Genomic DNA, 72,089 nt, shown 5'->3' with positions numbered 1-72,089 from the left:
ACAGGGTAGGAGGCTGAGGACATAGACCTGGTCACAGAGTGCGCGGACCTAGAAACCACCTCGCAATAGTTGAAATGGCCATGTGTCCCTCAGAAACCGGTCCCCAAAAAGAAAGTTAAGGCATCAAAGATGTCTATTGACCCAATCACGCTTACAGAAGGTGATCTTTTTGACATTGGTGAAATGGTTCACAATGTCACTAAGGACGCGCTCCAAGAGGTGATGACGGAGTAGAACACTGTGTTGGGGGCACTAATAATGCAGTTATAGGAACTATAGGTGCAAACCCCACAAACAAGAATGATTGCCCCATATGTCGCAGCAAGTACATCAGAGGCGAAACATATGTTGTGTGCCCGAATGACCTACACTTTCATGTTCCCCGAGGGTGCGTTAGCAGTAGCGAACGAAGTTGACTGAGTTGCAATGGGTAGGATTAAGGGACTGGGCTTAAACTTGGCTGCCCTTCTATGAGAAACCTTGTACTAGTTAAAGGATGGGGTGACAACCGAGCTCCGTGCTAGAGAAGGTCGCGTGCTACAAGTATTGAGTGAACAAAAGATTAATATGGAATAGCTCAGCCGACAGCGTGATGAACTGGTTGTGTAAACTCAAGGATTGGATTAGGTGGTAGACAATGCTTGTAAAAACATCCTAGAATTGGCCATCCCGAAAGATATACCCGTAGTGGAGCGAATCCACAAATTAGCTAGTGGATTCCGCGAGGCAAAGGAGGAAGCAACGAGGGTACAACTCGACCTCAACCTTCAGATTTCTGAACTATGATTAAAGGCATAGTCCTCCATGGCCTCGGAAGTTAGGGAACAATGTGTTGGCACTATTAAAAAAGGGCTGGAGGAAATAATCCAGGAAGTACAGAACTACACTGCTATGTTGGAAGAATCCTTCACGATCCTCACTTCATTACAGGAGGACCCCAACATACAGCACCTGGAAATGGAGGCATGGGAGCTTCAAGTGTAGTATGACAATGTGTGTGGAATGGTGCAGACAGTTGTCCTGACCCAACGGCTTGTGAAGCTATAACAAATAAAGGCATTGAAGGAACAAGTGGATGTCGTGTAGTAGAAAGAGGTATTCCTTAAAGCGCACATCTAGCCTTGGATTGATGAGGCCTTCCTCATCACTATAGACATCGAAGGAAAGCTCGCATAGATGAAGGTGATGCATGCCTTAAGATAGGGATTTTCCCTTGACAGTGAGAATTCGGCCGAAAGAGTGCAGCAGATCCAACAGACTATAGAATAGTGCGCAACGGACCTCCACGTAGCATAGGATCGGTTGGAGGGGCTTCGTGCCAAGATCGCCACACTAGCAGAGTGACTCAGGACGAGACATGATGATTGTGTTGGGGGCCTGTTGGGCATGGAATCCCCCCACAATAGGTTTTGGGGCTTAAAGCCCAAGTTTTGGTCAAGAATTTTGTAAAACTCCACGAATTGCGGGCGCGGAGCGCGAAGTGTACAATTGAGTCATAGTGTTGTCTGCCCTAAACATTGTATTGTAAGCTAGTTTAAAATCAGCCTACCCATGGTCCGTGGACCATGGGATTGTATAAATAGAGTGAGGCTCTAAGTTTTAAAGAGAGTGATGGATAGAGAGAGTAGCGAAGGAATGGTTCGAGCTTATAGTAGAATTATAAGTGTCTTGGGTTGTAGTAGTAGGAAGAGGATCTATAGCTGAGTGCACAGAGGCCTAGTAGAGTCCGCAGCTGAGTGTGTGGACCCCTGCAGCTGAGTGCACAGGGCGGAGTCGAGTCTCTAATCGGGACAAAAAGCTAATAAAGAGAAGTTGATTCCTTGTTCTATGTAATTGTTGTGAATTATCTTCTTTATGTTTAAATTCATTTATGTATCACATGCACTAATATGATTGCTGATTATGTTGTAATAACCATAAATCTTACACATACAAGTTAATTAATCCCTTAATTAGTGAGGAACTTGGGTATTATACGGGTCGTGCCCCAAGTAGGGCTACGTGGAAACTGCACCATAGGTTGCGAAGGGATCGCAAGTGCATGCAGCAACAGGTCAGACCGCGGACCTCCAAAAGCCCATCAGACATCCCAAGGGTGTGGAAACATGGTTCTAGCACCCTCCCATACTACTCCGGGTGAGACCACAGTTTGCGCTCCGCGAACTATTGTTGAAAGGGCCAGTAGTACCGGGATTTTCTTGGCTAAATCACCTTTGAACCTGGGTCAGGCCCCACTAAGCCAACAAATCCTGTAATGCAATCTATTTATTACTAAGTCCAGTCTGCTGACTTGTAAAAAAATGGTACAATAAACCTTAGGTTTTTTATCAATATAACTCTACAAATGTATAACAATCCACACTCAATACTTATTAGGTTGTGTTGTCTTTATGCTCTAATATTTTGTTGTTTATTCTCATCTTTTTTGTTGGTCTTCATGTTGATTGTTCCTTTTACTTTGCCCTTTCTCAACTTATACACTTTACTTGATACTCTTTCACCTGGCTTGATCTGTCATTTCCTTTTACTGTGCTTTTTTACTTTGATTGTGAATTTTCACAGTAAGTCATTCAACTTCTCCCATGTGTCTGCATCTGGTAATTGAATATTTACCATCTTCCTGTACATTTTATCTGCTTTTATGTACTTAGAAAAAGTGTGATTTTTCAGAAAAAGATGTTTTACTTCATGCTGGAGGTAAAACAGGTTCTCAAATGTATGATATAGAACCTTTTCAGTAGGTATTGCCTTCATGGAATAATTACTTGCCTGATCCCTTGCCACTTCTCTTAAGCTCCTGTTGTAGTCCTCTTATGGCATTAATTTATCATTTATCACCAAGGGATTTGGCATACCTTTCTGCCTCAAAATATCAAACTTTACCATGAACTTGTCTTTAGCCAGTTGCATGGTTTGGCATTTGTCCTAAAGGTTTAACATCAAATTCCTCTTGGTGAGTACCTTTTCCACTTCTAGAATTGTGCATGTCCTATCAAGTATATCTAGCTCCTACAATTCATATTTGTTTTTGGAGTTGAGGAAATGAATTATTCTAGTGGCTTCCTCTGGCATGTCTCCCAGTTCAGCCTTAACTCTCTGCACGGCTTCTGTAGCGTCTTTCACTAAGTCACTTTGTTAAAAAATTACTTGAATGGATGGGAAAATATCATTGACAGAGTCAATGATTTTGGCCCATAACTGTTCCTTAGCTTGGCCAAGTGGCTCCTTTAATGTTAATTCCTTCTCCAAGCTCTTCATCCTTTCAGTCAACCTGGTTTACTTCTGAACTTATTCCTTGTGCATAATCTGGGCAAGCTTATTATCATTCTCCAGACTTGTTATCTTTTCCTTAAGCTTGTTTATTTTTGTGGTCTGGATGGGCATGTCTTCCATTGCCTTGACCAATTTTCTTACTTCATCACCTGGCCGAGTTGCTGCTATTGTCGAACCTGTTGCTGATGTAGATGCTCTAGCAGCTAGTAGTGCTGTAGCTAGTGGAGCTTTAGGAGCCAATGAAGCTGCCAAGGTGGATGGTACTACTATGGTGACTCTTGGAATGGCAGTGGCAGGATCAGTCTCAAGGCTGGCATTTTTCAACTGTATCAGGTTGTCCAATTCCTTCTCCATCTCTTTCAACTGATCATTCAATTGTAAAACAAGGTCCATAATTTCCTCCTGATGTGTTTGGCTTTCAAGGACCTCATTTATTTGTGGATGCTTTGAATGAGGCAGTTTGAGTTGTTTTTTGAGAGAAAAAATGTCCTCATTCTTTTTATTTATCAACTTCTCAACAACCTTGATATCATTGGGATCATGTACAAGCTTAATGACCAAGTCTTCCAGTGACTTGATTCTGTTATCTTTAGCCTGTGAGGAGGCCTTTTCTAGCTTGTATTGTGTAGTGATATTATCTAATGAACTTTGAAGTTTGTGTGCAGTCATAGCTTTACCTGTCAAGGTGGAATAGATCATCTCACCTGCCTGCTTGTGGAACTCAATTTGGTCAATGGGATGAACATCCCTGGCCAAAACCTCAAAATATGTTTTCCTATAGTTTGTTGATGATTTTGGCTGTTGGACTGTAGGTTGCATGAATGTCATCTGCATTTTACCTGTTTTAATGTCAAAGGCTAAAATTAATCTGTTTTGATTTGCAGGTGTCTGCTTGAAATATTGGGCATAAGTCTCAGCCTTCAATTTCTCATTTCTCAACTTAATTTCCTTATACCTATCTTTGATGTCTTTCTCTTTATCCACAGGCTTGGTGAATGAAGAGACCTCCATGCTGAGCTGTCTCTCAATAAGTTGAGTGTTTGATGTTGAGGGCTGGTGTGTTTCTCCTGAAGCTACTGTGCCTTTTCTCCTTTCCACCATTGTATCAGTGTCAGTGATTTCCATTGAGTCAATGGTGTCTTCCTGTTCAGTTACAGGATTAAGCTTGGGCCTCTTCCTGTAACTGATCTCAAACTGTTCATCTGTGGTTTCCATGGCTGAACTAGAACCTTCTTCCCTAGTTCTCTTTGTATTTTTGTCTTCATTTGCTGGAGTCTGTAAAAGAGGAGGAATGTTCATTTGTTCTCCTAGTTCTGGAACCTACAGGAAGGAACTTGTATCAATATGTTTTTCTACATCAATTAATGTATTCTCTACATCAACTACAGTACTGTCCATGTCTATCAAAGTGTTTTCCAACCATTCTGATTGGTTGGAAAATATTTCAATGTCTGGCCTGGGATGATGTATGAAAGGACCCAATTTGACCTTGAGCCTTAGCTTATTTATGACTCCATGAGGGTCATATTGCCACATAAAACTGTTCTTGAATTTCATCTCTTGTAGAATCTTATTGGCCTCTGTTCCAGCTTCCCTATTATTACAAATACAATGGCCCAATTGTTTTTTCATTTTAGATTGGGTCTTCTTCTTGGCTGCCAGGAAATTAACCTCATCAGAGTTTATAATCTGTATAGAGTACTCTAATGCAAATATCCTCATAGGTAGGTATTTTGGAAGTTTGTAGGGAGCCAGATGGCATCCATATATCTTTATCTATGTGTGGTCCTAGTATAGATACCAGTCTCCCACTTTTTTTTTCTTTGCCAACTTTAAAACCCTTTTAATTTCATGACTGATCCTGGGTGGATGGCTACTGGTGAGCATGTTTATAAGAGGATGAAAAAATGAATCAATGATGTGTTTATAAGTAAATATAGTGGAGCACTTTTGGATCAAGGGTGTCCAATATATGATTGATCTTGGATTGCCTTTGGTGTCTAGCTTCTAAATGTTGATAGGGAATTTGTCTAATGGGTAGTACAAGAAAATATGAAATAAAACTGAAGAGTACTTGAAAACTCTCTCATTTTGTTGTCTGTAGAATTGTTCATGCATCCTATCTGCTATGAACTAAGCATATTTGTTAATTACAGCAGGAGGCCTTCCTGGGAAAAATATGGAAAGGAAGGCTAGGACAACCTCATCCACATGTTCATCTGTAGTGTACCCTAAAATGCAGAAGAGCATGGTTATGATTTGTCTGCCCCTCTCAGAAAAAATGGTGGTAGCATATGGAGGACTATCTGTTGGAGTATGACATTCCTCTATGATGAAAGTTTGGAAAATTTGAGCTATCCTAGCAAGGTCTATCTTGATATAGAGGTCAAGAAATCCTCCAATAGAAAGTGGGGCCTCATTTGGGCTTGGTTGGACTTGCAGCATTTTATTAATGGATTCTGCAGTGATGGTGAATAAAACTTGCTGGTTAGGGGTAACAATGGCTCTTTGACTGGGAATGTAGCAAGCTTGGTAGAAGTGAATGAGTTCTAGGAATGGGTGTGCTTCTGGGAAGAAATGCATGGGAAAATTAGACTCCCACAGGTGAATGTCATCATTCTGGTTTAAAATTTTGTCTTTACTCCAACAGTGGAGCTTTAGTGTGTAGGCAGGGGAAGCAGTGTCCTTAATTTGGAAGTCTCTGTCTACTAATGCAAGGTGGTCGATATCCAGTTGAGGGTTTTGCAAAGGTATTACGTCCAGAGAAGTTTGGGAATCGATAATTGGGATTACTGAATTGAATTTAGGCTTTCAGTGGTTTCAAGAGTCAATTTTAGAAGTTATGGAATAGTGGGAGGGTAATTACAGTCTGTAAACGGGTTTAGGATGCACAAATAAGTTTCTCTTCAATTTCAAGAATGTTTCTTAATTAATTCAATTAATTAACCACTTAATTACAACTCTTTGTTTTCAAATTCAAGGGTCATTTTGGTTTTTTCCAAGAATACTTGAAAATTGGCGATTTTTGCGTGTAGAGGGGTTCTATGTTAACTACAGAACGTACTGAGACTTCAAATGTCAATTTGCTACTTCAATTGGGTATCCGCAGCGTCTTTGGGTGGAAAAAGGTGGTCAATTTGGTCACAGAGAGGTTCAGGGTGTCATAAACAGCTTAGCAGAGGTTTACAGTGAAAATGCAAGAAAAGAGCGAATTGGGGCTTTTTCGGCCTTTTAACTGACAACGGTCATATTTTAGCGTGGAAATTATAAATAAATAGTGGGCAGTTTTCGATTTAGGTGGGGAGGTGGTTTTGTGTGCCATCACACCGCTTTTGGATGGCGGGCAATATTTTTCACGAGCACGCGATGTAACCTAGTGCCGCCATGTAGCCAAAGAGCGCTCAGCGAAAACCGCGAATCTCGTGTGCTCTCAGGCTATTAACGATCAAACAATGAATCCATGCAATATGGCTGTACACAATTGGATCTGGGGGCAGGAGATCGAAGCGATAATGCACAATTAAGTTACACAGATGGAATCGAGAAAGTGATTTTGTGGGGCCCGGAATTTAATTACAGATAATTGTAATTAATTAACCAATAATGTCAGGATTTTCAATATAAACAAATGGTTAATTAAAGTGGGACCATGGGTTATATGGTGGGGGTTTCTTTAACTGCACCAAGGGTTGGTGGGTTAAAAAGGTTTGTTGGGAAATATAAAGTGGGGGTGTTAATTACATAATGGGGGGGCCATAGTAAACAAAAACTTAGGATAAGGGGTTTTGTGGATTTTAAGGGGGGAAAAGGGAAATTAACAAGGGGGAAAGTGATATTTATAATGGGGAATGGGTTTCACACTAGGGAAAGGGGTTTTCGGAAGAGAGAATGATTTTTGAAGGGTAATTTCTAGGGAATTGTGTGAAACCAAGGGGTAAACGGTCAAAATGAGGGGGAAGGGTATTTATAAGTAATGAAGGGATAATGGGGGAAATTAGCAAATAAGTATGTGTGGGGTGTAGTGAGATGAGGGGAAATTAGTAAACAAGCTTAGTGAATATCCTTTCTTTTTCTCAACTCCTCCTGCACATGAACATAGGATTAAGCATGATAAATGTGCTTGTAACTTAGCAACCTTGTGCACTTTGCAAAACTCCTTCTACCTACCCTTTATTTACCCTAACAATTTTTCTTCATTTTTATGGGTGAATTTAAGCTTGCTGACCTTTATTTCCTTTTGTTTTGATAAGAAAACAATCTAATTCTAACCTTATAACTTCCAGTGGCTCAGATTAAACTGATGAGCTCATTTTTATTCTCTACCTAACTATTGATCTACCAAGGTTAAATGATTTGGCTAGATCTTTATTCTCTATCTATCAACATGAAATTTAAAGCATGAATGAGTCAAGATTAAGCTTTTTGACCATTATGGATTGTGGCATTGTTGATAAGTTGTAGACAACCTTATTTTGCATAGTAAAATAAAAAGTAGTGGCATTGAATTTGCACACTTTCATGATCTCTTTTCATTTCTTTTGGGGTTCATATTTTTCACTTTTTTTTTTAATCTTTTTTCTTTATTTTTGTCCTTTGATTATTCTTTTAGGACATACCCTCTTTACATTTTTTAATTTTTTAATATGGAAAACATTTTGCAGAAAGCAAAAGTATGTACAATATTACAAGACTAACAATAGCCAATTCAAAATTATAAATCCTATTATTATAGGACCCTAACAGTGGCTCCACATAGGGATGGCATTTCCTAGTGAAATGTCAAGAAATTTAAGATTAGTAGCCTTTGAAAATGTGACTGTAGTTAGCTTGTAAACTGCTCTTCTATGATTTTGCTTTATTCATACATATGATGGTAAACCCTTTAGAGCTTAGGGCCTTATCTTCAGGATTGAACTTTAAAAGATTTGTTGGGCGCAGGATACCCCAAGGTAATTTTTGGGGCTTAAAGCCCAGTTTTTAGTTAAAAGTTGTAAATCTGATGTAAATACTCCACATTTTGTGGGTGAGGAGCGCGAAGTTGTAAATGAGTCATAGGGTTGTCCACCCTGAATTTTGTAATATGTTGTTGGCTTTAAATATCTACCCATGGTCTACAAACCATGGGATTGTATAAATAGAGAGAGGCTCTAAATAATAGAAAAAAATAGAATAGAATGGAAGTGATCAGGGAAGACCTAAGTGTAGAGTCGAGTCTTTGGGTCGTAAAGTAGGAGAAGGCTCTATAGTTGAGTGCGTAGAGGCCTAGTCGTCTGCAGCTAAGTGCGCGGACCCCTGCAGCTGAGTGCGCAAGGCGAGTCGACTCTGTAACTGTTGAAGCATTAATAAAGAGAAGTTTTACATAAATTCTGTGTATTTATTTCCTATTTTCTGTATCGAATATATTGGGTATAAATTTCATTTCTGCTATCTATATGGTGCGCGAACATATATAACTGTGTTGATTAAGTAAATGTGAGTTAAAGTATCTGATTCTGCAAAGTTAACTAACAATTGTAAGAAGATAAGTAAGATACGTGGTGTAACTTGGGGAAATAGTGGAGATCACTGCCCTAGTAGCACAAAAGCATCTCAGCCCCTGGTTAGGGCTACGCAAAAGGAGACCCTAACAGATCGTGAAGGTCTCATAGATTAGGACAGTGCTCGAAGTGACCTATGTGAAAGGTAGGCATAGTTGGACTAAATCGACCCCTCATACATCTGGAGGGTGTGGAAAATTGGTTCCAGCAACCCCCCATACTGCTTCGAGTGAGACTTCAGCCCGCATTCCACGGGTTAATACCAAAAGGGCTAGTAGTGTAGGGATTTGTTTGGCTAATTAACTCTGAACCTGGGTCAGGCCCCCTCAAGCCAACAAATGGTTTTCTTGCCAAGACCAAAATCTGCATAGAGATGTCTGATGTCGTATCATTGGAATCCAACTAAGAATAAAATTGAAGGTTGGTTGGATAGGAGGATTTACGAGTTCACAGCGCAGGAGAATAGTAACCCGCGACTGACAAAAGAAGAGTGGTTAGACTGAGATCCATGAAATCTTCTTCGCATATTTTCCTATTGAGATGTACGAGTGGATCAAGAAGCTAATAGATAGCCAAGGAAGGTGGAAAATTGACAATCCTATTGTGTGGACCCCAGAGTTAGTGCGAAGGTTGGAAGCATCAAAGGATAAGATCGCACACGCCATTGATCATTGGCTCGATCAAGTTATAGGAGGATTCATTACTGAGTTTGCAGTGGAAACTTTAGTGAGATAGAGCGAGGCAGAGCGATGCTTTCTTAAGGGACCACGAGGTAAGTACGTAAAGTCCCTGAATACTTGGATTAAAATTCTGTTGTGTGAAAAGAGGTTTATGCAATTACCTTGATATTCGGGGCTACGTGAAGTGGAAAAACTTATAGGAACGAAGGAAATAAGGTACCAGAAACTAGCCCCTTGATTTCACCTCTACGAGGGGATGAGGAAGAACTCACGAAGGTCTCACTGTTAAGTGCGATCTATCTGATAAGGCAAAGAATTCTGCAAATACCACCCTGACCGACACTGCCACCAGCTTCACCAGCTTCACCTCCATCTTCACCTGTACCACCTCCACCACCACCGTGAGTCAATATGGGAAACACGATAAAGTTGCCTATGTTCAATGGATTGAGAAATGAGTATCCAGACCAATTTTGGTTTGTAGTAAGAGCCGTATGGGAAGCGTAGGGTGTTACAGATGACAATATAAAGAAAGAGACACTGGTTAGCGCCCTGCAGGACCACGCACTAACTTGGAATTTCTAGTATTTTAAGAACTCCAATGATAATCCAAATGTGACAATCATGGATATCCAAGTAGTGCTAAACAAAGAATTTAGCAGGCCGAAGTCTGAAGCACAATCGATCATTGGATTCAATGAAATCACGATGCTACCAAGCGAGACTCCTTGGGATTTGGATCAGAGGTTGAAGTGTATGATTCGCGAAGCTAATATGAATGTGATGGATGGACAACATCACGAATAGTTTGTAGCATCACTAACACCACATTTAAGGAGAGCGCTATCATAGCAGAAGTTAACAACTCAAGAAGAGGCCTTAGAGATCGCGATGAGGCTGCATGAGACCTCGATGCAGGATCCTAACTTGGGAGTTTAGCAGATCCATGCGCAGTTGAAAAACTTATGCCTTGAGATGAAAAGTCTGAAACAGGATAGGACAGCTCGACCAGAAGTGTGCAAAGAGGTGTGGTGCGTAAAATGCAAGGGTCAGGTTCATGATAAGGACCACTGCCTGGTGTTTGTGAATTACCTCACGGGAGGAGGAAAAATGCCATTAAGTCCGGAAGTGCAAGCAGGACCTAGTGTGGCACCTACTTTGTGGTGTGTGATTTGTAAAATTAGTGGAAAGCATGCTACGGAAAACTGCCATTTTTTATAGAAGTACACACAGAATTCGCAACCGTTGTTCTGTAACTTTTGTATGTCAGTGGGACACGATGAGCACACTTGTAGAAGTTATGAGTTGATGATGGATAGAACTCCCACCTACAGAGTTAAGGTTGAAACACGGCCACTAGACTAGAATGCAGGAGTGGCGTGAATAGGATTTCAGGGGTGCGGATGACGCTGAGGAAAAGGAGGACCTAGAAGTGGTCGCGGTCAGTTGATATGCTACAATTGTGGAGGGCTAGGACATTATGCCCACGATTATATGAATTTGACACTGCCGTCATGTTTCTATTGCACCTTGTTTGATCATGAGACGGAATATTATCCTATGCTGATAGCTAGGATACGTGACAAAGGAGGGCTACTGCCTCCCCCGAATCAGAACCTGTAGATGATGAGGTCTGAGTTGCACCACGAAGATCCAAATTTAAACATTGTGCTCCAAAGTGGAAACGCAACAGGAGATGACAAAGGTAAACAAGCTAAAGATAGTACTTGGGTTTGTGAAGCTCTGGTGAAAGAAGCGGAGTTTGATTTGGAGTGCACTCAGGAAACTTTCATGGAAGCTAAGAAGAGCTTCGTTGATGCCTCCACTTTAGGAAGAAAAGATAGACCAAAGCTAGATATGGACCCATATATACTTAAGATGTTTCTGGAAACATGCATGAAGTTATTGCACGACAGTAAAGTTATAAAAGGATTATAGGAACTCATTAACAGATGCATTAGGACCATGCCAAGAGAACCACGCGTAGTCCGAAATATTGGAAAATATAAGACGAGGATGGGAAGAGAAATGAGGCTACCCACACAAATTGGATAATATGAGATGGACCAAGTAATTCTGGATTTAGGATCAGACACGAATGTTCTGGCGAAGCAGACATGGGAGCGCATGGGGAGGCCTAGGCTGCAGTGGTCTCCTATTCAATTGTGAATGGCGAACCAATAGAAGATAATACCCATGGGGCGATTGTAAGGACTCACTGTGGATATTGAGGGAGCGAGCGCGCTAGAAGACTTTGAAGTGATAGAGATTGTTGATGATAGCAATCCCTACCCCGCACTCTTAGGAATTGATTGGGCCACTGACATGAACGAGGTGATTAACCTGAAGAAGTGCAAGATGATTTTTGAGAAGTAGTCACTACGCATAGTTATACCTCTAGACCCTATTGAAGGATCGCACTATACAGAGCTGGTGCATGACTATGAAAGCGATGATGATTTGGATTGCATCTATAAGATAACAATGCGAAACCAGGACTGGGTGAATCCCACTACGGATGGACAGCTTGCATGGGAGCGGGAGAGCTCCTGTATTTCGGATTCAGATGAGGAAACAGAGTGATGGAAGAATCTGTTACATGAGGTGACTACACTGAATTGTACTACGATGACAAGGTCGTTTCACTATGTATTGGCAAAAGTAAGAGACCTCCCTACTTATGATAGGTTAAGTGAGATAGATACCTTCTTGGATAAATTTGAAAGGGAGGAGCTGGAAAAGAAATGCTTCTAGGTCTTGAATTGGGTATTGCGCACTACGCCCATGAGGTGGTGGAGTATACACAAAGGGAGCTTTGAGGACTGGCATGAATGTAGGAGAATGATGTGCACATGGTTTGGGAAGCCTAAAGTGTGATGGACAGATAAATACAATGGGCAGGATGATCCACGCGCACATCTAGCTAGGTGGATACAGGCATATGGAAAACAACATATGTGGATGCGCATGAACTTCGTATTGGGAGGTATGGTCAATAAGCGTGTTTTTTGGGGGCAGATGTGCAGTTGGCTCTTAAGATTAGACAAATAGTATGTGGGAAGAATAATCACGAAAAAGGTTATCCACGCGAAATCATTTGACAAAGTGTGCAACATGTTGAACAAGGTATGTAATGCGTAGCAAAGTGATCGGGACCTGCATGTACCCAGACAGATGCCTTTCGGGCTGGCCGATGGAGTAGAAGCCATAATGCCTATGGAGTCTATCATGTTTAGTCTGTGCGTAGTGGCGCTTGCAGGAGTAACAGACCGCGGAGCCCTAGAAGAAAGGCTGACGCCGTTGGAAGAACTTGAAGATGAATGGTTAGGACTCGATGAAGAGATCCAGCAAGGTGATATTAGGCTCCAAGAAATCATGAATGAAAGAGTTTGGTTGAGGGAGAAAAGCACCATGGCGGAAGTGGAAGTAAAGAAGCTTGAGGAAGGAATAAAGAAGGACTTTCTTAATAGAAAGACCATATTAATAGAGCAGGATGAGCTTGATTACATTGGCAGACTTGGGGACCACTGTCGAGAGTTTCTCAGCTTGCTGCATGGGATGGGACCGTATGTTATTAAGGAAATCAAAAATGGTGGCATGGTGCAGTTGGTGAAGTTAAATGGCAAGCTTTTCCCAGGAAAAGTCAATGACAGTCAGTTGAAGCTATACATAAGTGGTTTGTCCAGCTGACTAGCCGTAGGAAGGACAGTCTTAGTGCTCCAGATAGCTGAAAGGAGGTGCGGGACTATAAACTATAATGCTCGAGAGCTGCACGATGTCAGGACTGCGTGCAATAACGAGGTGTCACAGGGTCCATGACAGCGGAAGGGTGGCTACGCTGCCACGCAGGTTGGCTGGAAAGTGACTATTATAGTTACTATTCATGATGTGATGCTTGGTTTGAGACCAAATGGAGCAGGTGGCAGGCATTTAAAGCGAACTTTATGGGCTAGATTTGGGAAAATATGTCGCCAAGGGAGCATTAATGGACCAGATTTGGGGGGAACGGTCGAATTTGAATTCAAAAGGTGTTATAAATTGCAAAGGGTTGCCCAGCAAACAAAACTTGTCCATTTGAGAATTGAGCTATTGCGCGCCCAGAGATTCATGAACCTCGATTTGTTCGATCTTTTGAAGTTGAAGGCATTGTTTGAGCACTTACCTGAGCCGTTGAGAGATTTGTGGAACAACAATATGGCAGCGTCTGAAGAAGCCATAGCTATCGAAGAGATGACTGCTGAAGAGGTTGCACAGGCCATGATGATAGGAGATGCCCTTGAAAGCATCAGGATAGTCGCAGAAATCTCTAAATCTCCATGCACACCGAGACCCAAGAAAGATAAGCAGCCTATTGTACTGGTGCACTTGTCCCCTAGAAACTTGCTGAGAACTAAACTTACCATGGAATAAAAAGGGAAGGCGATAAATCTAGAAGCCGATGAGGAGGAGGAAGACTTCGAAGAAATCTTGGTAGAGGAGGAGGATGAAGAAATGGGGGAAGAAACCCAGGGTGTGGTCCCCCTGACCAGGTTGCCCACGCATGTTCCTCCGTGGAAGGGGAAAGAAAGGGTTCCCAAGGACCTAGATGAGAGAAAGAGCTCTCTGCAAACTCCACTGCTACCCGATGATATCGTTTTTGATGGAGCACACTTGGGACGGGTGTTGGTTCTAAAATTTGAAGACTGGGATCTCATGGACCACAAGAAATTCCCACATTTGGTAACCGTGTAGCTAATGTGGTCGAAGAAAAATACAACGGCGGGAGTCATAGAATTGGAGCCACACAAGTGGTTGCAAGGAGTAGAGAAAGAAGGGTTATTAAACCTACTTTGGGTGCTGCATTACCATCGCGCCCCAGTGACTATCTTTGTCATTAGGAAGTTGCTCTTCCTGGTGCATGATGGGTGTTTGTGGCTAGAGGAGCCCATCCCCATTATAGACCACCTAATTCACAGAATTACCTGGCTCCCTTGCAAAGGGGAGGATCCAACGAACATATATAAGGGTAAAAGTGATGATTTGGCCATAGCAGAGGCCATGAAGAAGAAGTTCAAGCTAGAGAAGAAAAAGTGATGGTACGCAATCTCCAGTATCAATAACACTGCAGTCAGAGTCGCAACGCATATATTAGTCGGGAAAGTCATGCAGAAGTGCCGCGTAGATGAGGTGCCTGCACTGGTGGTTGTGCTTGCTGCGTAGTGTAAAAAAGGGGTCTAGTTTAACTGGGCAGATTACTTGTGCAGGGAGTTCCTGGAAAATTGCTGCGAGACACAAGAATAGGGGAAGACTTTCCACTATGTATGACTTCTACTATCCATATTGCTGGTAGCTTGGGAATTGCCTGAGGACAGCCAGTTCCCAATGATCATGGAGGATCTTCCGAAGGCAGTGAAGTACGCTTCACTGTGGGCAACTAAAGATGTGCAAAGGATCAAAGATAGTAAGATATTCTAGGTGTTCATGGAAATGAACATCAGAATGGGGATTAACCACAAGCCGCATTATCTCCCACTGTCCATAATAGTCTACAGAGCTTTGCGGAGTTCAAGCGGACTTCCATCATGTGTATATTAGGGCGTTCAAGGACCCCATGAAGAAATGGAATGAGCTACGTTACTTGGCCACGAAAGATGTCATATTTGTCATCCTTAAGCTGTGGCCGCTGGAGTGGCGCACCCTAGAAAGCTTCGTGGTGGAATTAGAGAAGTCCGCTGCACATAGGAAAAAGGAGGAGGAAAAACTGTGGATGGCATAGTCAGCCGAGAAGAGAAGGAACGGAATAGGAACAACAAAGGTGCAGGAGGAACGAGACACTACGAAGGTGGAAGAAGAGTAGCAAAGGGTAGCTGAGAAGGACTGCGAGCGAGAAAAGTCACCTTTGCCTGCACAGGAGACAGATCCAAAGGAAGGTGTCATGGACCCGCAAGCAACGTCCACACAATTAAATCGATAGCACCCGAGAGAGTAGGTGGGGCCATGGAAGAAGTCGAAAGCCTCCAAGACTTCTTTGAACCCGATCGCCCTCACTGAGGGTGATCTCCAAGACATAGGGGAGATGGTGCGGGATGTCACCGCAGAAGCCCTCCAATAGTTTGTGGAGGAAAACCAGATTGTGTTGGTGGCCCTATGGACACAGATACAAGAGTTGAAGGTGTGCAATCCTCAGGCTAGTACTCTATTGACCAACCTCGCAGTAGGCATGACCACAGCTGAGGAAATGATGCGCACCTACATGACCAATACCATAGTGTTACCAGAGGGCACACTAGTTACAGAAAATGTGGCCAGCAGGTCTATGATCAATGCACTAAAGGGAGTTGGGATAAACATGGTTGCGCTCCCTCAGGAGACACTCTATGTTCTACAAGATGGAGTGACTGCAGAACTGCAGGCCAGGGAGGGCTGCGTGCTCCAGGTGATGAGGGAGCAACAGATTGATATTGACAAATTGAGCCTATAGTGTGACGAGGTTGTGAACCATAACAGACAGCTAGTGCAGGTGGTTGAGGAAGCCTGCCAGATGGTCCCTGAGTAGTCTATCCCAGGAGAGGAACCAGTGTAGGTGCGCATCCAGAGACTAGCAACAAGGGTGTGTGAGGCGAAAGAAGAAATGGCTAAGCTTCAGCCGGAGCTAAACCTTTAGATAGATGAGCTGCAATTGAAGGAGCATCCTTCAATTCCGCCTGAGGTGAAGGAACAGCGTGCCAGTGCCATTATAGCAGGAATATTGGAAATCAACAGTGTAGTGAAGGACTGCACCAAATTGTTTGAAGAGTCATTTGAGGTCCTCACCACTCTACAGGAGGACCCGAACATACAACGCTTAGAAACAGAGGCGCACGAGCTGCAGCAACAGTATGATGAGATAAAAGAGACTACGCAAATGGTGGCCCTTACGCAGAGGCTCGCGTGGATGCAACGGGCAAAAGCATTCAAGGAGTAGGTAGATGCTGCCCGACATAAGGAAGTTGTCTTGAAGGTGCACGTACAACCATGGCGTTATAGACATTTTAGGGCACTGCAACCCCAATCATATATGTCCATAAACCAAGGGCTCCTAAGTCCCTAAAAGTGTTGTTTCACACCCTAAAGGAACAAGGTCAGCTGATTACATCATCTCCTAGAAGTTCTCCATGAAAAACTACTAAGAACTGGTCAAAGCTGGACCATCTCACCTGCTCCATGGTCAAAGTGCGATGCATCCCACCTAAATGCACACGGGAGGTGCAATGCATACTGAAAAGCCCTTCTATGGGGTGTGATGGGCGAGAGTGGACAAATGGAAGAGTCAATTTGCAAGGTGGATGATCATGGAATCTTCCAGAAACTTCTCCTATGACACTTGCCTCTCTGAATTCGCCCAAGGATGAGTAAGAGATCATCAATATCCAAGTGGAATCAAGAAATATCAAAGAGAGGACACTATTAAAATCTCAGAAGCTGACTCACCTCGCTGTAATCATCTATATATGGATCCCTCATCCCAGAGATCCAGAGGCTGGAATTTTGTATCTTGTAAGGAAGTGCTGCTGGTTTCTTGGTGTAACATCATAGTGTTGGGTGGTCTAAGCTTTTCATGAGATGAAGAAGGGATTTCTTGCTAAGAGGACGACGTTGGGTCAGAACAATTGATTGTAATCCTCTTTGATATTCTTGATATTAATAAAACTATTCAAGTTTTCCTCCACATTCTTGTATGATTGATGATATATGCATTTGTGTGGTCAATATATATCAGGTCCTATATTGTTTGTGATAGTAGATCTTTGTTCTTGGATAGTGTTATGCTGCTTTGATTCCACAAGTGCTCTTTGAAGTTGGGTAGATGAGGAAGAAAGTGGCAAAGATCTATCAGAAGGGAGAGGAATCAAGCAAGGAACCAAGTGCAAGACAAAGGTTGGTCTCCTTTGTTCCCCTCTTATCTACTTCTCATAAAGGAAAACGAAAGTAGTTTTAGTTCGTTTGTTTCTAAGATAGCTACCAGTCTTAGTGGGACTAGCAGCTCTGCATAGACACTAGATTTCCTGATAACAAAATGGTGACTCTACTGGGGAACGAATAGCTTGTTTGCTTTTCTATACTTGTTTGTTTTATAAACTTACAGACAGAGCCTGAAGTCAAGCCAGCTAGCCTTCGAACTGCATTTTCTATGCAAGTGCAAAGTAGATCAATGTTGCTTTAGTCTATCTCCGGGTTTTGTTTATAAATTGAACAATCGATTTGCAAACATCCTAATTGCCCTTGTGGTGGCTCTAGTAACCTCCTTAGATCTACCCCCGTGATTTATTTACTGATTATCACTTGCATGGCCTAAATCCCTGAACTGTGCTGCAAACTGTGATCAACAACTGGATCAAAAGTCTCACACTGTACCATCGCACCCTCTCTTCAAGGATATCAGTATGCATTGAACTTCTCGTGTGTAGTAGGTGGGATGCATACTGGAATCCCTGTGTAACAGGTGCGATGGTCAGAGAAGGCTAATTTTGCCTCCAGACTTTGGTTTTTCTTCACTCTTTTTAGCTCTATTCAGGAGTTTTGCTTTCTGTAGTCAGTATAACTCTGTGGAAACCCCCTTCCTTGCCATTATTCCACCTCCATTGTGCAAAGAACTGTAATTTTTTTTATATATTGTGAGCCGTTTTCAATTCTCTTTTACAAAGAGGTAGCGTAATTGAACTACCATTTCTTGATTTGGAAGTGTCGCAAGTGTCATTTTCAGTCATAGAAGAGAATTTGATTGTTCTTGATAATCGATTACATTGTTACTCTTGTATTTGATTTGAATTAGTAATTTTTCAAGTGTCGAAAGCAAGTTTTCAATTCCAAATCGCAAAGTGTCGTCATTGTCTTCATTTTGTCTTGAAAAGAAGCTTGTTAGTAATGTCGCTTTGAAAAATAATTCAGATTTACGCTTAGCTTTCTTTTTATCATTCACACATTAAGAAGGTTGAAAACAAATACATGCATGTGCATTTTCATTTAGATTATTTGTTGGTTTGATTTAGGATAGCGCATAAAGTGTGTGCTCTCTGCTCTATGTTGAAAGAATATCATCTCTCTTTCTTTAGTAGCTAGGATTTTCATTGCAAAAAGAAGATTAAACGATTGTTTATCATCTTAGGTTGCATTTTAGGAATTGTATATCTACATCACGCGGTGAACCTAAAAGGAAAATTTCTTAAACAAGATCAACTGTAAAATAAATTTAATGAATCTAAAAACGCTTTGGAACCTAACACACAACATTTAGAAGTCTAGGCTAGAGACGTATTCCGGCGTCGTAAAGCCTGGTAACTGTTGTTTTCATTGCTGGTTGGGTGATTCCTCCACTTTGAGATGAAAAGTGCTAGTACGGACTTGTGCTACCACGTACCATCGAGTATATATTGGGAGACTACAATAGGCTATATCCTTTATCCATAGGAAGTCGTGTCTGCCGCCCTATCGATCACAATGCACTGAACACAACATTCGGGAAGATTGACTGCCTTACCATAAAAAGTATTCTGCAGTTTTGCGATTGGTTTGGTAATCCCTCTGTCTAGACTTCCAGAGCAGTCTCTTTCATTCCTTTTTAGACTCCTTAAAGGAAAAGGTCCATCTGAGCACTTGTCACTTCAAGCTCATTAAAAATCGAAGGCGACTAGAGTCATCTTTTGTTTTTTCTCGTCTCTTAAAAATTGAAAAAACAAGTTGTGTCAAAGCGTCTAAAATTTATTTAAATCGAAATAAATGTCACCTTTCGTACGTTGGTCTTAGTTTGAGAAAAATGGAGTCCGCCAACCAAGGATTTCCCCTTTGAGGAAATCCTAGTCCTTTGCCCTCTTGGGGATATGTTGGTGCACCCCATATGGCCACATTTTCGCTTCCAGGATTGACAATCGGCCTGCCCGTATGGCTCTTCTCGACCTCTGTCATTCAGAACACCGTGATTCATGAGCAATCAAGTCAGCAACTAGATGATACCAGAGTTACCCCCCAACCTTCTACTTCGTCCGATTCTCCCTCTCTTCTTTCATCTTCGCTTAATGGAGCTGGTAAAGCCAAAAATCAAGTAACTAAGAAGGAGAAGAATGGGAAGGAGAAGAAAGAGAAGAAGAAGAAGGAGCCAAAGGTGAAAAGGGGCAACCAAGAATCATCTAGTGAAAATCCATACAATGCATTGTCAAAGCCTAAATCTCCATGTGTCATTTGCAAAGGAGATCACTATCATCGAGATTGTCCTTGCATCCCTCGAATCTTAAGGGACTGGTCTCCTCGTTTGCACAATCCAGTGTCAACAACCTATGATGATCATGTTGAAAGTACACCGTCAACTAGTGAAAGCGAAGTTTTGGGACAAAAAAGGAAAAGTAAATCCCCTTGTAAACTGTGTGAAGGCGATCACGCCGTCCACCACTGTCCCTTCCCAGATGAGGCTAAAAGATTTTTGGACGACTGTCCGGTTTCATCGTTACGGCTTCCTCCTGGATATAAGAAACTCTTGCCAAGTCCATCACTAGTTGAAAATCTGACTGACACGCCATTGTGGTCAGTCGAAGTGTCTATCATTGAAGATAAACCATCTAAATTCACACCAGATGAAAGCCAAAAGGTCGAGGTGGAAGTTGACCCATCTTGCCTTTAGAAGGTCCATCTTCAGATGATACAATTACCGGAGAGAACAAGAATGACACTGTTCAAATTCTCTTCGTAAACACAGACTTCGATGAACATGGGGGCAGTCTACCTGTTCCTTTACCGCAGGAAGGAAGTTCGTCAGAGTCATATCCAACCGTCTATTTGGTCCCACCTCCAAGCAACCTAGTTGTTTCCTTCGATTGGAATATACTAGGAAGACCTTGTTTATCGGCTAGTGTACCATTTCGAATCATTACACAAATGTACAAAATGGTCATGGTCGGTACCATCATAGATGAAGGGGCTTCTGTGAGTATCCGTTCCTGAACTGCTTGGAAAGTGCTTGGTTCACCATCGCTTTTGCTTGAGATGAGAAATATAAGAGGCTTTGACAAAGGAACCAGTCGACCGTTAGGGATCCTTCCCAATGTGCTGATAACATTGAGAAGGAAAACCACTCACATGAATGTAATGGTAGTCCAAGGACCCCTAGATTACAATCTACTCCTTAGACGCGACTATATTTATTGCATGGGAGCCATTGTCTCCTCACTCTTTAGAGTAATGTGTTTTCCACATGAAGGAAGAGTGGTCAAGCTCGTAGACCAGCTTTCATTCCTCGGCTCACACATAGCAAATAGTCAGAGACCATCCCTGAATGGTCTTTTCATGTAAGGAATGTCTCATCAATCCCCAGTTCGTCCACCTTATGAGCACGAGTGATTCGAGAGGACATGACTGAAACCCAGGGGGCATGCACCTTGGTCTGTTTCGGCAAGAAAACCTTGGGCATAGGGTAGGTTTCCATGAAGGATATATGACTAGTTTATGAGATTAGATTGGAATAAGATTCCTTCATCAAAGTTATGTGAGTGGAGAAAGTTGTGCCACTCACCTTTGTTTATTTCGGTAGACATCGCCGAGGAAGTGTTTTGTCTGCAATGCGGATGGAACAATCTTTGGTAACCTGGAAATTTTTCGCTATACCTAGGGGCATGCAAACCTTTTGGCATGCAAGCGAAGAGCGACCATTTATTTTTTTAAATTTGTAGGTCCTCTAACCCTTTAAACTTGTAGGATTGGTCGTTTCCTAACTTGCATAAAGAAAGGATGCGGGGAAAAGCTTTGTAAGGTGCAAGCTCCACAAAAATGGCATCTTAGATGAGACATCCTTATTATATGACTGGATTGAGCAGTTTTTATGTGGAGTTCAAGCTCGCTAAAAATTAAACATAAGCAATGAGAAAATGTTTCCCCCAGAGTTTAAGCTCATTCATTAAAAAATGAACCAATTTCTGGTAAATAACCATCATGAATGCATTATCATCAGCCTTTGAAGCCTTGGTCGTGTTCTCATCATCACCTCCACTCTGAATTGGCCAATCATTCACCTCCATTTTATTGTTTACCCTTTTTGAGGAACAACTGCGAAGAGTGATCCTATTAGCCATCCTTGTGACACTGTCGTGATTGGAAAATTCCAAACCTTACCTGGAATCAGCCGCTACCCGAATTTATCACTCGTTCCTTGAAAAATGAGTCTCCTTTAAGCTCTTTTCATCTGACTCATAAAATATGAAAAGATTTCCAAGCAATTAGCCTCTCCAGCTCGTTAAAGTGACCGGAAGTTCTATCCCTCCTCTAGATTTTAATCTTTTTGGACCTGATGGATTATTACACAAAAAGATTGAGCACTTGTTTTGTTTGGCTCGTTAAAATTACCGAAAATTCATCCCTTTCGTATTATTTTATACTTTTTCAGACCTAAGGGATCATATGACGAAAAAGGATTATTGGAGTTTTCTTTACGTCCCTTTCAGACTCTCTAAAATTGAAAAGGACTGAGTTATCTTTGTCGTTAAACTCGTTAAAGCTAAATAGTGACAAACTTTTCCATACAGATGAGAACAAGTTTCACTATCACTAGGCTCGTTAAAACATAGTGATGGGTTTGCTCGAAGGGCAAATTATAGAACAAGCATATGTTATCCTCCTCAAGCTTGACAAAAATAAAGAGGTACTGGTCAGCAATGACTAGGGAAAAATTGGGAAGAAAACTTGAAGAAACTTTATTGGTAGCAAGTCGCTCTTGAACATGACACTTTCACTCCACATTCGAGTCAGGTTGGGTTGTTCCATTCACTGGTCATATCACCATTGGTCCATCACACCATCCCATTTGGGGTTAACGCTACCAATCCATCATTTTAGTGTCGCCGATATGTTCAAGAGAAGTCGCTAAGAGAATTCACCTATGTCTCATCCACTGAAATACATTTACGCTCCATTCTTTCATGAACGCCACCCTGAACCTTATATCATCAGATCATTTTCACCTCGATTAAAATCATTTTCTCTGTTCCATGTCATAGATGTGGGATTCATTAAGGCCCTCCTATGACAGATTGCTTCTTGTCGACATCAACTTATTATCCAGGAAGTCGATCTAGGAACAACCCTTTCAGTACTTTGAAGCTTGCATGCCTCAATGGCAAGTTTCTCACTTCCGGCGACAGGTTTACATCAATGGCCTTCGACTGAAAGATTTTGCGTGGTGTTCGACACCAAGTCCCTTTTTCACACCACGTGAATTTTACTGTCGTACCTTGAGGGTCATCATCATTATCGGTGATTCCTCTCGTGCTTGTTAACAGCTTACATCACTCGGTGGTAATCAGGTGATGCCTTTCCATGTTTGACTCCAGAACATATATCACATGGATCGACTTGTACTTTGAGTAAATATCGAATGAGATTGAAGACCCCAAATCTAGTCTCATCCATCTAGGCTGCGATATATTTAGGAAAATAAAGACATCAAATGTACATCATTGCTGCACAGATAATCATCCAATCTAAGGGATGATGGCTCTACCTGAATCATCAGTCTGCACACAGACGATTGTCTGTCCTATGTACATGAAAATGAATTTATAAAGCTGAGCATGGTAATGCCCGCCTCAGCCAGATCATGAAAATGTTATGAAGATAATGTATTGTATTGTATCTTATTACAGGTCGCCTTCCAGCTCGAAAAAACTTCAGATCCTCATGATAAAGCATTTCACCCGACATCAAAAGATTAATGACCTCATGCTTTAGGGGGCAACTGTTATAGACATTTTTGGGCACTGCAACCCCAATCATATATGTCCATAAACCAAGGTCTCCTAAGTCCCTAAAAGTGTTGTTTCACACCCTAAAGGAACAAGGTCAGCTGATTACATCATCTCCCAGAAGTTCTCCATGAAAACCTACTCAGAATTGGTCAAAGCTGGACCATCTCACCTGCTCCATGGTCAGAGTGCGATGCATCCCACCTTAATGCACATGGGAGGTGCGATGCATACTGAAAATCCCTTCTATGGTGTGAGATGGGTGAGAGTGGACAAATGGAAGAGTCAATTTGCGAGGTGGATGATCATGGAATCTTCCAGAAACTTCTCCTATGACACTTGCCTCTCTGAATTCGCCCAGGGATGAGTAAGAGATCATCAATCTCCAAGTGGAATCAAGAACTATCAGAGATAGGACACTAATCAAATCTTAGAAGCTGACTCACCGCCCCGCAATCATCTATATATGGATCCCTCATCCCAGAGATCCAGAGGCTGGACTTTTGTATCTTGTAAGGAAGTGCTACTGGTTTCTTGGTGTAACATCATAGTGTTGGGTGGTCTAAGCTTTTCATGAGGTGAAGAAGGGCTTTCTTGATGAGAGGATGATGCTAGGTTAGAACAATTGGTTGTAATCCTCTTTGCTATTCTTGATATTAATAAAACTATTCAAATTTTCCTCCACATTCTTGTATGATTGATGATATATGCATTTGTGTGGTCAATATATATCTGGTCCTATATTATTTGTGATAGTAGATCTCTGTTCTTGGATAGTGTTATGCTGCTTTGATTCCACAGGTACTCTCTGAAGCTGGGTAGATGAGGAAGAAAGTGGAAAAGATCTATCAGAAGGGAGAGGAATCAAGAAAGGAACCAAGCACAAGACATAGGTTGGTCTCCTTTGTTCCCCTCTTATCTACTTCTCATAAAGGAAAACGAAAGTAGTTTTAGTTTGTTTGTTTCTAAGATAGCTACTAGTCTTAGTGGGACTAGCAGCTTTGCATAGACACTAGATTTCCCGATAACACATGGATCGATGAGGCATTCGTCATTACAACCTCGATTGAAACCAAGATCATGCAGATGGAGGGAACACAAGAACAGGTGCAGGGCAGCAGTTCAGCTACAAAAGTCTCTTAACAATGCATCCAGGAAGTGCAGCAGGTAGCTGCTCAGTGCGTTGTTGATCTTGCAGCAGTATAGGTAGAGTTGGGAGGTCTTGACATGAAGATCTCTACACCGAGAGAATGAATCGAGGGAGAGTCATGATGTTTGTGTTGGGGGCCTGTTAGGTGTGGGATCCCCCAAGGGAATTTTTGGGGCTTAAAGCCTAGTTTTTGGTTAAAAGTTGTAAATCCGATGTAAAGACTCGCATTTTGTGGGCACAGAGCGCGAAGTTGTAAATGAGTCATAGGGTTGTTTGCCCTCAATTTTGTAATATGATGTCGGCTTTAAAGATCTACCCATGGTCTGCGGACCACGGATTGTATAAATAGAGCGAGGCTCTAAATAATAGAATAAAATAGAATAGAATGGAAGTGATCAGGGAATAGAAGGATAGCGGAAGATATAAGTGTAGAGTCATTTCTTTGGGTTGTAGAATAGGAGAAGGCTCTGTAGCTAAGTCCGCAGAGGCCTAGTAGTCTGCAACTGAGTGCGTGGACCCCTGCGGCTGAGTGCGCAGGGCGAGTCAAGTCTGTAACTTTTGAAGCATTAATAAAGAGAATTTTTACATCAATTTTGTGTATTTATTTCCTGTTTTCTGTATCAAATATATTGGGTATAAATTGCATTTCTATTGTCTATATGGTGCACGAACATATATAACTATGCTGATTAAGTAAATGTGAGTTAAAGTATCTAGTTCTGCGAAGTTAACTAAAAATTGTAATAAGTAAGATATGCTGTGTAACTTGGGGAAATAGCATAGATTTTTGCCCTAGCAACGTGAAAGCATAAGCCCTTGGTTAGGGCTACACGAAAGGTGATCTTAACAAATTGTGAAGGTCTCGCAAGTCAGGACAGTGCGTGAATTGACCTAAGTGAAGGTAGGCACAGTTGGACTAAATCGACCCGTTAGACATCTCCAGGGTGCAACAAATTTGGTTCCAGCATCCCCCCATACTGCTTCAGGTGAGACTTCAGTACGCGCTCCACGGGATGATGCTGAAAGGGCCAGTAGTGTAGTGATTTGTTTGGTTAATTAACTTATAACTTGGCCCAGGCCCCCTCAAGCCAACAAGATTACCATCCAATCCAATCTAAACTCTGCAATGTTATATACAATGAGAAAAGTAAAATGAACTATTGTTGATCTATGGATAGGTAGTGCTTCAGCATTCTACCATTGACAGGTCCTCTTGGTAGATCCGTTCCATTTAACTCTCTCAAAAAATGCATTGTTACCTCTGTAACCATAAATGATATAAGGGCCTTTCCATAGGAAATCAAATTTTCCATGTTTACGTTTCTCTTCTCTTCTAGAATCCCATTTAAGTACTTTTTCACCTATGTAAAAATCATTAGCTTTGGTATTTTTGTCAAAAATCGTTTTGATTTTATCCTGGAACACTTGTGATTTGACATAGACTTCTTCTTTGGTTTGTTGCAAGTGTATTGTATGATTTATCCTCCTTTGGATATCATTTTGTTCTACTTGCAACTCTTGAATGATCTTCATCACTGGTACTCCTAAAGAGGAAGGAAAAATAACATCCATTCCATATAGTAGCTACTAGGGAGATGTACCAATGGACTTTTTGGTAGTTAGTCTGTCTTCCCATAAAGAGTTAACCAACTTTTATTCCAGGTCTTCTTGTTGCCTTCTAGCAATTTCTTGACGATATTGACAAGGCTTTTATTCGAGGATTCTGCAAGTCCATTACCTTGAGGGTAATAGGCAGTGGAATGGGCAAGGGTAATGTGATATCTGTTACAAAATTCTATCATTTTCTTGGGTTTAAAATCAGTTATGTTATTAGTAATGAGCTTTTCTGGGCATCCAAATCTTGAAAGGATATTGTTTTCAAGGAATGAGATAATGACATACTCTGTGGCTCGTCTAGAAGGGATGGCTTCTATCCATTTAGTAAAATAATCAGTGGTTATCAAAATCCATTTAAGAGGTAGTGGTAAGAGTTTCCTTTTACCTTTGGTAAGGAAACTCTTACCACTACCTCTCCAACCAAATTCTGTGGAGATTGGTTTGAGAGGTAGTGGTAAGAGTTTCCTTTTACCCTCAAATATTTGGCACTTATGATAGGAGGTCACATGTTTCTTGAAATTTCCAAAAAGGGTGGGCCAGTAAAAACCTGCCCTTAGAATCTTGTTAGCAGTTGTTTTCCAATATAGGTGTCCTCCACAATCTCCTGCATGAAATTCTTGCATAACTTTTTCAGCTTCATCTTTCAACAAACAATTTAATAGAATGCCACCATTATCTTTCCAAAATAAAGCATTATCTGTGATACAAAATTTCATTGATTTCATTTTCAAAAATCTAGCTTTAGTTCTAGATAAACCAGGAGGAGCTTGTAGGTTTAGTAAAACAAATATGATATCTACATACCAAGGTGAATCTGTAAAAGGTTCACTGATCTGTGGAGTCACCATCTATTCCTGATCATCTAGGGCACCAATGAAATTTATATCTAAGGCCTGACATTTCAATTCAGCCATGAGTTTAGCTAAACCTTGGCCTTTGATAAGCTTTAGAGGCTTTATTTCTATGTCATATTTGAAAATAGTGGCAGTCCATTTGCCTCTCTTTCCTTCAGGCCCATTCTATGTCAGAATGTCCTTTACTACTGAATTTGGAACATATGCAATGATGCATGAATACAAGATGTATAATTTTAAATATTTAATAGCTTTCACTAACGCTAGTGCTTGTTTTTCCATTATGTTATACTTTAGTGTAGCATCTCCCAAAGATTTTCTGAAAAATGCAATAGGCTTCTCATAACCTTGATCATTCTTTTGCAACAAGACTGCTACAATAGTATGTTTTGAAGCAAAAGAAAAAATTATAAAATATTTTTGAAAATTAGGACTTGTGAGGACTGGTGTTTGGGTAAGGGCTTCTTTGATTGCCTCAAAATGCTGTTTAGCCTCTACTATCCACTTAAGTGCTGAATATTTCTTTAACATGTTATTTAGTTCTCTAATTAATTCTGCTAAGTTTGAAATGAATCTCCTAAATTATTTTTCCTAAGAATGATTGTAATTATTTGATGTTTCTAGGATGGGTTATGGTTAGGATTGCCTCTATTCTAGTTGGATCTATTCTAATTCCGTCTTTTGATATTATGTGTCCCAAGAGTTTACTCTCTTCTAGCCCAAAGAGTGTCTTTTTGGGATTTAAGGAAATACCAAATTTTCTACATTTAATGAAAACTCTTCTTAGGTGATCTAGATGTTCAATATTTGATTTTGAAAACACTATGATGTCATCTTGGTAAACAACTATAAAGTCATGGATTTCTTTGGCAAAGGCTATGTCCACAGCTCTTTGGAATGTTACTTCTGCATTCATTAATCCAAAAGGCATCTTCAAATACATGAAAGTACCCCAAGGAGTAGTAAATGCAGTCTTTGCTTAGTCCCCTAGTTGATCTAAGATTTGATTGTATCTAGAAAATCCATCAAGCAATGAAATTCTGGATGAGCCTACTACCCTTTGAAGAATCTGGTCCATTTTTGGGAGAGGATAGTTGTCTTTCAATGACTTTGTTCAAGTTTCTAAAATCAACAGAGAGTCTGATTTCTCATGTTTTCTTCCTAGTAGTGACCAAATTAGAGGCTCAATCTGAATATCTAATGGGTGCTATGATTTGGGAATCATACATCCTTTTTACTTCCTTTTGAATTGATGGCATAAGAACTGGATTAATTCTCCTAAGATTCTGTTTAAATGGTTTATGATCTTCTTTGATGGGTATCTTGTGTTGAATTATGTTGGTATCATAAGAGTTAAGGTCTTCATAACTCCAGGCAAAGAAATCTTGAAACTCTTTAAACAGACTTATGTATTTAATCTTTTCATTTGGAGGTAAGGCTTTTGATATTTTGATAAGCTTGGGTTTTTCTTCAGTTCCTATGTTACATTCTTCTATATCTACTCTTAAAGGCTCCATTTTTGGTTTCTAGCTACATCGTTTGAATCAAACAAATATTCTAATGGGACTAACCCCTTAGGCAAAAAGTTATTTTTAAGGTTTAGAATTTCAGGATCATCATTCATTACTTCTTCTATTTCTACATTTTCTAAGTTATCTATTTCTACTTTAGTGAAATTAGTGGGTTTACCTATATCTAAAGCATTTATATCTATCTCATTATCTATGTTATTATCTACTGTATAATCAGTATCTATATTACAGTTTTGAAACTCTCCTTCAGCATTCATGAAATCATAAATTTGAGAATCTTGTGAGAAAACCTGCCAATATTTCCAATTGTCAGGTATAACAGGCCTATGTTTCACTTCTACAGTGTACTGGTGGTTGGGCTGAAAAGGCAATTTGCAGGTACTAGCAAAAGTGGTTAGACTATGAGCTTGCATATTCTATTTCCTAGGAATGGCAGCAAAATCAGTTTCTAGAAGGTCCTTAATCAAATCTAGGATAGTTTCTCTATATTGGCTAAGTTTGGGATTATTCATAGAGTATTCACCTTTGATTTGTTTTATAATCAATTCTGAGTCTCCCATGATAGAAACTCTCTTGGCTCCAAGTTTTCTAACCATTTGTAGTCCTAATATTAGAGCTTCATATTCTGCCATGTTATTTGTGCATTTAAAGTTTAATCTAAATGCATGACCTTCAGAATGATTATTTTCCATGTTGTGAATCCAAACTCCTACACTTACTCCTAATCTATTCACAGAGCCATCAAAATCAAAATGCCATAGAGACTCATGAAATATGTTTTCACTATCAGGTGCTTTGTATTTTTCTTCTACAACTATGATTTCATTTTCGTCATTGTCTGAATTGTATAAGATAAAAGAGTCCATATCAGAATGCATGGAGTCTATAGGGAAATTTTGTGGTTTTTCTACACCACTCACCATGTACTTCATCAGGGTCTCTTTGTAAAGTTTCGTTTGTTGACCAAAAAGAGAGATGGTGGCATATGACATTTCTAACTGCAAATATCCATGCAATTTTTCTCCCCATGAGCGAGATAACAACATTCCATACTTGGATGGGATATCAACAACTACTATGTCCATGACAATACTCTTTTTTGGGCATTGGACTAGAGTCACACACAAATCTTTAATCAGGCCAAGGCATTTGACTTGGCTAGAATCAAAGGAAAAGAGGTCCTTGTATGGTTTGGTCATATCTAAGTTTAATCTCTCCATGATTTCTTTTGGAATTAAGTTATGGGATGCCCCTGAGTCTAGCATAGCATTATGTAAGATTTCATCATGAACATTCAAGCTAATGTAGAAAGGAGGAATACCCCCTTGCTGATGTGTGCCATTTACTTTTGGACCAAACAATAACTTAGGTTGATTATCATTCAAGTTCACAACATCTTCTCCTTCACCTATATTTAATGATTCAGTGATTTGTGCTCTATATTATTCATTTTTCACTAGCTCGGTCAGAGGAACTGATATTTTCAACTTGGCTATCTTAGTCTTAATGTTAAATGGCCATTGAGTTTTTCCTGATTGTATGAGGTCTTCCTTAGTAAATGTGGTCTGTGTATTTTTATCTTCTTTTTTAGTACTTGGAAGTTCGGTTTGTGTATCTGTAGTTTTGTTTTGAATTCTCTTATTTGGAATTATTTGAGTAACAATTTTAGTTTGAGTTTCAGATGAAGTTATATCTACAATTTTTAGGCTGGAAGTCTCCTAAGTTCCCCTAGGGAGAATTTGTAGAACTTTGGTCACAGGAGCTTCTGTTATCTTTTTAGTTTGGGTTTGGATTGATCTCTTAGTGGGAATTTCAGTATTCTTTTTGCTTCTTAGATTCTACTGTTTTTGAACCTCATATATAGTAGATTCATAGCCTTGTTTAAAGTCAAAGGACTCTCCACATTCTAATTGTAATTGTTGCAGCATGTACAATTCTTGGTCTTCCTGAGTAAGAAAAACATCATCTTCCTTTTTAATCCCTAATAGATTTATCTGGGTGTCATCCTCTCCTTCATGGTTCTGTGAACCCTCAACATAGTCTTCATGGAAGGGTGGTCTAATTTTCTGATCTGGTATTGCATTTTTTCCAGTGTTAGGATTTTACCTAAAGTTGGGGTTTCTTATTGGGGGTGGTTGTTGATTCTCCCACTGAGTTTTCTTTCCATGTTTTCTAATCTATCCATTAGTCATTCTACACCCTTTGGTAAAATATCTATTTTACCATCAGAAGTGGAGGTTTCCTCCTTAATGACAACTCTTTTCTCATTTCTCATCCTAGCTTTCTTAGCTAATAGATTAGCTTCTACACTAACAACATTACTTTGCATTTGTTCCAATGTTTCAAGGTTTCTTTCCCTTCATTGGTATGACATATCAGTATCAAAACCATTAGGGAATTTGATAAATGCCAGGTCTGGTGGAGGTTTAATATTAGCAGGGATTGCATTGTAGATACTATTGAACCTAGTACAATAATCCTGAACTGATTCATTAGGAGATCTTATAATGTTATCATATTCAGATAGTACTTGCAGAGGGTTTTTCTTTATTTCCCATTTATCAATACACAATATATGAAAAGCAGCTAGATATGCAATATGATTAGCAGGTAAACCTTTAAACCATTTCTTAACATCTCCTATCAATGTTTGGGCAAATAACCTCATTTGGACATCAAACTCATGAATCTCATGCAACTCAAAATAGTCATTCATTTTTCTCACATGCCGTTGGATAGTATATAGAGGTCTTACATTCAAAGAGGTTTGGGAAGCCATAATTGGGATTACTAAATTTAATTTAAGATTTTAGTGGTTTCAGGAGTGAGTTTTAGAAGCTCTGGAACAGTGGGAGGGTAATTAAAGTCTGTAAAAGGGTTTTAGATGTACAAATAAGTTTCTCTTCAATTTCAGGAATGTTTCCTAATTAATTCAATTAATTAACCACTTAATTACAACTGTGCGTTTTCAAATTCAAGGGCCGTTTTCGTTTTTTCCAAGAATACCTGGAAATTGGCGATTTTGGTGTGTAGAGGGGATCTGTGGTAACTGTATAAGGTACTCAGGCTTCAACTGTCAATTGGATGCTTCAATTGGGTATCCACAGCATCTTCAGGTGGCGAAAGGTGTTCAATTTGATTGCACAGAGGTTCACAATGTCGCAAATGGCTTAGCAGAGGTTTACAGTGAAAATGCAAGAAAAGAGCGAATTGGGGCTTTTTCGGCCTTTTAACTAATAACGGTCACATTTTGGCGCAGAAATTATAAACGAACAGTGGGTAGTTTTCAGTTTAGGCGGGGAGGTGGTTTTGTGCACCATCTCACCGCTTTTGGATGGCAGGCGGTATTTTTTGCGAGCACGTGATGTAACTTGGTGCCGCCATGTAGCCAAAGAGCGCTCGACCAACACCATGAATCTCGTGTGCTCTCAGGCTATTAATGGTCGGACAATGAATCCGCGTGATATGGTTGTGCACAGTCGGATCTGGGGGCAGGAGATCGGAGGGATATCGCACAGTTAAGTTGCACAAATGGAATCGGGAAAGTGATTTTGTGGGGCCGGGGATTTAATTATAGATAATTATAATTAATTAACCAATAATGTTGGGATTTTCAATATAAACAAATGGTTAATTAAGGTGGGACCATGGGTTATATGGTGGGGTTTTCTTTAACTGCACCAAGGGTTGGTGGGTTAAAAAGGTTTGTCGGGAAATATAAAGTGGGGGTGTTAATTACATAATGGGGGGGCATAGTAAATAAAAACTTAGGATAAGGGGTTTTTATGGGTTTTAAGGGGGGAAAAGGGAAATTAACAAGGGAGGAAGTGATATTTGTAATGGGGAATTGGTTTCACACTAGGGAAAGGGGTTTTGGGAAGAGAGGATGATTTTTGAAGGGTAATTTCTAGGGAAATGTGTGAAACCAAGGGGTAGAAGGGAAAAAAGCGGGGGAAGGGTATTTATAAGTAATGAAGGGATAATGGGGGAAATTAGAAAATAAGTATGTGGGGGTGTAGTGAAATGAGGGGAAATTAGTAAACAAGCTTGGTGAATATCCTTTCTTTTTCTCAAATCCTCCTACACATGAACATAGGATTAAGCATGATAAATGTGCTTGTAACTTAGCAACCTTGTGCACTTTGCAAAACTCCCTCTACCTACCCTTTATTTACCCTAACATTTTTTCTTCATTTTTTATGGGTGCATTTAAGCTTGCTGACCCTTTATTTCCTTTTCTTTTGATAAGCAAACTATTTAATTTTAACCTTATAACTTCCAATTGCTTAGATAAACTGATGAGCTCATTTTTATTCTCTACCTAACTAGTGATCTGCGAAGGTTAAACAGTTTGACTAGATCTTTATTCTCTATCTATCAACATGAAATTTAAAGCATGAATGAGTCAAGATTAAGCTTTTCAACCATCATGGATTGTCACATTTTTGAAAAGCTGCACACAACTTCATTTTGCATAGTAAAGTAAAAAGCAGTGGCATTTGAATTTGCACACTTTCATGACTTTTTTTCATTTCTTTTTGGGGTTCATATTTTTCACTTTTTTGATCTTTTTTCTTTCTTTTTTTCCTTTGACTATTCTTTTAGGACATACCCTCTTTACATTTTTTTATTTTTTAATATGGAAAACATTTTTCTGAAAGAAAAAGTATGTACAATATTACAAGACTAACCATAGCCAATTCAAAATAATGGATCCTATTATTATAGGACCCTAACATGTTGTAGAGGCATTTCATCCCTTGGGGTAGGTTTCCGCATCCTTTGGCACCGATCACACTAACTAGTATACCTCTTGGCATCTTAGTGAAGAGTGGGCCAGTGATAACCAGCTTGTAGTACCTTGAATGTTGTTCTTTTGGTTGCAAAGTGACCTCCACAAGGCCCATCATGACAGGTCAAAAGGATTTCAAAGACTTTCTCCTCCCTGACACATCTTCTCAGAATTCGATCTGGGCCTAGTTTGAAGAGGTTGCCTCTAATCCAAGTGAATGGGGCATTGTTCCTTACGATCTTGCTCTTTTCTTTGGATGAAAAATTTGGTGGAAACTGTGCAGACACCAAGTAATTTTGTATGTCAGCAAACCATGGAGAGAGAACTAAAATGGTGAATAAGTGTTCATCCAGTAGCTGATCATCAACCATTCCTTCCTCCCCTATAGGCAAATTCAATCTGGATTAAAAAATGCAACAACATTCTCCTTTCCGAGCTTATCAATAATAGTTCAATCAAATTGTTACAATAAAAGTAACCATCTATAATCCGGGCATTTATGTTAGGTTTATTCATCAAGTATTTAATTGCAGCAAGGTCAGTATGTACAAATGTTTGGCAACCAATAATGTAATGCCTAAATTTATTCAATGAATGTAAAACAACTAGGAGTTCTTTTTCAGTCATTATGTAGTTCAGCTTGGCTTTTGACAGATTCTTACTAATGAAGTAAATGACATAAGGTAGCTTGTCATCTAGCTAGCCTAGAGATGCTCTTATGGCTTTATTAGAGGCATCGACATGTATATGGAAAGGAAGAGACCAATTTGGGCCTCAGAGAATAGGTGCAGTAGTCAACTCGTCCTTTTCCAAGGCCTCTTGGTAGCTTTCTAACCATAAAACTTCGAAGTCTTTGACCAATAACCCAAATAAAGGATAAGTTAACATGCTGAAGTCTTTTATAAATATCTTATAGTATCTGCCTAAACCTAGAAAACTTCTGACATCCCTCTATTTTTTAGGAGCTCAGACCCTTTAGATGATGGCTATCTTATTTGGGTCAACCTGTAGTCCTTTTTGGGATATTGAGTGACCTAGAACAATCCCTGGAGTCATGAAGAACTCACATTTTTCGGGGCTAAGGGATAAGTTCATTTCAATGCATTTGTTCACCACCTTACCCAAGTTGGAGAGAACCTCCTAGAAATCATACCCATAGGGTTTAAAGTCATCGATATAAATTTCCACTGCATCATGGACTAGCTCGACATAGATACTCAGGACTGCCCTCTGGAAAGCGGCAGGGGCATTGCATAGACGAAAAGGAAGGACCCTATAAGATAAAGTACCCCAAGGACAAGTGAAGGTGGTTTTATCTCAGTTCTCCCGGCTAATATCAATTTTTTTTACCTGTTGAACCCTTCTAAGAAAGAGAAAAGCTTTTTCCCTGCCAGGCCATCTAACACTTGGTCAATGAAAGGTAGAGGGAAATGGTCCTTCTTTGTTGCTTTGTTTAACTCTTTGTAATCATCACAAATCCTCCACTTCCCATTTTTCTTTGGAACCAACACCAAAGGAGGCACCCACTCACTGTCTGAGATAAGGTAAATGAATCCCGTATTCATCAGCTTTTGCAGTTTTTCTTTGACTATATCCTTGAGAGATGGATTCATTCTCCTTTGGGGTTGTTGGAATGTTTTGCAACCTTCTTTGATATAAATGTGGTGAGTACACTCCAAGGGGTGCACTCCCTTCATTCTTTGTAACTACAAGGAAAGGCATCCAAATGTTCCCTTAGCATGTTACATAACTCTTCTTCTTGGTGCACAAAAAGAGAAGGTTTTATTTTCAAAGTTCTTTCAGGGACAAATCATATTGTCTTAACACAAGTAGGGTTTGAATCAACTAAGAATATATCAATATGATGGTTGCTCTTGGTTTCCTTTACTACTTCCTCTAAGGACAAGGTGTTGGGGGTTGGATTTTGGAGGATGTGTTCAATCAAATCATCTTCATCAGGATCTCCTCCTCCCATGGCAATTTCTAGGGTATAGAGTTGAGTTGAGTAAACTTCATATTCTTCCTCCTCTTCTGGCCATAAAGGTAAATAATGTTCTAAATATGGATGAGCAGGAGGGTAAAAGACCAACTTCTTGGATAGATTCCCATTTTTGATAGTCATGTTTCCAGCCCTATAGCAGATGTAGGCATTGGCAGTGTTTAACCAAGGCCTCCCAAGTATGAGAGGATAACCATTAAGCTTGGCCTTAGGCTGGAGAACTAGGAAGTCTGGAGGGTACTCCCAGGAGTTAATGGAGACCATCACATCCTCAACAATCCACTCAGTGGCTGCTATGGATCGGTCTGCAAGCTGCAAGACTATCGTGGTCTTTCTTAATGAACCCTAGAGATTCAACTTTAGCATCATGTCCTTAGTCATTACATTAATTGTAGCCCCAAGATCAATCAAGGTGTGTGGTACAAGGGTGCCATTGATGTGCGCATCTACTACAGAGCTTCCAAGGTCTAAATACTTTGGCCAAATTACCTACTCCAACATTAAGTCAGACAACTGTCCAATGACATTAATGGTAGGGGTGTCTCTTTTTCGCCTCCCTGGATGTCTGAAACACTTCTCTTTAATCAGTTTGTTGTAAATAGGTACATCCTTAATGGCTCGGAGAAGTGGAATTTTGACACAGATTTTTCAATTCACCCAAAAATTCATTCTCTTCTGGGGTAGGCCAGATTGGATGAGTAAATCTTTCAGGAAAGGGTGGAAGATTCACTCTAGGCATACTTTCCTCTCTTTCCTGCTCACTCTCCCTAGGAGGAGATGGAGGTTGGTTGTCCGGGAGTACTCTCCTAGATGTTAGGTTGATTTCCTGAATTTCCACAACATAAGCAGGGTAACATGTCTCTCCACCATATACCTGTTGTGCTTGTCTGTTGTTCGGGTTTGGATTTGGCTGGGAAGGCATCTGAGGGATTTTAGGTGGGGCAGTGTGTAAAATCTATGTTTGAGTAGGAGGTGAAGGCAATAAAACTGGAGCATCGTTGTATGGGGGCCTCCACCCCTCGGGTGGTGCATTCCACTGATGTTGTGGAGTAGTATATGGTTGAAATGGCTGGTTGGTCGGCTGGGAATGGTGCTGAGGTGCAAAATACCAAGGAGAAAGTGTAGACCAGGAGGGATGAGCAGGGCCCCCCCAAGAGGGAATGGATGTTTTTTGGTTAGTTATAATATGCATAGGATAACCCTTGCATGCCCTGCTGGTACGGTCGAGGCCTATGAGGCCTCGTCTTCTTTACGTAGCAGAGCTATTTAGTCACCCCTCTAGTTCCTTGATACACAAATTTTAGTCCAAGTAGAGAAGGGAACTATTCTGTGGAGTGGTTTTCTTCACAGACCGAGCATATTTCTATAAGGTTTAATGGAAATTCATTCCTAGGTGCCTCCTTGCGCATCTGTGACAGAAGATGGCTTATGCTCTCTTTGATTCCTCTTTCTTTCTCTTGATGTGCATAGTATCCATCTGTAGGGCAAAGGTCTGCAAAATTTCACTCTTGAAATCTTTAAGCATAATTCTAAGTTCACATTTCATAGATGTGTTGGAAGAGGATGAGCTGGCCACTAGTTGACTACCCATACCCTTTTTCCTAGCTTCCCTATAATGGTTCTTAAAGACGGTATTGATATCTTCATAGAGTAGCTGGTAGATGTTCCCTCTTGCTAACAAGTTTAGGGTATCCAGAAGATCTTCCTTGACCCCCATAAGTAGGACTAGCTTCACTGACTCAGGATCAAGTGTGCACCTGGCCCTTTTGTAGCTAAGCTGGAATCTTTCCTCATAATCCTCTAAGGACTCATAATGCCCCAAGGTCATTCTATATGTAATGGGTCCACTCTTTCTCGCTACTGAGCTAGCGATAGACCACTAGGGTTTATCAAACCAGCCTTCTATTAATTTAGAAGAATTTTGATTACGAATGGAGAAAGGGGAATTTTACCCTAATTGAGAGAATTGAAATATTGTCTACTGCAGTAATGAAAGACTGAAATAAATTCTTTAAACACACCACTCATCTAACTATTTGTTAAGAGATCTTGCTTCATAAGAATTCTAAGCTAACATATGTGTGATCCTAACTATCCCTAAGCATGCAATCTGAGATAATCAAACATTTTACTGTTGTGCATATGAATGAACACAATAACCTTTTTTTCCTTTTTGTCATTTTTGTGAAAATATCAATACTTATTCTTCTTTATTGTATGGAAGGTGGGTTAGGTGTGGAGAGAGATGGTTATGAAGGGTCACATGGCTTGGGAGGAAAGAAGGGGTCTTCTCCTATCTTTCTGGATGCATTTTCCACAAATCGGCCTCATAATAGGCCACTACAGGTCGTTCTACAGGATTTCCTAATGTACCTACAGGATGTCCTAATGCTCCTATGGGATCCCTTTTATTCCTACAAGATCCTCCCGAAAGCATGAGGAGTGATTTGGAAGGTGGTATAGGGCTTAGGGAAGGTGAATGATGGAAGAAATAAGGCAAGGGAGTGGCTAGGACTTCTTTAGAACTCAAACCAAAGTTTGTAAGATGGTTGGATTTTCTCAACAGTCATGGAAAGTGGTTCTTATGAAATGATAAATTGGTTTATGGAATTAGTGGCTTTTGGTGATCATGGATGGATGAGGTTAGGTTGGGGTTGCTGACATGAGATCTTCCTACACTATTGAAACTCATGTAATACACACATCACTGAGATTTACCCATGAATCATGTCAAACAAGAAATATTTCCAATCAACATAAGAAAACATAATTCCATCATTTAGTTACCTACTTCATGCATGGAAATACTTGCATCATATTGTGAAACACCATGAGATCTAATATAAAGTTGGAGATATCAGAAATAACAATTGAAACCTATTCTTGAAAACTGAAAAGATGTTGACCTAATTATTAGAAAACCCTAAATTTCATAAGAAATCATAATTCTATCTTTTTGGGTTGAACAGGAGTTTTTCCTCAAACCATGGTCCCTGAAGGGAGGAGTGAGGCAATATCCACCTGCTATTAGCTTTTTTGGTATTCCTTTATCTCTCTAAAACTACTGCTAAAGCTATGAACAAATGGAATCAAACTAATCAAATTCACCAATACTTGCAATGAAAGAATGCCAAAATCAATTCAACAATTAATCTATGAAATAACCTAAGCATACAAGTACAATAAGAGGAACCTTTGCTACTAGGGTTGGGCCCTAACCCAAGATCTTCAGCCCTTTGAGTCAACTCAGTGCTAGATCAAGGAAATGCTCATTTTCATTATGATATCAAAAAAATTACATAACAGTGTTTTGCCACAATCCTTCAACTCGAAAATTCTTAGTGCTCTTACATAAAATATCTGAATCTAATGAAGCTCTAGGCCTCCTTATTTATACAACTGAAGTCTCCAACAACTTCCTTAAATCTAAGGAGGATTCGCTCCCAAACTCAAGATGAACTGATTCTTAATTATCATTGGCTCGACTGCCCATGATCTCCATGACTCTACTGCTTGCAACTCCGAGCTAGTGTGATTTTATTCAGGGATATTTGAATGAGTGAGGATTTAATGAGGAAGATACATCTCTTATAATCTCTCCTTCTTGTCTCATTCGAGTTCCTGCACCTTAATTAGCCAAAATTGCCACGATTTTCTCCCAAAAATGTGCAATCAATGCACATTATACCACTAGACATATCATCTTACTTTTACTCATCTCATTAAGTAAAATATACTTAAAACATGTAAGGAATTATGAGTAGAGTTTAGGTGTATTAAGGTCCATATAGTTACCCAATGATGAGCCTCATCAACTATGATCATACACTTGAACACTTAGTGATACAACATAGACCATCCAGAACAGATGAAAAAATACTTCACTTAATGCAACAACTTTCATGATAAGAGTGTGTGAAATGGGTGTGAGACATGTCTATGTGATGAGAACAACTCATACACACAAATATTTCCCCTTGAAGCATAAAAAACTTCCCTACGCATGACAACCGATAATCCCCATGCCTAAAGATGACACATGTTGTATAAGATAAATTCCGAACGACTCTTAAGATCAAAGAGGGGAGCTTGAGATCATCAACTTACCAATAAGTGACTAAGGAATGATTGATCATAGGCTCCACAATAGGCTCTGAAATTTGAGTACAGGCCAAAATTTTGGAGGGTGTTGCAGCCGCTGCAACACACCCTCGGTAATGACATTAGAAATAATGAAACCCTTACTAGAAGTAGAAGAAGTAACCTTTTATTCATATTCATCTTGTTATATTACTAGGCATATATTCCTGAGGAATATTTAGGTGTTTCTCAAATGTTCACATGACGCACTCTAAAACAAGTATGCTAGAATAAGACATCTAATGCACCACACACTTCTTGGTATTTGGCATTCCAAGACATGTTCATTATCTCCAACAAGTTCAATTGGGGAAAACAACCCATGCATGACATGCCATTCATACAAGAGTGTTTAAATAGGTTGTATGAGTAGTTGATTGAGATTCCTACATGAAAAGGTGTGGATGCATTAAATAGCAGAGATTTTTGGAGAAGGGGAAAATCATGGAGTTATAAAATACCAATCTATGATACCATTGACAAGCAAATGGAATAACTCCATGGTTGAATGATTCTCATTAGCTCATGTCATGCATATATACAAGTGGAAGTTACTTTTTGTTTCATCTTCCAATAGGTATGAATGACTCTTCGTATTCACCTATGGCTCTTAATATATCTTATATACTAATACTTACAAAAATATTTACATTATACCTCAAGCCCTACAGATTAGGTATCTAATACTAAGAAGAAAAGAGCAAGGCATTGTTATCACCAAGTTTCTTAGAGTACATGTAGTGTTCACTATGTAGTCGGTGTAGTATTTTATTAGCTTCTTTTATTTTCATTCTCATCTTATTTCAATTTTCTAAATGCTAGGCTAGTAATATTAAATTTATATAAAAAAAATTCATAATAAAGATTTTGATAAATTGCAAAGTGTTCTAATGAAATTTGAATGGAAATTTAATGAAATTTAAATGGAAAATTAATGGAATTCCAATGCCCATTTAGAGAGAAAATACATGCCATAAGGTATTTTCACTCTTATCCATATCATTGGCTTTTTTATTTGTGTTGTGAGATTTCTATATAAGCTTTCCAATGATTAGTTTCATGATCTTTTTGAGGTATCTTTTTCTTATATATTTTATTAAATACCTGGGTGGAGAAACTTCTGCATAATTCTTGTGGCTCCCCAATAGATATTTGTGGTATTTATATTGGAAACCTATTTTCTTTCCTTGTAAGTATGAATTTTATGATACAATTCCATAACCGTACATATATTATTAGAGCACATATTTTTGAGCTTGTTTGGACAACTGTGGTTGAATTTTGTTGCTTACTTGCTACTTGTTCGATCCTTTCATCTTCAACATTATAATTTCCTATGGCACATGTTATGGGAGACTATCTATTAGCAATTATATGGATTCTTGAAAACTTGTGGCTATGATAACTAGTGGAAACTCTTGTCAACATTATCAATTCACTAGAAACAGTTTGGCTTCTTTTAGTCTTTAATTTTAATAGAGATTCTTTAATATTATTTTTCCACCCTTAATTATAATTTTTTCAAAATTAATCATTTGTATGTCATTTTAAGTTTTATTTTTTGTAATATGTAACCAATGTTTTGTAATGCATCTTTCCAGAGAACATATATATAAGAGAAGTTGTTGGGGTGCTATTTACTTGGATGGGTATTTAAGTCTAATTTATTTTTCTGCTATACCTATTTTTTTATTTTTAATTAAGTTGAAGGGGATGTTGTTGTGAATTTTCAAATTTATTCATTAACCTTAGCTTATTGAGTCCAATAAGGACATGTGAGTCATTTTAACTAATCCTACTTTTCCTCATTAATAAGGTTGTTACAATGTGATTAATCTTATTTATTCATCATTTGGTTAATGACACCAATGAGTTAGTTATATATATTTTTGGTAAAATTTTGTCTTGCTATGTTGTAATAAACACACTACAATAAATATAATGTTGCAACCTAACTTCTTGTATTTATGATTTTCATCATGTTTTTGTGAGTATTATTATTTTATATCTAATAACAATTATATATATTTTTTATAGTTATAGAAAACTAGAAAAAAAATAAATTATTTTTATGTAAGAAATAGTTTATCCCCTAAAATTGATCATAATAAAGATTTAAATTTATAAATTGTTAACAGAATTATAGGTTGGAAAATCCATGTATCTTCTTATTTTACACTAAGATAATATTTGTAGTAACAAGATGTTATAAAAAAATATGGGGAAACTAGTTGTGCCAGGAAGGAATGTCAAGATATATAATTTGTTTTTACAATGTGACAAAAATACCACATTTAAAAACAAAAACTATATTTAATGATATGTGAGATAATATTTATCTAATTATTCACTTCCTTGCCATTATTATCTTACTAAATTTCAATATTATTTTTTCTATTACTACAACTATTAATATGCCAAGTAACAAAATTGTGATAAATTATTACATCTAAATATAGAATAATAACCCTCTTATAATAATATTTTTCATTTGGAAAACAATACTCGACTATGTAATTTCTAATCATGTTATATTTTATATATTTATACTCGTAATATACAAAAAAGAAAATCCAACTTTTAAACCGATCCATATTTTTAATAATTATTACCTATTCTATATGAATTAAACAATTTTTAATTTTCCCTCTATATATATTATTCAATTAGATATTTATATACAAGAAGAAAAATCCAACTTTTAAACTTACCCATATTTTAAAAATATTACCTATCCTATATTAATTAAACAATAGTTTTATGAAAAAAAATGAGGATCTGGAGTCACTTGCAGTACAAACTATCCTAATGTAAGATCAAACTTCAAACTTCACACAATTTTAGAAAGAATATCTTACACTAGGTAAATCATTCTCTTATTAATACTAAAGCTAAACTCAACTTAGACTCAACTATATATATTTTATTTTTTAATAATCTAAATACTATTTAGCATTTTTTGAACTAAACTTTTTAGTCAATTTAAACTCACCTTTTTAGTCAATTTTATATAAATTAGTTGAAATTTTGAAAAAATAATGATTTAAGTTGTGAGATATATATAACCTGGCTACCCATATTGTTTTCAAAGGACTAAATCTATTATGTATTAAAAAATATAAATTTAAACCATAATATTTTATGATCTTACTGAATAAAATTACAATATCCTGCAAAAACAAACCAAAAATCAGATACTGAAACTAGCGCTTTTTTTCCTAAAAGACTTTCTATGCATTATTGGTGCATGTGACAATGTTAAATTTTAACAGCTTGATTTTGTTGGTTTTTTTGGATGGTAATGACCAAGTTAATTCTTAACCATTTGTTTTTGTTGCCATTTTAGGGAAGTGAAAGAATGGTATTTTTTTTCTTTTCAGAAGGTATTGGTAGTAATTCAAATTACATCGTCACATTTTGCCCTACGTTTCCCTAATTAGATGGTGGAACGTTCAAATAAATATGGCACAATATATCTTGGTAAGCAGCACGGGTGAGTGTAAGCGATCCGTTTTCGGTTTGGTTAACGATGATAGTAAACCCTTTGGGGTAATATAAATCGTTGAATTTGAGGAAACCTTTCCTTCTCTGCATGCTATTCCCCCCATATATATAGATACACACACATGTAACATCCCTAACCTGCACAACAAAGTCCAATATTTTAGATAACACCATCAACCTGAAATGCAATCGAGAGCCTTGGAACCAATTTAGTCTGTTCATAATCTGACAAATTTGTTGCGTGTTCTCTTATCCATTTTGGGGGCCAGAAAACTATTTATTGTTTTCTGCAGATTTGACAATGCTATCCACCCACATTTATCATTAGTTGAGGCTACTACTGGCCTCCCAATGTATTCGTCCAATTGACAATATTAGAACCAGCGTACTTTCTGATACATATATCCAACTTCTGTTGCGCCATAGCAATGCATGTTTCACAACCAACATATAGATATTCTATTTTCTGAAAACCCTAATGTGGCTTTTGTATAGTGTTTGCTTATTTTTCGCAAGTGGTACTCTTATATTTCCCGTTCTCTACATAGAATCTAGACTGATTGCGCAAAAAGAAAACCATACATTCGCAATTCCTGTTATTGGGCCAGCAAACCTTCCCGTTGTGCATGTTATTACAGAGGTATATATGCGGCAAGGGCCACTGATTTTGTCCAATAATTCATCGTTTCAACATGATAGGGTACTAGATTCCAGTACCCAGTTGTTTACGCAAGTTTAGATCTCTATTTGTAGAGCGCCTTTTCCTTTTTCAAAAACTAAGAAACCGAAAATGGTTCACTGTGTGTAGACGTATGAGGAAAAAGTCTGCATTAACGCATAAAAACTGTGGGACTGCAGAGCCAGGGTGTTGCCCGAGGAAAGTTGCGAATAAATAATGTAAGGGAATATAATCTCACAAGAAAATAAAAATAAAAATAGCAAGTATTAACAGAGTACAGTGTCCACACAGTCACACAAGCTCCTTACTTAGTAATGGTCTTTATGAGATGCGATTATTAGGGTAGTGCAGTATTGTCGCTTACTACCTACTGCGGCCCAACGGGAGGATCGTCCACCCAACAGTCTAGTGAAAGGAGAATCTCTATGTAATTCAAATGCCGAGGCCCGAAATGACCGTTCGAGAGCTTCTAATGGAACTGTCCTTATCAATGGCGTTCTCAATTCTTGTCAATTGAATGTGAAAGGAAACGGCCTGGTGACTGACAAAGTCCAAGATGCAGACATGAGGGCGCTGAAAGCAACATGCAACGTTACGTTGTGTCAGAAAAGAAAAACCATGAAAACGCCGCCCACTCTCTGCTATGATGTCTTTCATATCGTTTTGTCCACACACAAGATTGTTGCAGGTGCCAAATCGCTGCCTTTGTCATTAATCAATGGCCGACCTGACAACAACACATCACTCTGCAATACCTGATCATGGTCATCACCTAATACCCTGCTTTTACCTCCCCATCGTTTTCAAACTTTCTTTGGTGCCAATGCTATGAATGCTATTGCCCATTCAAAACTCCATTAAAATTTTCTCGCCGATCACGGATCCTTGAAGTTCATTGAAGTGGACATTTCCACGATTCACAGTCAAAACTCCTCATCGGTAAGTGACTTTAAGGTCACTTTGTACATCAAATAATATAATGATGTATATTTTAAGCTTCACCAAAGTCTAGAATGATACATATGACGGTCCTGAAGAGGGAATGCAAACGAACTCCATGGTTTATGTAATAAAAATAAAGTAAGCATACCTTAATGAGATGTTAAAAAGTCTAAAGTCTACTAAAAGGAAGATTGAGGATACGTGAAAAGCAAGAAACCCTTACTTACTAAGATAATAAAATTCTAATAAAAGGAAAGATGCCACTTTTCTAAAGAGACATTAAAAAAGAGTGAAAATGACTAAAAGATGAGAATAGTATTGGTGATGCCTAAGGTCAATGATATTCCTAAATTTGCATCGATTCAGACGCCTAACTCCCTGTCAAAGATGTTAATGACATCCTCCAATTTGTTGGTCAATGGTCTTTTCTGAGTGTAATTTTGAGAAATTGGGAAGAAGAAAGTAAGGGTAATTATTTTAGATTGTTGGTTTGGGATGATATAATATTGAAAAAAAAAATTAAGTATTTTAAGTTTCATAAATTATATATGCGTGCAAAGAATTATGAATTATATGTATTTTTAAACCAATATTATAATCATTTTCATTTTCTTGATATTCAAATATAAAGTATTTTTTAATTCAAAATTGTAAATAACAATTATGATTAAAAAAATATGATGATTTATTTTATTAGAGAAATTTAGAAACTATAAAAGTGGAATTTAGTGTATTTAAAAAGTGTGATGAAATAGTATATAAAATGAAAATATATATTAGATTAGTAATGAAGATTTTACAATAATGATTATGTAGGATTTGAAATATTTTTTTATGATATGGATAGAAGATAAGTTTTGTAGATTTCAAAATGTTTTTAATGATTTCAAAATTTTGCAAATGTTTAGAACATTTAAAGAGAATGTTTGTAGAACATCAACAAAAAGATTTAACATATTTGTTTTTTCATTTTCATAGAAAATATTATTACTAGATATGGATATACAAATAACTAAATTAAGTTTTAGCCATCTTCTTAACCCATAAATTATCATAAGCACTTAGAATCTCATCTAAACAATGGAAATTTGTTCCCTATAAAAAAGGAAATTAATGCTAAAATTTTATTTACACTAATACATAAGTAAAATAAATAAAATACTGATATGAATATAATGTGTATTTTTATTTTATTTTTAATTATTTTACAATAATTTAAAAAAATATTTTAAATATCATTTTATTTAAAACCTTATTTATTAAATAATATATATTCTAATATTTAGAGATATGTCTTTCTTACTTATTGCATTCCTTTGACTTAATTTTTTAGCCTGTAAAAATTCTCACTCTTTTTATACCTTAGATTAAATTCTATGAATTTAATCATTCTTAAAATAAACTACATTTATTGGTTAAAACAAGACAAATTAAAAGTTTCATGCAATGAATCTAGAAGAAAAACTCTAAATAACTTTACTCACAAAAACCTCTATTCCAATATTCTAATATTTATAACTTTTTTTAATAAATATAAAAGTTATATATCAAATATGAATTTTAAAAGTTTAATTTAATTCAATATACTACAAGTAAAATTAGTGCATAAGAATAACATGACTAAAACTAACTTAACAATATTTTTTATTATTAAAAAAAGAAACTGCACTATCTTGTAAAACATTTTATATATATATATATATATATATATATATATATATATATATATATATAATAATTTTAATATTTTTCAATATATCAATTTAATATTTAATATAAAATAAATTATGTTATTTTTTCCCTTTTATTAAAAATTTAAGAAATAAAAATCAAATATTTAACCCCAACCTCTTTATTCAAAAAATATATAGAATTGTGAGAATAATAAATTTATATAATAAATTGACCCACAATGTTTAGAATAGGGTTTTGATACCAACACAACCATACCACGCCAAACATAGATGCTTGAAGTTCAGTGAAGTAGACATTTCCATGATTCACAGTCCATACTCTTCTGATGTAAGAGATTTTAAAGTTACTTTGTACATAAAATAATATAATTTTATGTATATTTTAAGTTTTACCAAAATTTAGAATCGACCCATATGACGGACCCGAAGAGGGAATCCAAACGAAGTCCATGGTTTATGTAATAACAATAAAGTAACCATACCTTATTGAGATGATAAAAGTCTAAAGTCTAATAAAAGGAAGATCGAATATATGTGAAAAGCAAGAAACCCTTACTAAGATAATAAAATCCTAATAAAAAGGATGATGCCCTTTGTAAAAGAGAAACATTAAAAAAGTGAAAATGACAAAAAGATAGAATGGTATTGTATATTTTAAACATTTGAGATGGTAAAAGGTGATGGCCTAAGGTCAATGATATTCCTGAATTTGGATCGATGCAGACACCGAACACCCTATCAAAGATGTTAATGGGATCCTTCAATTTGTTGGTCAATGGTCTTTTCTGGGGTGTAATTATGAGAAATTTGGAAGAAGAGTAATTATTCTACTATAGTATATGGTATTTTATATCATTTGTTTTGCAATGATATAACACATTTTAAATATTTCTCAAATAAAAGGAATTAAGCATTCTTTTTAACCTCAGGAAAAGAAACAGGTTAATTTCAAAATAAATAATAAAATCATTTTCACTTTTGTAATATTTATATTTAAATTGTTTCTCAAATTTATGTTTTAATAAATAATTATGATTAACTAATGAAAAATAGTGATTTAGTTTATGAGAAAATTAAGAAAAATATACCATAATATTCGATAGGAAAACAAAGGAAGCAGAACTTAGTGAATTTAAAATGTTTAATGATATAGTGTTTAAAATCAATATTACTAAGGAAATATATTGCTAGATTATTTAATGAAACAGTGTTCTGAGAATAATGATTATGTGAATTTTGATATGTGTGTGGTGATATAGATTAAAAGTAAATTTTCCAGATTTTAAATGGATTGTTTTTAATTATTTCAAAATTTTGTAAGTAGATGGAACATTCAAAAAGAATGTTTGTAAAAATTTAATATATTAACAAAATTTACTTATTTTAAAAGAGGATATGATTATTAAATATTGATTGAGCTAATAGGCGCATTTTATGGTCTAGTGTGAAGGTAATGTTTAATTATGTCTGTGCTCAACTTGGTGTTAACACATGTCTTTTTAAACTAAAATATTCTCTAAATAGAAAAACAATGTCGACCATAATAAAAAGAAAAATGAATATACTATGCATGTTTAATTAGTTGTTTATATGACCTAATATAATGTCATATAAAGTAATTAGAAGTAAAAAAAAATATTTGAGTAAGATGTTTAAACCTTATACTTTTCAAAAACATTTTAAGATATTATTTAAATAAATTATTTGAAGATCTATGTTAACCAACTTATATGAATATCAACTTCATATATATCTATCTATAGAAAATAAAGTTAAAAGAAAATATTTTTATGTTATATAAAATAAAATATCTCAGGTAAGTTAGGAATAAAGTATTTTAATATGAATTAATATTGAGATATACATAGAAATATATAATACAATTTAAACAATGAAAAATTACACATTGTTTTATTTCATTGTAAAATAAGCTTGCACTTGAAGAAATTTGATCCCTCTAGGCTCATGTTAGATCTGTGCTTAAGATGGATCTATGCTAGTTGAGCAGAGAGGCTCATTCTACAGCCCTGTGAAGGCGATGTGTCGATGCTCAACTTGGAGTTAGCACATGTCCTCTTAAACTAAAAATAGAATTTTCTCTAAATAGAAAAGTAATGCATGCCATAATAAAAAAGAAAATTGAATATGCTATGCATATTTAATTAGTTGTCCATATAACTTAATATAATTTCATGTAAAGTAATTAGAAGTAAAAAAATATGGGAGTAAGATGTTTAAGCCTTATACTTTTCAAAAATATTTTAACATGTTATTTAAATAAATTATTTGAAGATCTATGTTAACCAATTTATATGAATATCAACTTTCATATATACCTATATATAAAAAAGAATGTTAAAATAAAATATTTTAATGTTATATATAATAAAATATTTAAAGTAAGTTATGAATAAAACATTTTAACATAAATTAATATTGAGTATACTTAAAAATATCTATCATTTAATAATACAATTTAAACAATGAAAAATTATACATTGTTTTCTTTTACTGCAAAATAAGTTTGCTTTTGAAGAAATTTGATCTCTCTAGGTTCATGTTAAATCCGTGCTTAAAATAAATCTATGTTAATATATAGACAACCAAAATTAAATCTTAACCATCATCTTAAACCATAAATTATTTTAACTACCTAGAATTTTAAATAAACAATATGTAAAATATGCATTTCTTAATATAATTCTAAAAATATATCACAACTTCTATTGTAAAATTAGAAATTTAAATAATTTGTTTTCTTAGAGATATTTATCATATTTTAAATTTTTATCAATAATTTAAAAATCTTCTTTAAAGTAATTATTTGTTTGAAATAAAATAATTTTGCACATGTGAGGGATTTGATTTCTCTATGAGGATGGCATAACTGACGATAAAATGCATCTTTAATAATATGGTATTTAACAAACCCATTAGAATACTTATATGCGGAAAATGAGGGGTTTTAGGTTTTTTTTAATCCCTTAAAATAAAATTATTTTGAATATTACATTATTTAAATATTTATTAACACGTAAAAAATTGAATAATAAATATTCTAATATTTCCCATTTGTTTTATTAAATATAAAAATTATAATCAAATATCAATTACAATAAATCGAATCTGATTAATATTTTAAATATAATTTATAAAACAAAATTAAAGCAAAGAGGAAAACTGATTTAAGACAATTCAACCTTACTTTTTTAGTTTGAGGAAAATACAACTATAGAAATAGAAAGAGATAGGTAGGTATAATATACATTTTTAGAATGGATATGAAATATTATACTTATTAATAATATTGAAATATTGTTTCATTAATACTTTTTAAATTTTATGTATTAGTTTTATTATTAATAATTTTTAAATGTTACTCACCAATTTTTTTTTAGCTAATTGTTAATATTTTATTTAATAATTATAATAAGATTTTTTATTTTAATAAAAAAAATTAATTAATAATTTTTAAATGCTATGTATTATTTTTATTATTATTAGTTTTTAAATGTTACATACCAACGTTTTATTTAACATTAAATAAATTGTACATCTTATGGTGTGTGGTTCGTGCCCCCTTGTTGGTCCATGGTTCAGAATCCATGACTTCCTGTTATCTCAGGTCATACGATGGTTTTTTGTTTTGTTTCAATTAAGCATGGGTAGCATTTTATAATTTTCGCAGTCTAGATAACTCTGCAGAATAGAGCCAATGTTTTTGTAAATGTTTACACAGTAGCATGGGGTTTACTGTCCTTCTATTATGTCCAACATGTTTGTCAAACCACTTATAATTTAAAGAAACTTAATCTGTGTAATTGGGCCTATTTCCATATAGGAATGCCAATAACATAGAGATGCAATGCTTTGAATCAGTGATACAAAGTCGAACCTTAAAAATGAAAATTATAACAATGTTTTTCGTTTATTAAAAATTTAATTAATTAAAATCAAATTGAATTAACTTAAAAAAACCTTATTCTAAAAATATACAAAATTGTGATAATAACTCAATAATAAATGGTTATGTTGTATCGGCTACAACCACCCTCCAAAATTTTGCCTTAGCTTCGTTTTGGAGCCTCCCTACCAACCATCCTTAGCAGCATGTCTTACACTATCAAGTACATAGGATTCAGCTGAGCTTCATTGGCTTTCAATCCTATGCATGTCAACTTCTTTGTTAGCCATCACAAGCTTCCATTCTGGACTTAGGTAATTTTTTAACTAAGATGTTCACCTAGACAATTGCACAATTCTAGAGGGGAACCAACCTTCCCTCCAAAAATTCCACAATCCTGCTAGGCTCTAGAATTGCGCAATCCAGCTAGGCATCCCTCCCTCAGAAAATTGCACAATCTAGCCCAACACTCGGCTTCAACAAAGAAATTGCGCAATTCTGGGAGGCAGTGACCTGTTGACCCTAGAAATCACATAATGCCTAAGGGACATCTAGCCCTGCTCATCCTAGAAACTGTGCAAATCCCTTTCACAGACTTGTAAACTGTTGCATGTGCCTTTAGGTTGACTGGTTCATTCTGAGATTGAGCAATCCCGATTTTCATGCATGGGATTCTTTTTCCCGAAATAAAAAAAGGAAACATGCAAAAGGAATCCCTAAATTTTATGGATCTAGTTTGAGCAACTAGAGGTTACATGCAAAGACTGTTTTAGAAACTTCCCTCCAAGTGTCACGTTTTCGTAGATTTGTGGCATCTGCCTCATTAGCTTGATCTTATCAAAACTAATTTTTCGGATGTTGTAGATCTCATTCCTCACATTGACCTTACAACTCTAACATCCCACATCACATCTAGGAGTTTTCGGCACATTCAGCTCAGCTTTTTCAAGGTAAGTATGCTTTTCATGTCTTGTGCTGTGTTTCTGTCACTTTTTGTATTTCGCTTTGTGTAAGTGTTGTCTGTTTGATTTCAATGAACACTTGTTGTTGTTTTGATGCATGTTAGCTTGTAGAAGAATTGTTTCAGTTTTTCATTGCATCTCCCTATTGTCACATGCATGACACTATTTCTGCACTCACGGTCGCCGTTGCGGCGACTCGCTTCACACAAATGCTTGTTTTCCTATTTTTTGAATCTTGTACTCAGTGTTTGCACACATGATCATTCACTCTTGTTTACACTCAATCTTGCCATGCATACAAACCTTTTCATGTTTTCAGTCGACCATTGGTAGATCTAGGCTACCTTAGCCTGGACCTTGCCTTGCCCAGACATAAATGCACATTTTGGAAGTGAAGGCTCTACCTTCCCTCTAGAAACTGCACAAACCTGACCAACACTAACCTCCAGGCTTGAATTGCACAATTCTAGGAGGCAGTGCCCTGCTAACCCAGAAAAATACGCAATGTAGTCTTTGGTCATGCATGCCATTGCTGACTAAAATTGCGCGTTGCGTAATCTCAGTCCTCAGCATTCAAGGTAGATTGCACATTGTGTAGTTCCAACAGTCAGTCAGCCTCTTGATAGCCTGGACTGTGCCTTGCATAGCTTTGGTAGTCAGTCTCCTAACCTATGGTGGAAATTGCGAATCTTCACAAACAGTCATACCAGTATGTTGCAAGTTAGTCCTCAAGTTTGTTTTGGTTTTCAACTGACAGATTCCTTACCATGAGTGTTGTTATGTCTCTAGGTATCACAAGTGTTCGTCTTCCTCTCAGTAGCAAAAGTACAATGGCCTCCTAGTGAGCAAGGTTAAAGGACACCGTGGAGAGCGTAACTAGAGATGCAGTTGAGAGACTGTCTATGAGCTTGCCTATCTATGAAGACACCAAGTTGTTCATAGACAAGGATATGAAGATGAAATGGTTGCGGCATCGCAGAGAGCAGCACCATCAACGGTAGCAAAGATTAGAAAACCTAAGCATGACCAAGGCAGGAGGAAGGTTATTGACAGTGCACAGGAGGAGCAAAGCTACAAGTTCAAAGTAGATCCACTTGTGATGGAATAGACTTTAGAGATTGAGTCTAAGAGGCGACAGCATGACAAGAGGATCTCGAAAAGGAAAAGAGAGAAACAAAGGATGGCGGAAACTGAGAAGGAGTTGCAGGAGTTTAAGTGGTAACTCAGGGTAGAACAAGAGTTGTGCAGCAAAGAGAAGGAAGCACAGTAGGAACAGGTACAACATGGGGAACAACACTCGCAGACTGTTGAAACTGTGCCCATACAGGGTATATACCCATCCCAACAGCTGGCACGTAGCAGATAGGGTGAGCAGTGTTGTCGATCACATGCATAGGTGTTCAAGAGTGTGAATGTCATTGTGTGCATGCATATGATCCCATTTGTTGGCACACTCACCAAGGTGAAGACAAAGAACCAAGTACGACTGGAGCTGGACATGTACTTTGACGAGTTCATGCACATAGCCACAATCACACAATTGGAGTTTAGCGTAGACACTATGCATCAATATGTTACTGGCCTAGCCGCACTCAAGACTATGATGTGCATGTTATCAGATGAGTTGGACAGAGGAGAAAAATCAGTGTACCCGGATGCAATGGAGGCAAGAGTTCATTTTCAACAGGATGTCACCATTAAGCACGCAAACACCATCATGGACTAGGAAGCTTGGCATCAGTTTTCCACCATCGATCATCGCGAGGATGCTGAAGAGTTGCTCTTCCCACAATTGTCTGAGTCTTAGTGATATCTTGCATTGCTTGCTCAAGCCTATTTTGTCCCACATGGGTGTGGAGTACTAAAAAGGTATGTTTTTAATGATCATTTCAATGGTTTTTCAGTGGGACTTGTGAATCTTTTACATCCTGAATGTGGAAAACAATAGAGAATTATGATAAAATATGTGGAATTAGTATGCAAGACTTAACCGCTGATATTTGTCATTCTCCTATGCAGGAAAGGGTAAAAACAAGGAGCTGCTGTTCCAAAGAAGAAGAGAAGAACAGGGTAACTGCTGTCCCTTTGACGAAGGACCGAGTGCAAATGAGGCTAAGCAGGTTGAAGCAAACCGGTCCGGAAAAGGAGGAGAAGGCACCAGCTTGGGGGAGGAGAAAAGAAGTGATTAAGGGTTAATAGTTTGGCGAATCCCTCAGGATCTTCGATCCCGAGGGATCGCTACTTTATTTATCTTGTTACTTAGACATCTCCGCTGTCACCCTTATATAAAGGGACGACACTGTTAGCTATGGGGATTATGCTTTTATGTAACTTTTTGTTAAAGATTGAACTTTGATCATCGAGTCTCATTGAACTTGGCTCATTGTACTCTCTGTTTCATGTATTAATATAAAATTGGTGATTATCTTATCTCTGCGTCTGGATTAACTTAAAGCGGTGTACCCTTGAGGCTAAGGGCCCGGCCTCGGAGGACACTTGCTTCTGTATCACTACGATTTGATTTCTGTGTGGTTTGCTTATCATCATTAGTTGGTAATCTGATATGCTTTATAAGTTACACCATATGTTCCGTTAAGATTCGTTTATTAAGGTTCTTTATATTGACTCTGCATTATATCATCAATACTTTCAGAGTTGATTCAATATTATTAGACTTAATTGAACATTGTTATCATTTTGTTACAGAGCTTTTATGATGTGTATTTGTATTAAGGAAATTATCTGAAAGATGTGTTCTTTATGATTCAGGATTCATGTTGTTCCATTTTGAAACGCAGTTGTAATTCCTGTTGATAAATCAGATTACTTTTCAAGGGTGTTGTGTGCGAATGATTTCCAAATGCTGTTCCATAATTAGTAATTAATGCTGTTCCATTAGTTGATTGCGTGATTTGCTTGGAGAATGAAAGATTGGAGTTTTGATTACAATGAGTGCATTTGAGTTGATAGGATAAAGCTTGATTATTGCTTGCGAGGTTTAGTTATACGATTGTTGTTCCATTTCAGAATTGCTGTTCCATTTTAAGCATTGTTGTTCCATTCTAGATTTGCTGTTCAATTTCCTATTTGTCGTTCCATTTTTATCTGTTGTTTCATTTACTCGCATTTGGTGTGAGAGACAATCTGTGGTTGTAGTGAGTCTCGGCATTTACTGCCTCGCTCCCAGACCCGTGGTCCATGCTCTAATTTCCTTTCCATCAGTTTCCAAAGGGATGGGCTATTGCTGTCGAACCCTTGACTGATAAAGTTTCCTAGCTTTAAGAGCGTGTGCTTTAGTCATTTGAAGTAACTTAGTCATAGACAAGCATCGGTTTACTCTTGTATTTTCGTAGAATGTTGTACTACTAGCATTACTCTGACAAATAGCCTCAGATTGAGTCACTCTTTGAAATAACCAAACGTTCCCAGATTGACATATTAATGTGAGGTAATTAGAGGTGAAAGAGACCCTTTTTATAGCTCTACATTTTGGCACCGTTGCCGGGGAAAGAGTGTAGCCATTTGTCTTTTTTCAGAGTAGTGTACGAACCTGCTAGGGAAGAGTTGGATCTTAAAAACGGAAGGTAAGAACCTGCATGCGGAGCATGTAAAAGCCTTGCTCCACTGTCCGCTTTCCTAACATATTTGCTCTTGCCTTGTTTGAATAGAATTTAGTAGTTCATTTGAGTGCATGACTAAGTAGAAAAAACCATAAAAGAATATTAAGTTTCTATCCAAACCCGAAAAAGCTAAGGGGCCGGTGACCCTTGGCCGAACAACTTTCATAGACAAAATCTATAAGAAAACAGAATCTCAGCCATCAGTAGGTCCCAGGAAAATCATTTCTAAACAACCTACTAGTTCCCTTCAGGCCACAGGATCACCATCTATAGCCTTTGCTGAGGTGCATAGTCAAACTGAAGAGCAGGACTTTCAAGAAATTGAAAATTTTACTCCAGAACTATTGCAGGAAAGGAATTTCAGCAACTTTTATGAAGGAGAAGGAGAAACAGGGGAAATCGAGGAACCAAAATCTCCCATTGGAACAGATCAGCCATTAAACAGCTCAGATAAGGGGAGCGCCGCGAAAATCATTGTTGAAGAAGTCCAATCTCCTCAGACATCAGGTATTCCTCTTATCCCAGATAAAGGAAGTGCCATAAAAACTATCCCTGCTAAAATCGTTCCTTCTCAACCTAGGAATACCCTCCTAGATATTCCAGAAGGTTATTGGCATATATTCGATCCTATGGCTCAGAACCAGCCAAATACTCAAACCTCTACATTACAATATCCTATAGTAGATTCTGCAGCAAATGCGCCCATGAAAGTTATCCCTCTTCAACATATCCCTACATTTCACGGTCTCACATCAGAAGATCCGGATGCATTTTTATTCGAATTTGATGTGTTGTGCAGGGGATATGATTACACCACCGATCCCCAGAAATTAAAATTATTCCCCTCTACATTAAAGGGGGCAGCTTTAAGATGGTTTATGGGACTAGGTGGTGGGGTCATAAACAATTGGGATCAAATGAAAGAATCCTTCTTAAAAAAATATCACGATTATTGTAGGTCTAGAGAATTGAAAGACGAAATATTCCAAATGACAACCAAACCAAACGAAACATTAGAAGAATATGTGGAACGCTTTCAATACAATTTACAAAGATCGCCTTATGCATCACTACCTTTACCTGATAATGTGTTAAAAACTGCATTGATAAGGGGCATGAAGGAACAGTGGATTGAAACATTAAATATCATGGGAAAAGGGGATATTTATCAAGAGAAATTTGCTGACATTATTGATTTATGTATCAGGAGTTTGAGAGGCAGCACAAGAATAAAACCGGCAGAATATGATCGGTTTGCAAGAGACAATAAAATATCAACAGAAGGAGTAACGTGTGTGGAGATTGGAAATTTATTAGAAAATTTTAAAATTGATATTCTAGGGACACTAACTACACAACTTGATATTATGCAGGCCAAACAGAAGCAGATGGAGGCAGAACAGAATTTGGCAATCTTTTGCCCCTGATGCAGAAAAAAACATAGTCACAAAGGGTGTCCACTGGATACAGTCCAAACATGTGCCATCTGTACAAACGATCATCTTATGGAAAGCTGCCCCTCACTTCCTGGATTAAAAGCAGTATACAAGGAAGCAGAGGAAGAACCAGAATTGGTGTACTTGATCAACCAACGCCGCCAGTGGCAGCCACGACAATCTGGTATGTTTTCAGACCCAATCTCTTCTTTTTAGCCTCCACAATATAATGCTCAACAATATAATATGTGGCAAAATCAGCCCCAACCCCCATTTTCGAACTGGTCACCACCATCGTTTCCTTCTTCAAACCCGTGGCTGAATCAGCCAAGCCAATCTGGTTGGCCGAATTTCCTTTATACTCCACCATATTGGCAAAATAGCCCATATCCTCCGCAATGGACTCCCCCTACTTCACAAAGTTCATCCTCGCAGACAAACTGACAAAGACCGATGCAACAGCCAGTAGGAACTATTCCGCTCCCTCAACCTACTCTGCCAGCTCTACAACAAAATCCCCAGTCTAATCTGAGACCGCAACTCCCAGCCCAACCCAACCCCAACCCAAATAACAGACCGGTCCAATCTCTCCAGATCATAGAATCACTAGAAATAGGACCCGACCTACGGGAGTGTAACGATCTTTAATTACGATCCAGACGTATCATTGAAAATGAGGGAGATAAAACAGTTCATATTGAATATCAGTTAGTAGGAGAACATCAGTTGCAACAAGAGGATGTAAATAAGCAATAGACTCATAATCAAGAAACTACATCCTCTCCCCCGTTCCCAGAACGATTAGTCATACCTTGACCTTTACAGTATCCTGACTTTGACATTCTGGGAGAATTACAAAATTTGTATATAAAAATCCTGTTCCTCCAAGCCATTCAAGATATTCCTATATACGCAAAAGCTATCAAAGAATTGTGCATAAAGAAACCAAGGAGGAATATAACAACTAATCCAAGAGTCCAAGTAGTCGGTACTTTATCTGATTTATTGTCTGGGAAAGAAACACCCATTAAATATGAAGACCCAAGAAATCCAATTGTAATTGTTCAAATTTACGGTCAGACGTTGTCTAATGCCTTAGTTGATCTAGGAGCTGCAATCAATATTTTAACAACCACCACCTGTCAAAAACTCGGCATTACATCTGTAGAACCTACCTCTACTTTGTTAGAATTGGCCGACCGATCTGTGGTTAGACCAGAAGGTACTCTACACGATGTCATGGTCTCTGTAGATTCCTGGGAATATCTAACCGATTTCCTGATAATTAATCCAAAAACCTGACTTGATGGACACCCGCTAATCCTAGGTAGGCCTTGGCTTGCCACCACTGATGCTTACATTGGTTACCGGCAAGGAAATATGACCATAACCAAAGGACCTGATATCAAGAATTTGGTCCTATACCCTCCAGCGCAGCCAAGTCTCACAATAATTAAAACTAACAAGTATCCTGTATCATACCTTACTGATAACATTAGATCTCCATTGACTATACAAGAGGCACTTGATTTTAAAGATCAAACAGAAGATGATTCCATTAACAACTTCATTAGTCAAACTGAATCCGGATCCTGTACGCAATGTCACATGATAGAAGCAGCATTTGATAATGAATTAGAAGAAGATCCTCTGAAAGACACACATGATCAAACAATACCTGTTACTTCTGTCGCCAATAGTAAAATTGTGGAAATTGAACAAGGAAAAGATTTAAATATCAATGCCAACCTCACATCTGAACAAGAAACTAAGCTCATCCATCTGTTAAGAAAATATCAACAAGCATTTGCATGGGATTACCCTGATATGAAAGGAATCAACCCACAATTGTGTACACACCACATTTATATAGAAAAAGATGCTAGACCTGTCTGTCAACCACAAAGAAGACTTAATCCTCATTTAAAGGATGTGGTGAAAGCGGAACTTCAGAAACTTTTAGACGTCAATTTTATTTATCCTATTTCTGACAGTAAATGGGTCTCTCCGCTTGTGGTGGTGCCAAAAAAGAATGGGAAATGGAGAATTTGTGTGGATTACAGGGAACTCAATAAAGCAACACAAAAAGACCACTTTCCTCTCCCATTCATAGACCAAGTGCTAGATACTTTGGCAGGAAAAAAATTCTTTTCCTTCCTGGATGGCTTCAGTGGATACAATCAGATTCAGATTGCCCCTGAAGACCAGGACAAAACAACTTTCACTTGTCCTTGGGGAACATTTGCCTACCGAGTTCTACCTTTTGGCCTATGTAATGCTCCCGCCACATTCCAAAGGGGTATCCTTAGCATTTTTGCATATTTAATAAATGATGGACTTGAAGTATATATGGATGACTGTACACCCTATGGAGATGATTTTGATCCAGCACTAAATACCCTAGAAAAAGTCCTACAACGCTGCATAGCTACCAGGGTTTGCTTAAGTCACGAAAAATGTTACATGATGATGACTGAAGGACTTATTCTAGGACACTATGTTTCAGCAGCTGGCATTCAGGTAGACCCGGCCAAAATCCAAATACTTTTGCTTATTCCCACTCCTACTACTCAAACAGAGGTACGCAGCTTTCTTGGATTTTCTGGATATTATAGACGACTTATAGAACATTATTCACACATTATTGCACCTTTATATGCACTAACTGGTAATGTTGATTTTCTTTGGACAGAAAAATGTGAACGTGCTTTCAAGGATTTAAAGAACCTCGTATCCATAGCCCCATTCCTTTGAGGACCAAACTGGAACTTTCCATTTCAGATATCAGCGGATGCCTCAGATACAACCATTGGCGCAGTCCTTGGGAAGGAAGAGGATAAAAAACCATACGCTATCAATTACATCAGCAAAAATTTATCCCCTGCTGAATTAAATTACACTGTTACTGAAAAAGAATTCCTAGCTGTAATACATGTTGTCAATAAATTTAGACATTATATCACGGGCTATCCTGTTATCTTCTATACGGATCATTCTGCCATAAAATATTTAGCAAATAAGCCTGTCACAAATGCCAGAATAAATAGATGGTTGATGTTATTGCAGGAATTCGATATCACAATCAAGGACTGGCCTGGCAAAGAGAATCCTATAGTTGATTTTCTCTCGAGAATGCCAAAGCCAATTGATGCAGCAACAGTTGAAGATCAATTTCCGGATGAACATCTGTTTGCTGTTGCCGTTCGAACACCCTGGTATGCTGATGTTTCCAATTACCTTGCAGTAGGTAAACTACCAAAACACTTAACCCCTAATGAACGAAAACATATTGTTCAGAAGAGTACTCGATTCTCCTGGATTGGGGGCTATTTGTTTCACACAGGGGCAGACATGCATATCAGGAGATGTGTTCGAGAAGATGAAATCTTTGACATCCTAAAAGCCTGTCATGACGGACCATGTGGGGGACACTTCGCTGAGCATAGAACTGGACACAAAGTATTACAGATAGGATATTATCGACCCACTATTTTCAAAGATGCAAAGAAATTTGCCCAAGCCTGTGACAACTGCCAGCGAGCAAGACGTCCTGGTCAAGCTGACGAGATGCCTCTCAAACCACAGTTAGTTATCGAACCATTTGAGCGATGGGCTCTTGATTTCGTTGGACCCATCAACCCCTCATCAAATCAGAGAACATATATCTTGGTGGCAACAGAATATGTCACCAAGTGGGTTGAAGCAGAAGCATTGCCAAGAGCCATAGAGGACTCTGTCATACAGTTCCTGTTCCATCTATTTGTACGTTATGGCCTTCCAAGGGAAATAATTACAGACGGAGGACCACAATTTGCTGGCAATAGATTAGCTGCAACACTTAATAATTATCATGTCCAGCACAAAATCACTACTCCATATCACCCACAGGCGAATGGACAGGTAGAAAGCAGCAATAAGGTAATAGAATCAATCCTAACGAAAACCATTGCGTCACACAGGCGTGATTGGGCTGCCCGACTACCTGAAGCACTCTGGGCCTATAGAACAACATGGAGAAGCACCACTGGTTACTCACCTTATCAATTAGTGTTTGGAAAACAACCCATTTTTCCTATAGAATTTGAAATCCAAACATTACGAACAACATAGGAAGTTGGCTTAGATCTAACCGAGGCACAGATTAATCGACTACAGCAGATCAATGAATTGGACGAAATTAGGCTCTCTGCACTACAAAATACAGCATTGATTCAATAGCAGTGAGCTAAATGGCATGATTCCCTCATCAAAAACAAAGTCTTCCACGAGGGAGACTGGGCTCTGTTATATGACTCTTGGTTTCAGGACTTCCCTGGGAAACTCCAGACTCGTTGGTTGGGACCATACGAAATCTAGAAGGTAGATGACAATGGGACCATCACTTTAATCACCATTGACGGTTCTGGATATACCTTCAAAGTGAATGGCCACCGAGTTCGTCTCTATCGTAAACCACTCACTAGGGAATCCTTCTGCCAACAGCTACGTAGAGACGCTGATATGGAGATTTTAGGAGAGGAAGAGAAGTCTTCCTCACCTGTAATTCATTAAGGAATTCATTTCTTTTCACAATTTGTATATAATTTCTTTTCTTCAAACTCGTTTGTGTACATATGTTTGAACTAAATGTGTTCTTTTGCTCAAAGATCTCAATTTTTGCCGTTCCTGAAATGAATGGCACTTGTGTGTTTCTACTGTTCCTTTCCAAAAGGAACAACATTTTTGATTTCTCGATTTTTCTGTTGTTCCTTTTCAAAAGGAACAACACTTTTGATTTTTCTGCTGTTCCTTTTCAAAAGGAACAACACTTTTGATTTTTCTACTGTTCCTTTTTAAAAGGAACAATACTTATGATTTTTCTGCTGTTCCTTTTCAAAAGGAACAACACTTTTGATTTTTCTGCTGTTCCTTTTCAAAAGGAACAGCACTTGTGATTTTTCTGCTGTTCCTTTTCAAAAGGAACAACACTTTTGATTTTTCTGCTGTTCCTTTTCAAAAGGAATAGCAATTTTGACTTTTTTGCTGTTCCTTTTCAAAAGGAACAACACTTTTGATTTTTCTGCTGTTCCTTTTCAAAAGGAACAACATTTGTTGATTTTTCTGCTGTTCCTTTTCAAAATGAACAACACTTTTTGCTGTTCCTTTTCAAAATGAACAACACTCTTGATTTTTTTGCTGTTCCTTTTTCAAAAGGAATGACCTTTGCTTGTTTTGCTGTTCCTTTTCTAAAAGGAACAACATTTTGATCCTTTTTCAAAAGGAACGTCATTTTGAGTGTGTTGTTGTACTGTTTTTCAAAAGAGATAACATTTTTTCATTTTCTGCTGTTCCTTTTTCAAAAGGAACGCCACTGGTGTGTTCTGTTGTTCCTTTTTCAAAAGGAACGGCATTGGTGTTTTCTGCTGTTCCTTTTAAAAAAGGAACGACATTTGCACTTTTTAGACCTATGCTCCTTTATTGTTCTAGCATACTTTTTCTCTCTTTGTGAAACAACTTATCCCTTTTGCTGGTCCAAGTTTGAGGATGCTTCTTGCCCCTGTTCTTTCAAAATCTTTTAGAGACAGCTATGCACTTATGCAATGAATACAAAATCACAACATACTGAAATCAGGAAATTATAAATCGCTATCTTTATAAGGCTATGTATTGGTAAGAGGACAGAAGGAAGGACATACTTATCTTTTGTTGTCATTGTCTTACTAATTTTGCCCTGATTGGTTATCTTTATCATGCCATTCTTTTTAATTCCCTTTGATTTTTGTTTAGGAATAAGAGCAAAGGGTTTTTATCCTCTTATTGAGATGATAAGACTTCTTCCACCATTCCTACTCTTAAGGAGTGTTGAACCACCCTTTGTGGGTATATAAGGAAAAGTGCTTTATGAAAAAAGAAAGTAAAAAAAGCAAATGAATTATAAATTGTCAAATGCAGGATAGGGGGTCTCATCAAAAGCCAGCCTACCATGATCAGGAGGATGGAAGTTAAGTGGCATTCCCACTATGGCCACCACACCAGGGATATGGTCCAAAAGGTATATCAAATAAACAAACCTTGGAACAGGAGGTCTCATCACGAGCCGACATACCTACTCTTCGCCCCCTCCTCGTGAATGGATTTATGGCTAACTGGTTACCAAGCTATCATAATGGCCTACACTTTGACATTACATTCCTTAATATGCACATAAAGGATCATGGTTCCAGGGGTGAAATAAACAACTCTGCCAAGGTTATGGACACTTGTCGGCAGCAGAGCTTTGTTAATGGTATCAAAGTTACAATGATTACACCAATAGGTAGGATACTAATACTCTTTTGTTTCTTATATCCTAGGCACTAATCATACATTATTTCCCGACTTATATATTGCTTGAACATTTATTACACCAATCATGGCAAAGGAGGTGACAATGACCACTTGAGATTTGGCAAGTACGACAGACGTCCTATCCCCCGGCCTCGCATCATATCGCAGCAGCCTCTTACGTAATACGCGATCCAACTTTCCGCCTCGATTTCGGTAATCCGTTGTTTTTCTAAACATGGCATATTTTCATACGCTGTTCCTTTATGACTTGGTTACAGATCAAGTGTCGCTCCTTTCTTTGACGGCTGGGGAAGCCTATCGCATTGAGGGGGGGAGGTTAACCTCATTATTCCCCGGGTTATGTGTCAGCTCACTATTCGGGAAAGATAGTGTACCAGGAAATGGCACGGTTTAACGACATGATATTTCTATTTTTTTCTACACAAGTTGTTGTTCATAAGTCATTTCTGTTGCATACTCTGTGCTTTTTTTTCTAAATTCGACGATTACTACCCTCTCTGTGTTTCAAACAGCACAAGCAACTGCTGTTCCATTGAGAATCTACAGTGAAACCATGGGAGGCAGGGCAATTCGAAGCGAAACACAGGAGTTGACAGTCTCCGCTGCTGCTCGGGAGATCCTGGGAAGAGCAGGATGGCTGACTTATCTCAGTCGCCTGTAGGAGCCCAATGAAACAGTGGCGATGGAATTTCTGCAGAACCTGCAGGAGGATCACTCCACAGTGAGGGGGAAACGGATATAGGTCATCGACAATATAATCGCAGAAGTCTCGGGACTACCAGCCACCGGACCTGTATGGACACTAAAGAAGGAAAGACTACAGAAGATCATGGAAATTTTCCAGGATGAAGGCTAGAGCTTGACGATTAAGGGGAAGGGAGTTCTATCGGCAACGCTAGGAGAACCCTGGGCAGAATTAGCAAGAACAGTGCAAAGCTACATCACCTGCGAGGGGAGAAAAGATGTGGTAAGGCCACGACATCTTAAACTCTTAGCTGTTCTAAAGCAGAAATGCTCTGTAAATCTTCCTGCACTTTTGAATTCTTTACTTCATGACGTCGCACGAAGCCTGAAAAAGGCACAGCATGTAGAGTCAGTTGTCAGCCACCATGGATTAATCCGACTAATAACTAGTCATAGCCTCACCCAACAGCAAAGCAACTGGGAAGAATTAATTGCAATAATTAAGGGGAGAGCGACAACACCTTCCCCAAAACGTAAACATACTACAAGCACACCAGAACGTCTGGAAAAACGTAGAGAATTAGGAAAACAAAAACATATTGCGAGCACATCCGAATGACCAGAAACACGCTAGGAATCAGCAAAGCGTAAGCATGACACTGATACACTGGAACAGCCAGAGAAACGCAGAAAATCAGTCCAGTTAGCCCGGATAAGAGGAAGGCTGGAAAAACTCCAGGAAAGCACCAGCCAGCCAGTGGTAATTGAGGACGAGCAACCATCACGACCAGAAGTAGAAGAAGAACAAGTTGAAGGAGAAAAGGAAGGAGAGGCCAAGGAAACTGAGCAATCCGAAGAGGAAAATGAAGAAGCAGCTGAGCATTCAGAAATAGAAGCTGAGCCTCCTGAGACAGAAGCTGAGCCTCCTGAAACAGAAGCTGAGCCTCCTGAAACAGAAGCTGAGCATCCTGAAATGGAAGCTGAGCATTCTGAGGCAGAAGCTGGACAATCCAGGCAGGAGGAGGAAATGGGACAGTAGGTAGGTAGCCCACCACAGGACCCAGTGGGAGAAGATGAATTGGCCGCAATCTTGGCCAATATGGGTGAGTATGGCCAACCTTCCACTCCATCATACCTCCGCGACAAACCCCAGGAAGAAGATACACCCGAAAAACCACATGCAGAAGAGGCAGAAGAAGGAAATCTGCCTGTTCATGATGAAAAGGAGATAGGAGACACTGAACGGGAACAATCTGTTCCCACGGCACCAGAGGAAATTCCAGAGGAAGTAGGGATAGAAAATGAAGCCACGGAACCAGTTAGGGTTCCTACCCCAGAACAACCAGCACAAAACAGTGAAGAAGCACCCCAGGAGAAAGATCTAGGGACTAGTCACGGCCCAGAACGCAGCAGAAAGCCTGCTGTTCCTTCTAATAAAACATTGGAAATTAGAGAATTACGAAAGGAACAGCGGAGGTTATTGAGCATAATAGCCCAGCTCCACCAGCAGATCAGGATCCTGAAAGCTAGGCAGAGGATAAGGAAGACCGCCAAGAAGAAAAAGATGACCACTGCAGTAAGAATCCGCAGGATAAAAAGGCGGAGGACCAAAAATCGCCCTGCTGATCAAAACCCTGTTGAAGATCCAACTGCTGTTCCAAATGAAGCTGAAGGTCTAGCTGCTGTTCCAAATGAAGCTGAAGGTCCAGATGTTGTTCCAAATGACGTTGAGGGATAGACTGCTGTTCCATTTGAAAAGGAACAACTGTAAGCTGGTATTCGTGTTAAAAAAGAAAGGGACAACAAGGAAATTCAAACAGAGGCACCACCCTCAGGGGTGATAAGGGTTCTGAACTCGAAACAACGCAATAAGAAAGTTCAGGTAAAATTCCCGGCCTCCACTGATGCATGGAAAAGAGATCCAAAGACGAGGACCTTGCACAAGGGATTGAAACAGGCTCAGCAAGAAATGGAAAGGCTTAGAGAGCAAACAGTCCCTCGCGAGAAGTATGAAGGACTACAACAGCAACTAAGGAATGTCAACCAATCCAAAAGCCAGGCCTTTGAAGGGTGGCGAAAGGAACAAGAGAAAGTTGCAAAGGTAACCCGTAGGCTAGATACTGTTATCAAACAGATGGATACCTTGTGTTCTTTATACAATGACGTTTTAGCATGTAGGGCCCCTGCCAAAAACTATGCTCTGTTTTTATTGGAATGGTACTTACAATTAAAAATAAAAGTTGTTAAAGCAGGCGCCCCGATACAAATTAACACTGTCAATGACTTTATAGATTGTTGTAAACATTATGGGGTGAAGGTCCAGAGATTGTTGTATGAATTTTATTTGCATAACCTCGTGCTAGATCAGGAGACTGAGTTGAACCCTGGCCCTTTTGTTGGGGACATTCAATTGCAAGCATTCATCTCATTCGGGGTTAATCAGATCAAATGGCTCAAAGCCTATAACACTTTCCAGAGGCAGGAAAATGGCCTAGACTTGTGGGTAAGGGCTGAGCCTAGGGACCCAGTACGGTTATGGAAAGCACATAGAAACCTTATGAGAACTCCGGGTGTCATCGAAACGTTAGGACCCATGCACGAGGCACTCATTCGACAAAGTTTAGAATATTTTATTTCTATCAAAGACCTCGCTATTGATGCAACCAACTTCTGGTACCGAATCTCTAATCCAAACATCCAGCTCAGGGAGCAATTTAAGTATGAGAATTTTCAATTAGCTTCCAACCGTTTGAACCTCTATGGCGAAAGAATTTTGAGGGTAGGGCCATCTTGGTTAGGATATAGATTCCACAGTCCAATTATCTGACACCCTGCACCCAGATATCAAGCCCTATATGAGATGCCTGAGGGTCAAACAGGCCAGTTCTTTGACTACCTAGTCACTCACCATGGCTGTAGGCCTCCGCATGAGAGTCCTTCTCTAGCCTATTCTCTCACTGCTTTACATGTCAACTACAACGTTTTCATGAGGGCATGAAACAAGGTAAGCAGGGGGATGTGTGGAGTACTAAAAAGGTATGTTTTTAATGATCATTTCAATGGCTTTTCAATGGGACTTGTGAATATTTTACATCCTGAATGTGGAAAACAATAGAGAATTATGATAAAATATGTTGAATTAGTATGCAAGACTTAACCGCTGATATTTGTCATTCTCCTGTGCAGGAAAGGGTAAAAACGAGGAGCTGTTGTTCCAAAGAAGAAGACAAGAATAGGGTAACTGTTTTCCCTTTGATGAAGGACCGAGTGCAAACGAGGCTAAGTAGGTTGAAGCAAACCGGTCCGGAAAAGGAGGAGAAGGCACCAGCTCGGCGGAGGAGAAAAGAAGTGATTAAGGGTTAATAGTTTGGCGAATCCCTCAGGATCTTCGATCCCGAGGGACCACTACTTTATTTATCTTGTTACTTAGACATCTCCGCCGTCACCCTTATATAAAGGGACGACACTGTTAGCTTTGGGGATTATGCTTTTATGTAACCTTTTTTTAAAGATTGAACTTTGATCATCGAGTCTTGTTGAACTTGGCTCATTGTACTTTCTGTTTCATGCATTAATATAAACTTGGTGATTATCTTATCTTTGCATCTGGATTAACTTAAAGTGGTGTACCCTTGAGGCTAAGGGCCCAGCCCCGAAGGACACTTGCTTCTGTATCACTACGATTTGATTTCTGCGTGGTTTGCTTATCGTCATTAGTTGGTAATCTGATATGCTTTATAAGTTACACCATATGCTTTGTTAAGATTTGTTTATTAAGGTTATTTATATTGACTCTGCATTATATCATCAATACTTTCAGAGTTGATTCAATATTATTAGACTTAATTGAACATTTTTATCATTTTGTTATGGAGCTTTTATGCTGTGTATTTGTATTAAGGAAATTATCCGAAAGATGTGTTCTTTATGATTCAGGATTCATGCTATTCCATTTTGAAACACAGTTGTAATTCCTGTTGATAAATCAGATTACTTTTCAAGGGTGTTGTATGCGTATGATTTCCAAATGCTGTTCCATAATTAGTAATTAATGTTGTTCCATTAGTTGGTTGTGTGATTTGCTTGGAGAATGAAATATTGGAGTTTTGATTACAATGAGTGCATTTGAGTTGATAGGATAAAGTTTGATTATTTCTTGCGAGGTTTAGTTATATGATTATTGTTCCATTTCAGAATTGTTGTTCCATTTTAAGCATTGTTGTTCCATTCTAGATTTGTTTTCAATTTCCTATTTTCTGTTCCATTTTTATCTGCTGTTTCATTTACTCGCATTTGGTGTGAGAGAAGATCTGTGGCTGTAGTGAGCCTCGGCATTTACTGCCTCACTCCCAGACCCGTTGTCCATGCTCTAATTTCCTTTCCATCAGTTTCCAAAGGGATGGGCTATTGCTGTCGAACCCTTGACTGATAAATTTTCCTAGCTTTAAGAGCATGTGCTTTAGTCATTTGAAGTAACTTAGTCATAGACAAGCATCAGTTTACTCTTGTATTTTCGTAGAACGCTGTACTACTAGCATTACTTTGACAAATAGCCTCAGATTGAGTCACTCTTTGAAATAACCAAATGCTCCCAGATTGACATATTAATGTGAGGTAATTAGAGGTGAAAGAGACCCTTTTTATAGCTCTACAATGGGTACATGTGCAGATTGTAATGTAACATTTTGTAAAATTGAAAGACCAAGTGTCGATGGTCAAATGTAATAGTCATGTAGTAGTTGAAGAGACATGAGGGTAGGTTAAGAGTCACAAAGGGGAATGTCAATGGTCACCCTGCCCTTTTCTATTTATAAAGCCTCATAACTCATTGTAAGGGCTTTTGGGAGCCAAGCTTCCTAAATTTGTATCTTAGAGAAATCTTGGAGTGTATTGTAATGAGCCTTGGCTTCTCCACAGTGCAAATTTGGTATATCTCTTTGGAGGAGCAGGCGATAGTGACTGTAACATTCCACAGTCGAGACTAGTGGTTGGTCATGGTTGCATTGTATGATTTGATCTTTCACTCTTAATATAGTAAAGCCAACATGTTTCATTCATATGTTGTTATTGTATTTCATCTATCTTGGTTACTCTAATGATATATGTAGTTGTTTTCTTATGCATGTGTTAGCTACCTATACCAATAGGTTTCATATTTCATGATGGCTATAGAAGTTCCAAATATGCTCTGCTTTGATTATGCAAAGATCCCATATTTCCAAAGGAGTACAAGGTGTGTAAATAGCTTAATGTGTCCCAATTTTGATGGATGGTCCAACAGTCTAATCTGGATCATTCCATGGTTTAAATTTCCAGTTGTAGAATAGAGAAAGAAGTCTGTCCAAACTGTTTAATCTTGGCAGACAAATAGTTCAGGTAGAGAAAAAAGGCTCCCAACTGCTTAATCTGGGACCTTGGAAGAAATAAGGGTAGAAGTAGATAGAAAAAAAAAAGAAAAAGCCAAAGAAAAGAAAAGGCAAGTAAGGGCCTGCAAGTCCAAGTGCACCCTCCAAGAAGAAACAAAAAATGCTAGGCAAAGTAGCTGGGTAAGTAGTTGGGGTTGCAGAAAGGTTATCCTTACCATTGCAGGTATGTTAACTTTGTTTACTAAAGCAAAGTCAAAACAATTGAGAAGGTGTTCTTCTTCATCAAGTTGCAGCAAGTAGGAAGCATGTCTAACCTCCCTTCTTCCCCTTTCCACTTCATTGCTAACACTCCCCCATCAGCTGAGATTCATGGAAGAAGATTATGGTTTCATGGTGGTTCTTAATCTTTTAGAAGCCACATTTCTTGTCTAAAAATTCTTTTCATTTTGATCTACTCCCTAAACTAAGTTAGTCTCAAACAAACTTAGTGTTTTCTCCCTTCACTCATTTCCCCCATATTAACTCTAACTTTACTATGTAAATCCCCTATATTACCTTTCCCCTACTAGTATTAACACCATGGTGTATAAACCCCAAATTTTGTATAAATATCCCTCCCATGGTATTATAGCCAATAAGTTCTGTGTCAGGGATCAAATGACACCTGGTCATCTTGATGAACCTAAGTCCAACCCCCTCCCCTCTTCTAAAGTCATTTGGTCCCTTAGAAAACTTCATTTGCCAAAAGAGCCTCATAAATGACCTTGTTTTACCTATACCCGCTTCATTTGCAAAAATAACCCCAAAAAAAAAAACCCACCTTTTGGCACTTATCCAAAGTTTCTGCGCGCGCAGTTGATTTTTTAAATTATATTGAAAAACCTTACAAAGCACCATACCCCGATGGTCTTCCGCCTAAGCGCGCATCCCGAAAATAAATATTAAATAATACCGCGCCCGCGTCCGTATCCACCTATCATGTCATCATCCCGTCAACCGTCGGATCAAACCCACGGGATCCGACGGTCCTTATTGATATCGGAGCGGCCCCCACGACAGAGGTTTAGCGCCCGAGAAAATGACGTAGCGATACGTCAGGGCGCGGCCACGCGTCACCCGTTCAGGACTCTCGGAGCGCCTTCTGACAAGATCTGGTCCGTATCCAAACCGCCCCGAGAAACCATAACTGTTAGGGCTAAACCATAACCGTTAGGTCATTCACCGCCCGGTTTGCGGGTCCAGCGCCATCCCCACCACATCACCGTGCCTGCCACCGCATCACACTTTTGTCCGCTTCTGGGCCAACTCACCTGCCACAGCATCATCCACATGGACCAACAGTAGCCCGCCACCTCACCTGATGACGTCATGCTGACGTCATCACAGAAAAGGTGCCAAATTGCAAAAAATCCATATTATGGCCAAAAATCGCGTTTTTTCATACTTTCTGCTTATTTGCTATTGCTTCTTCTACATGGTGTTTTACGTTCAAGACTGTGCCACCCCGCTGGAATCAACCTGAAGACCTCCAGAGCACCAATTCCACCCACATTTACGACCACTGCTCGCTGTTTGCCAGGTATTTCTCGCCGTTCATCCTCCATATGCCTAAATTGACTGTAAATTACTCAGAAGGCTTAAGGAACACTGAAACTCACAATTTCACCGGCTATTTCCCTCTGCAACACCTCTATTTACAACTGTAAGGTCGAAAAACACTAGCTGAGCCTTAATTCCCGAGTTCCTATCAAAAAACTGTAAACTGCTCGCGCAATCGTGAGACAGTGGGTTAGTCCATTAAAAACCTGCCACAAGAGACAGAGTGAAACCTGACAGTGGTCCTATTCCTAATTCAAACAATATTTCAATTGCTGTTGGATCAAATCTCCCTCTGCTACCTGAAACTCACTTTCATTGTAAGAAATCATCCCTGGGTTGGTCTGCTCACTTCAAACAGTTCAATTACAGTTCGAAAAGCTTAATAGACCATGGAGACACCAATTGCATTGAACATCAAACCTCTCAATGCCCCTCATAGGGAGTTGGAATGGAAAGCCCTGGGAGATATGGATTATCAAATGTTAGACTGGTTTCCATTAGGCTCCAAATACAATATTCAGATGCTAAATGAGTTGAAGGCCCAGCACCTTAGTGGAGCTGATATCCTAGGGATTTTGGATTCAAACTTGCCCATCTACCACCTCCCCCAGGTAAATTTTATGCCAGAGTTGATCTACAGATGCCAGGAGTGCTATGATCCAGGCCAAAGAGCTGTCCTCAGCCCTACAGGCTCAATTCTGTTCCATATCACCCCAGAAAGCATAAATGAGATGCTGCATTTCCACACAGCAAAACCATTGACCCCCCTCCACATGCAGAACTTGATAAAGAAGGGGAATAAGTTGTCAAATGACCAAGTCATCAAAATCAACCAGCTGTTTGTACAGTCAGGCTCTGAAGCCATCAGAACTTCCCCTATTGGATATCATTACTTGAATGAATTGGGCAGAATGCTAGTATATTTGATCAGCTATGTCCTAGGGTTCAAGGGAATGGAGGATGTGGATGAAATCATAATGGCAATGCTGTCTATATTCTCTCCTGGAAAGCCTCCAGCTGTACATTATGACTATGCCACATACATAGCAGACAAGATCCATGAGCAGCTAATGAATCTGCCAAGGGAGAGATTGTTTAGATACTCTTCATACATTTACCATCTATTCTTATTTTATCAACCAGCCAGCTTTCCCATTCCCCTGAAACAAGTTAATGCCCAGGGGAATCCAAGGTCAGTTGTGTTTTGGACCTCTGTTTTTCATCATACCTCTGTATCACCATACACCTACTGTGAGTTCATAGACTCGTTCATTTATCCAGCTATGACAGTATTGTATGGTGTTCCTCCTCCAAGGTTAACTGATGACATGAGGAGAATTCTCCATCTGAACAAAACCTACAGCATTGGTAATTGGTACTTTTACCAACACCACACAGTGATCAGAGTTTATGGCTGTCAGTTGAAGCCTTATAGGCTGCCAAGGTATGTCCCCATGAGAATGTTTGCCTTAGAATACTTCAGGCAATTTGGGAATGCCGACTACCTCCACTTCCAAAGTAAGAACAAGAAGGCACAGTTGAAGGTAAGGAGCCAGCTGGGCCCTTTCCTATATAACAAAAGAGAGGAAGGATGGAAAGAGGCGGATGAGATCCTAGAGGGACTCAAGCTGCAAACTAGTTTTGAGTGGGTACCATATGACCCCAATCATTTTGTTTCCCTCAGGAGGATAAGATACAAATTGGGCACCTATTCACATGTGAGGCAGCCTGAGATTGAGAAATACGCCAATACATTGAGCTGGGAAGAGGGTACCCTAGAAGAGGAATTTACTGATAAAGAGCTGCTAGAAAGAGAGGCTAGAAATGTTCAAAAGGAAGCTGACTTGGAAACTTGTGCACAGGTTCCACCCTCATATAAAAGGCAACTCGGAGCAGCTACTTCATCATCAACAACACATCAGCAAGCTGCCGGGAATACTGCACAGACAACCAGCAAAGGCAAAGAAAAGCAGGTGGAACAGCCACCTCCTTTGACAGAAGAACAAGTGGAAACATTGCTGCAACAACAAGAAGAGATGGAACAGCAGCAAGAAGAACA

The sequence above is a fragment of the Pinus tabuliformis genome, chromosome 3_2, assembly GCF_031772625.1.
Source record: "Pinus tabuliformis cultivar Carrire ecotype Pingquan chromosome 3_2, CPIR1, whole genome shotgun sequence".
In the NCBI taxonomy this organism is placed as follows: domain Eukaryota; kingdom Viridiplantae; phylum Streptophyta; class Pinopsida; order Pinales; family Pinaceae; genus Pinus; species Pinus tabuliformis.
The sequence above is the reverse complement of the archived record's forward strand: the minus strand, read 5'-3'. Positions refer to the sequence as shown.